The sequence below is a fragment of the Amblyomma maculatum genome, chromosome 4 (genome assembly GCF_055883805.1).
Source record: "Amblyomma maculatum isolate TAMU_Amacu chromosome 4, ASM5588380v1, whole genome shotgun sequence".
NCBI classification, from domain to species: Eukaryota; Metazoa; Arthropoda; class Arachnida; order Ixodida; family Ixodidae; genus Amblyomma; species Amblyomma maculatum.
In genome coordinates this window covers 135,863,513-135,935,601 of record NC_139347.1, presented here as the reverse complement: position 1 = coordinate 135,935,601, position 72,089 = coordinate 135,863,513, and the positions used below count along the sequence as shown (strand labels likewise).

General features: G+C 47.5%; 1 protein-coding gene across 1 annotated transcript; it reads right to left on the bottom strand.

Moving 5' to 3' along the window:
* Positions 1 to 38,932: 38,932 nt before the first annotated feature.
* Positions 38,933 to 71,117, bottom strand: LOC146192645 (uncharacterized). The gene is made up of 4 exons (XM_084600065.1): positions 70,905 to 71,117; positions 70,189 to 70,448; positions 50,823 to 51,397; positions 38,933 to 39,083 (listed from the first exon to the last, which is right to left on the bottom strand). The coding sequence occupies exons 1-3, from the start codon at positions 71,106 to 71,108 to the stop codon at positions 50,851 to 50,853; spliced, it is 1,011 nt and encodes a 336-aa protein (XP_084456191.1). The 5' UTR covers positions 71,109 to 71,117; the 3' UTR covers positions 38,933 to 39,083; positions 50,823 to 50,850.
* Positions 71,118 to 72,089: the final 972 nt, after the last annotated feature.

Genomic DNA, 72,089 nt, shown 5'->3' with positions numbered 1-72,089 from the left:
GTTAGTATTAACATCCAATTCTTTTGGGGTACTTGCCTGATTCAATCAAAAGAAGTCGGATGTTCTTATCGTATGAGGTGGCGGCGAAGCAAAAGAATCCACTGCACCAAAGCTAACACCAAAGGCGTCATATTGTGTTGTTTCCCCAAACTCTGTCACAACAAAACAAGAGGTGACGGAAGGTTGCTCCACAAGATGGCGCCACTGGTATTGGCTTTGGGGCTACGGTTTCTTTTGCTTCGCTGCCGCCGCATACGGCAAGAACATCCGACTTCTTTTGATTGAATCAGGCAAGTACCCCAAGCAAATTTGGCCTTAAAAAAATCTAATGAATAAACGCCATTTCTGTGCGAAATTTAAAATGCGAGGATTCCGCGATTTGGTTGGGAGAAGAATTCTACAGCGCGCCTCTAATTGTGCAACGCAAGCGCTCGAGACGTTTTCTCAACCAGGGCCCATTGATCGTCAACGGCCTGCGGAGCGCGTGGATTCAAAAGCTTTAGACTGAAGCTTGGCTTAGTGGCCCCAGATTTGTGATATTTTTTATAGCTGCCCTCGTTATTATCATGCCGAAACAGTTTGCGGTAGCCAGGGGGACAAACGGGCGTCTAATGCAAGAAACGCACACGTCGCATGCGTTTTAGAATCACGAGAAAGATATCTTAGATGTCTTAAGTCACAAATGCCTACCATTTATTTCCTATCATTTGCCTCTCGTCGTTTGTCTTTTATAGGCATTCGCTGCAGTGCTGAATGTAATTATAATTGGTTTGCAGGAAAGGAATACTATCTGTATGTAACCCTTGGATGGTACGCCATAGCTCCTGTCGCGCGGCGTTCTTTGGGGCGCGATCAAGTGTGGGATTGCAGATGACAGGAACGCGCTACACAAGATCTAATCTCGCGGAACCTCATGGAATATGACAGATCTCGCGCACAACTCTCGACCACGAGATTTCATTCCATGAATCTAAGAAAGGCTTAACTACAGCACCCGAAGGCTTGACGGCGTCGGTTTCTACATTATTTCCGGCTCTTAGTAAAGGCAGCCCTTTTTCCCCTTTCAGCTCGAGTACAGTACGCTAGAATACGCTATTGCTCGAGAAAAAACGGATTTTATGACCTATTACTAAAACACTCGCTTGAGTTACGGATGCCATATTTCACCTTTAGTGGTCTCTTTTGACGTACTGCTAGAAAAAGCTCCTTTCACGGAGCGAAAAAGTTCCTTGCAGTAGACCTTTAGGCTATTGAAACGCACAAGACGTCCCACCCCCTGTGTGTTTTAGGACGCAAGGGTGTCATATGAAATGATTATTGGTTAATCTTTATAAATCTATTATACAGAGCGGTTTAATAACTCGAATAATTAAAATATAATCTGCGCAATTAAAAAACGGCAAGTTAGGAAAACAGTCACATTTATGTCGCAGTAAGGTTATAAAAAAGGATTAACGTCCCAGAATTACTCGGGCTATTACGGAGGCCATAAATGATGATTCAAAAAGAATAATTTAGACCATTGCCTTGGCCAGACATCTTATAGAGACAAGCGCCTTGCGTTTAATTCACGTAGAAACATAGCTGCCGCGGCCCTAAAAAATCTCGAGTTTCCTGCTTGTGATGGCGATGGCTTCTGTACGACCAACGTTTCACAAATGGGGGCAAAAAGGAACTGCAAAAGTATCCAGCCGTTGCATAGCTTTCTGCCCGTGGTACTACGTGGCCTCAAGAGTGCACGGTGAGACTGGCGTCAACTGCGTTCAATTCTCTTGATTTAAGAAAATGCACTGCATTAATAAGATCGGAAACAGCCGTCACTGCCCCATCATGATTGAAATCTACGAGGAAAGGGACGATGGGGTAAACTTCTGATCCCTCGGTTGCCTGCGAGCTACCCGCGACGGTATCAGACCTGCTGCCTCAGATGAGACGCTTGCACATTACTTTTAAGAACTTGGTAGACGCCTTCAGATATTGCGAAACAAAGTAAAGGTAACGAGCTTGCGTCAGAGTGGGATTTAATGCAGCTTACCTGCTCGCCTTGTGGCTCCTAAGCGTGCTACAGGCTGGGAGTAATCCAGCACATTGCGTTGGTGGCCAGGGCGTCACGCTGGACGTTCTCTCTTGCCGCAGCCTGTCTAGCACCTGCGTCGCATGCCTCCAGAAGCCGACGGTCAGCAAGTCCGGAGGCTGGATGGCCGGGCGCAGGAGGCGGCGCGCACGGTTGTAGACTCAGACACTGGAAGCCCGGACGCTGCGTCGACCACACTATGCTGGTTCTTCCATCCACCTCTTGGTCCGAGCTTCCAGAAGTCATCGTGGCGAAATTGCACAAAATTCTCCTTCCTCCAGAGCCATCCCTGGTGTCATTTATCCGCCCCAGAGAGTCACGGGGGTTTCGATACATCATTACAAAGCACGCTGCTGAGTACAGGCACGGCGAGTGTCCTCCGCAGTGTGAGCTGTTCTAATAAAACTAGGTGCCGTTGGCATTTCTGAACGGCAAGGATGCCTCGATGCAAGCGCCCCCCTCCGTAGCCGAACAAGAGGGCGCGCGTATCCAGGCAGCCGACTGAATCGATACTGAACGCGGTGACTCATGCGGCTGCTGGTGGGTCGCGGGCAATGTTTCGAACGCAGTTTTCGAGCTTTTACACCGAAGTTGTATACCTCTACTGTCCCCAGCATATTTTGTGCCGTCAGGATGATCACGAGAGCTTTCTACCGACGTTAAAATGTTCGTTAGGTGATGCACACACATGCTATAGTCCAGTCGAGGTTTGAATTTTTGAGGGAGCCGTACCGAGGAGCTCTGGGCATTGAAGCCGCAACGGGTGTGTAACTTCCAGGCGCCGTGGCGATAATTTGTTAAATTGGTTTAGAGAAAAGAAAAAGTTCATGTATCCGTCACAGTTCTCGGTGTACACATGACTCTCATATATACATAGCCCAAACTGGTTGGTTGGTTGGTTTGTGGGGTTTAACGTCACCAAAGCAATTCAGACTATGAGAGACGCCGCAGTGGAGGACTCCGGAAATTTCGACCGCCTGGGGTTCTTTAACGCGCACTGACATCGCACAGCACACGGGCACCTTGCTTTTCACCTCCATCGAAAAGCGGCCATCGAGACCGGGATTTGATCCCGCGTCCTTGGGAACAGTATTCGAGCGCCGTAACCACTGTGCCACCCCGGTAACTAATGTTAGTGAACAAAGTAAATAGTGGGAACACCATCCGAAGCGTGCCCGCAAAGATTAGGTTTGCAGCTGCTTCGGGTATGAGTCGAAGCCCTTGTGTGAAGCGCAAACCTCGTAATGTTGGATAACGGGGCCTGGAAACATTGCGAAGCACGTTCAATTCTCGCCGCGTTTGTTTCCCTGGGCCATACGTTTCACAATTTGACATTTTGTTCAAATTATGACGTACGCTTGACGTGCTCAGTAGGACGGTGTGCGGTTACGTAAGTTATGGAATAAGAAGAAAATGGAACAGAAGGGACATAAAAAACGCTGCCGTCTGCTGCTATATATTCGTGTTATATATGAAGCACGAAGATGACCCAGGAGCATACGCATTGCTAGAGCTGGAAACAGCGTCAACAGAGACAAGTTCGCGGACGGCGGGAAAAAACCAACTGAATGTTAAATTGTACAATACAAGGCAAAGTTTAAGAAGTGACCACTATATAATAAAATCGGAAATTGATTGGAAATTTGAAATGTCGACCTAGAACGCATAGAATCACAGATTGGACAAGTTTGGAGAACGTAGGAATAACTACGACTCGGATTCTATAAGTGACATCCAAAAGTGGACATCCAATCTTATAAAGGAAGTAGGTAAGGTGAAACAGATATAGAAAATGGGCTTGAAGTCGGGACCAATGCCAATAGCTTGCTACACATGTGGGAAGCGAGGCACAGTGTGAAGAGAAGATGGGCTATACGAAACACAACAGACTAAACGTCCAAATAGCCAACCTAGAAAAGAAAATTCCGTCACACCTCTCATTTGGCTCCTCAACACCTTTGTTGGCAATATGGGGACGCGAGATGCGTGGAATTTACTGCGACATCTTCATGATCCCGAATACAGCAAAGGAGTTAAGCAGGAAAGTCAAAAAATCTTTCATGTATAAATGACTTCATGAACAAAGAAATCAGTAATGGTATAAGGCTCGTTATTTCAACATCTGTCCTGACAAAGAATCGCTGCCGGAATATAAAGGCAATGCGAACCCTCACATTGCCTCTGACATAACGGAGGCGAAAGTCCGAGCAGCATTGTATAAATTCCCCACGCCCTCAACACCCGGTGCGGATGGGATCACAAATAGTATGTTCAGATACTTAAACCAAAATTTCATCTCCCGACTTTCTAAATTCGCTAAAGAATGTTGGAATAAAGGATCGATACCAGAAACGTGAAAGCAGGCTAAGGTAATGTTTATTCCGAAACCAGAGAAAAACCTTTCAATAGAAAACCTGTAACCGATTTCCCTCACCTCATGTCTAGGTAAATTATTCGGGCAAGTAGCTTTGGTAAGGCTTCAATCATACATAGACGAGTGGGATCTTGAGATTCAGACCCCTTTTGTCTACATAGCATACTAAGGTTCAAGCATGAAATCTTGGTGGTGTGGTGGTGAACAACTTTATTTGGTTGTGCCGCGAAATACTTGTTACAAGGGCTGGGCCGGCTCCTGATCAAGGGTGGTGGCCGGCAGGCCGCACCTGACGGCGACCGCTTCAGCCCTGTCAATCAGTCTCCTTTGTAAAGCCGGTTCTGAGCTGGAGACCACGATCTCCCAAGGCTCGTGGTCCGTAAGGCCCCATTCGGTCGGTGGTTGAAACTCCGGGCATCTGAACATATGTTCGAATGTAGCTCTCGGGTCCTCGCAGAGGGAACATTCGGATTGATGTGTATAGGGGGAGAAGAGTGCCAGCAGCGCTGGGGAGACAAAGTGCGGGCTTGAAAGTGTCTCCATGTTATTTGTTGTGGTTTAGTTAGGGAGGAATGTGGGGGAGGGTAGTGAAGTCTTTCAGACCGGTAGTGTAGTGTAATGTCGTTGTAGGTGATCAACCGATCGCTGGCGCTGCCTAGGTCATCGGTATCTATTGCTCGGTGTACGTATGCTCGAGCAGCAGAATGGGCCGCTTCCTACCTGGAATTGCCCGAATGGGCTGGTATCCAGACAAGTTCTATGGGTCGGGGTGTTTGAAGGTTGGTAGTTAAGATTTTGTGAGAGGCAGCATGGTAGCTGGCCTCAGCCCACATTTTGTATGGCAGTTTTAGAATCGCTGAGGATTAAGGTGGCAATGCAAGAGACTATCGCGATGGCTATAGCGGATTCTTCCACTTCTACGGACGTTCGGGCAATGACAGAGGCTAATGTGATGTGTTTGAAGCGGCTGGATACCGCACATATCGCATAAGCTGAGCGGTGTGGACATTCTGCGGCATCCAAGTAAACCGTGTCGGGTTCATTCACATGTGCTCTGTGTAGGGCACGTGCTCTTGCTTTCTGTCTGGCCTGATTATGAAAGGGATGCATGTTTTAAGGAAGTGGGTGGACCATAGAGTTTCTTACCCTTACCTAGAGGGAAAGCTGTGCTGCCGTCTATGGGAGTTTACATGGAGTTTCCAGACGGCCAGTTCAGCCACCATGGGCGCTCAAAGCATCATGGGCCGGAGAGCTACCGAGTGCAGAACTAAAACTTTTGGCCAAAACTAATGCAAAGATAAACGTTGTTCTACCATAAATAACGTCCTAAGATTGAATATTGTGACTATAAATTGCAAAAAGAGAGAGAAACAACATGTCAGTGTGATATTTATCTGATATAAGCGAGGGCTCTTTCTCCTATTGGCTTAGTTTTGAGCAGCACAAATACCAATATTTCGCACTTAATAGGCAAAATTTGAAACAGAAAACCGTTATAAAAATATTTATGGTTGTGCAATCACTCAAGGAAGTTTTTAGTGGCATTTCGGGAAACAAAAACCATTTATTGGCGACGTCTGCTTTTCCGCCTTCGCTACTATGGCTTTCGCGGTCTATGTACGCACCTTCAGATGATGATGATGACGAAAAAGAACATTGCAGTAACGCCACTCCACGTACCCGAGAAAAACCGACTGTCCCGCAACAAGTAGCACACCGGCCCATGAATCTTAGCGCGCCCATGGTGGCTGAAGGGCAGCGCCCTCAGCTTTCCTTCTAGTTAGCGTAAGGAACTCTATGGGGCGGACAGTGAGGTGATTGCGGACTATCTTTGGAACTGCATAAGTTTCTACTGCAGGGGTACCTAACGGCTTAAGTTGGAGATAGGAAAAAATGTGGTGACCAGTTGGGGTAGTGGAGAGACATCCTAGTTGGGCGATGCAGTGGGCTTCCACCAGTTCGCAGAGGGTGCTATCAACTCCCATGCCTAAGAGTCGATAGGCAGTGGTGCGTTTAGGTAAGCCGAGGGTTGCCTTATAAGCCTGTCCGATGAGAGCATCCATCCTGTCTGTCTGTTTTTGTTAGATATAAGTACGAAAGCGAGTAAAGAATGCGGCTTATAATAAATGCAAGTACTAAACGTCCGAGGTCATGTTCGCGTATTCCGCGGTGCTTGTTGTTTATACGTTCTTGCCACCTCAGATGAATAACTAGCTAAGAGCCATATTAGCTCTTGCCCTCACAAAAGCATTCGACAGCGTGAACCACAAAACTATCATGGGTGCCCTATCCGAGCTGTTGGTGGGCGTCAGGACGTATACTTAGATCACGGCCTCCTACAGATAGGACAGCAGACATTTAATTAGGACCTATTCATTCTAACGAATTTCCACCAGGAGACGGGCACACCGGAAGGCTTTCGTACGCTAATAATAATAATAATAATAATAATAATAATAATAATAATAATAATAATAATAATAATAATAATAATAATAATAATAATAATAATAATAATAATAATTATTATTATTATTATTATTATTATTGGTTTACAGGAACGCAAAGGCTCGGTATTTGTCAGACTCATTTCTGTGGACACATGAACCACGCTGTAAGAAAACGGATTGATTGATTTATAGGAAGGTAAAGGCGCGGTAACGGCCTCATTTGCTTTCTGTGGACACCTCAACTGCGCCGTAAGGGAAGAGAGAAAGGTGGGAGTGAAAGTGGAAAGAGAGAAAGAGGAACCGTATTGGAGGGCTACGGAGTAATTTCGACCACCTGGGGTGCGCTGACATCGCACAGCAAGGAAGGTGAGAGTGAATGATGAAGGCGAAAGTGGAGCCATACGGAGTAATTTCGACCACCTAGAGGACTTTACACGTGCGCTATCGCACAGCACACGGGATTGGAAAGGGAGGGTGGTGAAAGGTGGCTGTTCCTGGCCCCACGGGGCTGGGACTGGTAGGTCAACGCCGCTTGCGGCGGTGGCTAGCCAGCCATCGAATTGTTATCTGTTGTAGACCGTCACTGCACCGCTTAGGTTGTGGACGACGGCTGTTGCGGCGCGCTTCTCTCTCCCTCCTCTTTTATGCGAAGCATATTACTAGAGCTAAGCCTCAGCTCCTCGAGCGCGGTGGTGTTGCCATCATTGACCTTTCATGACCTACCACGTGATGCGTGACGTCACGACAGAGGAGAGACTGGGCTGCATCTCGCGCCGTCGAGCGCGGCGTCGCCACCAAGGAGAACCACGTGATGCGTGACGTCACGACGGAGGAGAGACCGGGCTGCATCTCGCGCCGTCGAGCGCGGCGTCGCTACCAAGGAGTACCACGTGATGCGTGATGTCAGAGCAGAGGAGAGATTAGCAGCCGGCTCGCGCGGTCGAGCGCGGCGTCGCTACCAATGCGCTTCCCACTTCTACCGTTAGGTGCGCTGTAATGAACACGTGATGCCGGAGCGGCGGTATATAAGGGGGGTGCGTCTGCTTCTGCTAGGCATACACGGGGTGCCACCATGATGATGAGGCGGGATTTGGACCAATGCAGCATCAATGCCTGTGCATTTCCAAGCCTAGCCACCAATATGCTTCGCATCTGACTAGGCTTAACCTTAGCTAAGCCTCAGCATTTTTTTCTTTCCTTCTCTACTTTCTCTCTTCTGTCCGCATGAGGCAGCGGAGGTGGCTCAAGCCATTAGCAGGCCCGTACATTTTCTTTCCCGTTTTCGCACAGCCCCAACAACAACAGCAGCAGCCCTTAGGGCCAGAAACACACACCCTTCACCTGTCAACCCGAGTACTCCCGCACAGTAGTCAGACGTCTTACCACTGCACCACCACGACGCAAATTAGAATAAATCACAGACCTAGAACACTCTTGTGAGGACACGCTGCAGCAAGCAGTAGATGCGGTAGGGGAGGAGACAAGCGCAATTGACTTGGAATGCTCATCCGAAAAATCAGAACTTATAATCATAACCCAAAAAGATATACAAAAACACCAACACAAACATCAATATATACATGGATGGTTTCACCGCCCAGAGAGTAGACAAGTTACTTATACTGGATATGTACATTCAATCAAATGGCAAAACACAAATTTAATCCAAAAACACTGAACGATAAGTAATTAAACAACGGCGGATATCAAACAAAGAGGAAAGGAAGAAAAGGAGACACTAAACACGTGGAAGCCTTCGTTCTGAGCCGCATTATATATTCCATACCCCACTTATTTCGACAGGCCAAGGAAAGCGAAGCGGTCGACTCCATTGTTCCTGACTCCTTCAAAACTACACTCGGTCTTCCCATAAGCACGGGTAACGAGAAACACATGCAACTGGGAATACATAACACACTATAAGAAATGACCGAAGCACACCTCACGGCGCAATACGAGCGACAGACTGGAACCTCGACCAGACGACAGGTAGTGCAAAAAACCGAAATACACTACGAGGGTAGACACTACAAGGTAAAGTCAATTCCCCGTTCAATACACAAAATAATGGAAGTCTCTCCACTACCTAAAACATGCTTGCACTTGCAGTGTTGGGTAGCAAGAGCCAATCATTAGAGAAACACCATTGTGATCTACTACAAACGACGTGTGTCGACGTGGCAGAATACGGGGATAAGAGAGCCTAAGCCCTGGCGATAGTCGATCACACGTATCGCTTACAAAGTTTAGGAACGATAAACAAAGCACGAAGCCAAGAGGAGGAAGCAGAGGAGGAGGACTGCAGCTCTGGCGACTGTCACGACGAACTCTAAATTCCTTTTTAGCGACTGGAAAACAGCGATTCGATACTTCGCAAAAGGTAGAATACATCAACCAAAAGCCAAACTTTTGAAGGCTTTCCATTACTCTAAAAATGCACGTTCGATTAAAATTTGTGGGTCTCCGCTCACGCGGGTCGTTCTGGAAACGAAACGCCGCCCCAGTGCCCGAGGATTTGTCGCAGGTCGGGAGGTGCATTACCCCGGTCTACGATCGGCTCGCGAGAGAGACCCCAAGTACACAGGAATTAAGAATTGGTATAAAAGCATCAGACTCAAATAACCAGAACCGCGCACTACGCTTAGCGAAACACAACAAATACTACTCAGAAAACTTCAGAAAAATACAGGCTTTAATCCACATAAATTAGCACCGTGGTATTCACACGAATACAGCCCCTCATGTTCTTTTTGCGATGATCAGAGGGCAGATTTAGAGCCCGTCATGTTTAAATGTGAAACCACGCACCCGCCAGAGACCCGCAGATTACCGATACAGAACAGTGTGAGGCCACATTGGTTAGCTCTGATCCAGGCCGTCAACACGCCATCATGTCCTGGGCTGATGAGGTCGTCGAGCGCCATTGAGCGACGACCACCCCTGGAGCGGCTTGAGGAGAAGCGTCCTCTCACGAAGAAAGAACACTCCAATTTCTCCTCAATAAAGTTTTCCCCTCCTCCTAGTCGCTGCGGTGCATTCCGCGATCCGGAAGCCTCAGTGTGCAGTGAGGGCGATTGAAATATAATGTGGCTTGGCGGTCGCAGTGTGTCATAACATACTTGCGGTCAAACATTCGGCAGCAGCTACTCGCGCCGAGGCTGCGAGAATTTCAACTGAAGAGCAAGAACGGCAACGGAGTATTCTTAATACATTGACGCAGAATGGGAGCGGAAAGTAGCATTGTTGCTTATAAGCGCCAATGAACTCTCACGTTAACTTATCAACAGCTTTTAAATGCAGCAAAATAAAATATTTAAGGACCACATCGTAACCAGAAGGAATCGACAGATTTGCGAAGTAGCTCCTGCACCAAAGAAGAGGCGCCCGCGCAGCCGGCATTGTCCATGTCCTACGTTCGAGGACAACGCCCAAGTCTCAAAGAGTCAATTACGTTTAGGTACTGGATGTGCTTTCCACCTTTTTCGAACAACGGCATTGTGAACAGCTACCATCAGATCAGCAAGTCTGCTTCCGTTCCTAACATCTTGTGTGAGCTTGAGTCGTGCAGAGCGCGGAAAAGAGCCGATTTTGTTTCTTCCGCACACACACAGACAAACACAAATACACACACACACAGCATTACCGACAATGTGGAAGGCAGACGCTGGGCTTTACACCTAGACGGTTAAATATTCATGAGCTGGCATGCGAAAGGCTCATGTGAAACGGGAAATATGTCTTATAAAGAGTAACAAAGCAGAAGAACGGAATGACAGGGAGGTTAACTAGGCGATGCCCAGTAGGCTACCGTACACGTGCAGAGAGGACAAACGTATAATAAAGAAAGCGAAAGATGACTGAGGAAATCATGGCATGAAGCTAGGGCAATGCCGCATGCGCGCATCCCTTACTATCGAAACTGTAAAATGCAAAGCAACAAAGGAAGATTAGTTTCTGGCTGTACTAAAAAGCAATGAAAACAAAACGTAAATTACCAACATGATATGATTAGAGGGTAACGTAATAACGGGCTTTTGAATACTTATTTCGTCTTTCTGAAAAGCAATGACCAGCCTGTCGGCTTATCATGAGCAAAACTTTACATAATACACCTTACACGTGGCCAGCGATCGTGCAACGTACAGGACACATACATTCTTTTTTTTTAGATAGAAGCTGCCAGTATCCCTCGCTGGCTGTCGCCGCGAAGTTCCTTGCACAGCCACCGCATCATATGCCCCCTCAGATTGTCGTTGTCACAAACCGTCCAGACGGATAATTAGAAAGCGTCGCGTGATCTCGGAGATGCCTCGTCTCGCGCAGATCAATCGCTTGATTTGGCTGGCAGCCATTTCTGCTCTTGGCAAGAACAGCCCTGATCGATGATTTCTCTCCGAGGGCGAAGCGTTTGCAACGGGAGGGCAGCTAGCATCCTCTAGCGGCTGTAAATGTCCATCTTTATTATTATCCCTCTAAAAGGATGAGCAGCTAGAAATTACCTTTATGACGTTGTTTCAGTGCTTTTTGCAAATTCAACAAGATGTCTCAACTTACTTCACCACCCACCAAACTCTACTAAACTGCGGTGAGCTAACATCCATCTATACTCCACCTCGAATTCGCCATGTAAGTTTACACGGTCGCCTCAAATCATCCGAAATGTGGCGCCCAACATTGGTCATTCATAGCAATACATCTTTTTCGTAATGATACGTCATTTTGACATCATCATATAATGTTTATGCATGACTTATTTCCCACCACACAACTTTAGCCAATCAGATTTCAGGATGCGGCTCTTGGTAGTGGACAGTTCATTTCACACCATTCGTAATACAAGCGTAAGCGCTTTACTCACTACCAACCTTCCTTCCTTTTCCCTCCACAGGTACTTATATATACCATCCAGGCATTGAATAGCGCTGCTAAAAATTGTTTACACGCTCACGCCCTTTTTTACGTCACCGGAAAAAAACCATTTCGACAGACCGCGATTTCGCGCCACAAATTTGAAACAGGTGATTGTTTTGACAATCAATCAGAACTACAGGCGCCTAACGACTGCCATATGTGTAAAAAAATAGAGCCGTAGATAAATATTACGGTTGCGTAGCTACTCCGAGTGGAAAAGTAGCCAGCAGCATAGAAATGTGTTTCACAAATGCAACTGAACCAACAATCAATCTTGTTTCTTGCATGGATTTAACCTCAGCAAATAATATCTCTGCAGTTATAACTGAAAATATCAGTGTTTGAGGAAAATATCAGTGTCGATAAAGGCCACAGTTGTGTCTTTCGAAATTTCCCGACGTTTGTCGTTGAAGTTTGTCAGCCGCACTTCGGTGTGCCCAATGACCAAGCTGGCTAGCCCTCGAGCTATAGAAACACCTCGGCGGAGTATTGGGGTGGCTGGCTGTTCGGCGGCGCCGTTGCTGATATGCGCCACGTCGTACTGCTTTTCAACAAGAGAGAATGATCGCGGAGATAACGTCACCCTCTCATTGTCGACGCTTAAGGAAATCAGGGGCAGTTTCGCATAACGAAGGCCTCCATGATTTTTGTTGAAGGCAATGACGCTGTTCCAAATGCTGATTACAGCCCCATAAAGGCGCTGAAAGTTCATGACCAAGATGACGTCTTTGCAACAGTCAGGGACAAAAGCAAAGCTACCAACGAACACTGTGTTTCATATTCTTATCCGGGCAGGGAACTTCCCAGTCGGTGCCCCAGCACTTATTACTGGCCTTGTTAATTCGGTTTTTACCTTACGTAGCGTTTCAGCCAGTTTTTAGCTAATTGAGATGTCTGCCCCGGTATCCACAACAGTGTATACCTCCTGACCTTCAGTATAAACAGCGAGGTCAGCGCTAGCAACGTCGTCTGGGTTGCTCGTTTCTTTCGGCACTTGCGGTGGAAGTGCGGCAACGTTGGCGCTGTCATTTTCGTCGTCGGGGCTGCTTATCTGGTCCAGCATTTTAGGCGGTACTGTATAGGCGGCATTTTCGGCAGTAGTGCGGCACTGTCAATGTGAACACCGGCATCAGAATCACGGGGGCGGTCGGCTTTAGCAGCGGTACTGAGGGCTTTGAAACTTTTCGACTGTTGCCCCGGCGAGGACTCGGGTTCCGCGGTTCGCTGATGTCAGTAACGTTACGACGTGTCGGCGAAGTATAATGCAGTGGGCTGTGTCAAGCGGGGAGGAAGTTCGGTGAGTTGGCTTCCCTGCTGAGCGGAGGATTTTCGATTTGGGCAGAGCCATCGTCGAGAAGGCGGCGAACAGATGCAGGGGGAAAGGCCTGCCCTCTTCTCGGTATGGAAAGTGCTGATACGCATGGCCAGGTTGTCGGCATCAGAAGTAGAGTGGTCGCTTGACATAAGAGCGCCGCATAACAGTTCGACGCGGTTGCGAGCACCTGTCAGGTGCCCACTGAGGCTCCGCGAAGAATTGTGTGTGCTCTGACGGCTCGATGAGCTCGGTGGGGCGTGGTCTGCCGGCGGGCGAAGAAGAACGGCCGCATAGGTCGCGGTTGCGGCTCGTGATGAGGTTCGGGAATGACGGCCGTGTAGCTGACGGGTTGTGGCGAGTGGTATGGTTCGGAAATGGCTGCCGCGTTGTCAATGGGGCGAGACTCGTATTGTGGAGATGGTGAGAGGGCGTACTGGAGTTCGTTCGTCATGGTACCCATATATACCCTCGACGTGCGGTAAAGTGTATGTAGGGTAAACGGGGAAATGTTTGAATGAGCGCGCCGAAAGCACAAGGTATAGTACCATGGTAGCGAAGGCTCCATAGACGCCCATACGTTCAGAACATGGCGGCTCATGGGTACTCCAGCGCCACCTAAGTCTGGGGGCCATGATGTTGAATGACTTCACTCATATGTTTATTTTGGCGCGAACTATAAACTTGTCGTTTTATAAAACCGCTGTGTACTATTGAGGAGCCTGCATCTTTTGATGGGTGCTGCCTTTCAGCGCGCACCAACTTTTACCATCTAATACAACTCGAGTTTCTGTTGTTTTAGTATAACTTGTCGGGCTAATTGATTCATAGTTCGATTCAATAGAAAGCTGCACTAACAAGACAAGGACGAAGGAAAGACAGGACAGACACAAACGCAATTATTTACGGACAACTTTAATTCGTGAAGAAAACCAAGACATATACACGTGATTTCCGCTACTATCCAATCACAAAATTCCAAGCAACAAGCACGTTAAGCAGTGGAGTGCACTAAATCAACACGAAAGAGCAAAATTCTACTGCAAAGATGATAAACTTAACTAGAGCCGGCCCACTAAGTAAACCAAAACCAGAAAGTCATCCAGTCTAACGGATGATCAGAAACAACCTTCTAATTGTAATGCACGAATACAAATCAGTAACGTAAGACAAGACCCAAAGTAAAACAGAACCCCTTTTCCAGGCTACGACAAAGGAAAACAATGTAAACAAAACCATGTCACAGAAGCTGCTCATACAAGCCTTGTCAGAAAGAATAAAAGCAGTGAAAAAAGGCACCATTGCAAGTCTGAATAAAACCAATTTTTCAACAATAACAACAACCACAACAAAAAAAAGAACAAGATGTGTTTGTGTGCATTCTGCCTTTCCTTCGTCCTTGTCTTGTTAGCGTAGCTTTTAATTTCATCGGACTGTTGTTTACACCCTTGTTTATGAACAATTGCTACAGCATAATGGAAGTGGTTGGTAAAGGTGGCGGCATAAAAAGGCAGCAACACTTCCAAACGTAGACTAAGCATGCAAAGTCATAACGCGAACACTACTATAAGCCCGCAAGTACTTTGGCTATGTACTTTGTCCCTCAGCGCAGCAAAATGTGGTCCATAAACATTGGTGCAACCGGACAGCCATGCCCAGTTGTGTGCCCAGTTCGCAACAGGGTGTACTAAGTGTACAGTCATGGTTTTCATTTTCATGAATTTTTACATCAACCTTGCAATTGGTTACATACTCAGCAGAAATACAAAACAATGAAAATGCATGTCGCAGTCAGCACAAACAGTAGTGCTGTTTAAGCGGGCTATAATCATCTCAGTGATCATAGCGGAGGCATGTAAAAAGCTTTAAGTGCCACAAAACATCACCAATTAAGAAACGTGTACAGAAAACAAAGGTATGACGGCTGAAAATGAAATAAAAATAACTTGAAAGTAGGCGCATTAAGATACACATGCAGCCTAGAGCACTGGGATTACTCTTCACATTTCAAATCTTCAGCGGCAAGAATACAGCAGTTTTCAAAGCAAAGGTCCAGTAAATTTTAGCATAAACAAATGTGCTTAGCACAGGAGCATTAGAGCATACATTGAGTCTCTGTACAACCTTAAGACATGCTTCTTCAGGGTCCATAATTTGAAGCAGTTGTGATCCACCTAAAGGATACATAGAATACAGCTCACAGTGATGCTGCTGGACGTTAATGCGGCAGTAAAAAAAAATGTAATGAACATTTGTCCCCCCTGCACCATTAAAATATAGCCACCTCATCATCTCATATAGTCATCTCGCAGCACTCCTAGGTGCTGCGACAATACAGAGCTCTCGACAGAGACACAAACTTGCACTACACCAAGCGTGAAGAATGGCATGAGCTAAAATGCCGAACTTGAAATTCTTTGAAGACAGGACCTTATTCACACATTCAAGGCCTTAAAACATCCATATGAGATATGTAGCACACGTAATGAAATAAATTCGACCTATAAGTATAATGGAGCCAGTAACTCTGAAAGCGTATTTACTAGTTATTTAATTACGCAGTCCAACATTCCTCTACAAGCAAAACAACGCAGCTTCACCCTCACCAACAACATATAGCCAGAGATTTTCCTACCTCTGCATAAAGCACTATACACAGACTGTAGTATGTTAATTTTGATGGCATTTGTGTGTAATGAATATTCATTTGACTATCCCACGAGTGTGCTCTAGATTTGGATTGGATGTATTGTGTCATGGGACTGTACTATACATATATATATATATATATATGTATGTATGTATGTATTGTAAGATGGGGGTGTATATATGTATCTATATATATAGCATCTGATTTAATAAATGAGGTTTGGTTCCGCATTACGTGTACAAGCTTCAGCTATGTTACTCTGTGAGCCAACGGGGCCTCCGGATTACTGACTAAGGTCTACATGTCCTTTACCCACCATATTGTAGGAAGATGTAACAAAACCCTGCTCCCAAGCATGCCTCTGCAAAATTGGATGCAGGAACATACATACTACCAGTCTCCTTCCTTTAGGAACACTGGCTCTGATTGGCAATGATTTTGCTCTCTAGCCTGAACACGCATTTGTGTGACCTTGTAGCACACCTGTGGCCATTCAAAAACTAAGTGCTAGACAGCCAGCAAAGTGGACAATGTTGTTCTCTGCAATTGCAGACGGGTAATCTTTGGGCGAAACTTCTACTGCAAGTGTGAACGATGCAGCGGCTCTAACAGGAGAAGAAGCAGGTGTAGAAAAAGAATCTGGGTTAGTCACCAGGAGAGGTGGCATGTCTTGTGCACAGTTACTGCTTTCTGACAATTTGAAAAGGTTGCTAACTAAAAGATGCCTGAATGCTGCTCGACACTGTTGGCAAGACGAGTTGCTGCTTGCTCCAGGCTTTGATCTAATAATTAAAAAGTTAATTTACGTGTATCCTGGTTCAGATGACTGGTTAGAAGATATACTAAACTATACCGAGAGCCTAAGTGGTTTCATAACATTAGCAAAGCTCTCATAGTTTGGTGGAAGTCACGGATGATAGGAGCCTGCCGTGCACCGCCTGGAACTTCAACATCCTCGAAACCTGCAATGCAGTCCTTCAAGAACTGTTTGTGGACAGGCTCCCTACACATTTCACAGAATAGGGTGAGTTTCCATATTCTTAAGATATATTTAGGCTCTCAGAAAGTCTATCTTTTCTCTCAACAAATCTCGCATGTGTTGATAGCCTCTGCTGGCAACTGCTGAAATGTTACCAACTGCATAATGCAGCAGCAGAGTGCTTACTGAATACCCATGCTGCGATCTTCAGAGACATCTTTAAAAGAAAAGTCAAATTAAAATGACGGTCGCTCAGCTTTGGAAAGTACCGAGTTTGCATTTCTCTATCCCTCTCGTAAGCCTGTCCTATGTATGAAGTTTTGATTTAATCTTCTGAAGTCATATTTGAAGGACATATTGCGCAAGCATTTGAGTAAATGTGGAGCATCAAAAAATAAAGGTTAGTGGTTCACCAATGATGCGTAGGTATGGGTTTTGAGTGTTTGCTAGATTCAAAAATAAAGATACATTTTAGTTCCCCTGATCACAAACCACAGCCACAGGTTGTAATCCAGCTGCAGCGAGAAAGTTGTAGCACTGGAAAAGACGGTCCGACAGAACACTAGCAAGTGCTGCTTTATCCCCAAAGGAATAGCGGAGAGGATGCTTCCCCGTTGTGCATATTCCTTTGGCGATGAACACAAGAACGTTATATGCAAGATTTCGCTCTTGTAATTTACTAGACACTTCAATACTAGACATTCAAATCTGTCTGATACTGCGTTGCACGACAATTTCTTTGCAACATCTATTTCATCGGAGATTATAGTGCAAGCGCTGTCTTTCTGCGGAAAAGACGCTTCCATTCTCTTGATCAAATTGAAAACTTCGGGATAAAACCCCACCCTCAGCGGTACACACGAAAGCTAGAGAAACACAGATCTAATGGACGGAAGATTAGGAGTTACCTGCAATACCTGTAACTTTTAGGACTCAAAGTTGAGACCTAAAGCAAACACTATGCTATGGCTCAACCATTGATGGCCAAATTTGCTGTTGTTGCTCATCTACAAGAGAGCCTCTACAAGAGCAGCAAGAGCTGCGGTCACATGCTCACGCACAGTTTCTACCACTTCGGCAGAAGTCATCATGCGTCAGCTCTGGAGCAGCCGTCCTTGCAGTCTGTTGTTACGGCCTTGGAGCTGCTTGAGCTAGGCTCTGAGAAATTGTCAAGTGACCACTTTTTATTGGTGGGATTGGTGAACGATCCTGCAAGGTAAAGAATAAGCAGCAGAGCAATTAGTAGCTGTCGGATTCAGTACATATGCATCATCATCATCATTATCAGCCTGACTATACCCACTGCAGGGCGAAGGCGTCTCCCATATTTCTCCAATTAACCCGGTTCTGTGCTAGCTGCATCCACTTGACCCCTGTAAACTTCCTTAACCTCATCCGCCCACCTAACTTTCTGCAGCCACCTGCTACGCTCTCCTTCCCTTGGAATCCAGTTTGTTACCCTAAGCGACCATCGGTTATCCTCTCTTCGCACTACATGTCCTACCCATGCCCATTTCTTCTTCATGATTTCCACTAAATTGTCAGTAACTTGAGGTAATTCTCTTACCCAACCTGCACGCTTCCTATCTCTTAATGTTACCCCTACCATTTTTCGTTCCATAGCCCTCTGCGGTGTCCTCAACTTAAGTAGAACCCTCTTGGTTAGCCTCCACATTTCAGCCTCATAGATGAGTAGAGGTAAGGTGCAACTGTTGTATACTTTCCTCTTGAGCGATAGCGGTAAGCTGCTAGTCGTAATCTGCGAGGGCTTGCCAAATGCGCTCCATTCTAATCTTATTCTTCTTGTTATTTCCTTTCATGGTCTGGATCTGCGGTTACTACCTGTCCTGAGTAGACATATTCGCCTACTAGTTCCAGTGCTTCGCTACCTAACGTAAACTGCTGTTCCTTCACGAGGCTGTTGAACATTATCTTTGTCTTCTGCATACAGATTCTCAAGCCTACCTTTCTACTTTTCCTGTTTAGGTCATCAATCATTATTTGCAGTTCATCCCCCGAGCTACTTAGCATGAGTCATCAGCAAATCGCAGATTACTGAGGTATTCTCCATCTACCCTTATCCCTAACTGCTCCTATCCCAATTGTCTCTGAATACTTCCTCTAAGCAATCTGTGAATAGTACTAGAAGGAGATCGTGTCTCTTTCCATAACACATTTCTTTATGAGATTTTGTTACTTTCTTTATGCAGAACTATGGTTGCTGCGCAACCACTATATATATCTTCTAGCACTTTCACGTACGGCTCGTCTACCCTCTGATTTCGCAATGCCTGCAACACCGCCGAGGTTTTCACTGAGTCAAAGGCTTTTTCGTAATCCATGAATGCTATGTATAAGGGCTGGTTATATTCCGACCATTTTTTCATCACCTGGGTGATGGCATGGATATGATCGATAGTAGAGTACCGTTTTCGAAAACCTGCTTGATATTTTGTTTGATTGCAGTCTAAGGTTGTGCTAATTCTATTAGCGATTACCTTAGTAAATACCTCATACGTAACAAACAGTAAGCTGACTGGTCTGTAACTTTTGAGGTCCTTAGCGTCCCATTTCTTATGAATGAGGATAATGTTTGCATTCTTCTATGGTTTCGGTACCATAGATGACAGCAGGCACTGCGTATACAGGGTGGCCAGTTTTTCTAGCACGATTCCCCGTCCTTCAACAAATGTAGTTATCTAATCTTCTCCAGCTGATTTCCCACTTTTAATAGTTTCTAATGATTTCTTGACCTCGTCCTTCGTTACTGGTGGAACGTCTGGCCGTTTTTCCCTACCACCAATCTCATTACGGTCCTGACTACTTTGGCTACTGTGGAGATCTGTATACAAGTCCTCGGCTACTTTGACTTTCTTGTCCATATATGTGATGACGTTGCCCGCCTTGTCCCTAGGCCAATTTCTTTACCGCTAAGGCTTCCCCCGTTCTTTACAGCATGCTCAATTTTCTCCATGGTATACTTCCTTATATCGGCCACCTTGCGCTTATTGATTAGCTTTGATATCTCGGCCAATCCAATCTGGTCTGTTGGATTGGAAGCTTTCATACTCTGGCGTTTCTTAATCAAATCTTTCGTCCCCTTACACAGATTACCGGTATCCTCTCTAACTATCCTACCGCCCACTTCTACAGCGCACTCAGTAATGATATCTCTCAAGTTATTGTTCGCTGCTTCTTGGATAATGTCGCCATCCTCGGTTAGAGCTGAATATCAGTGCTGTAGCGAGATCCTGAACTCTTCTGCCCTCCCCATCACCGCTTATTCGTTGATGGGTTTCTATCTTAATAATCTGTTGCGTTCCTTCATCAGAGTTAGGCTAATTCGGGACCTCATAATCCTGTGGTCACTGCATCGCGCTTTCCCGATTATCTCTACATCTTGCATAATGGCAGCGGTTGAACACAGTATGAAGTCAATTTCATTTTTAGTTTCCCCGTTAGGTCTTTTCCACGTCCAGTTCCGGTTCTTCCGTTTTCTTAAGAAGGTATTCATGATTCTTAGCTTATTACGCTCTGCAAGCTCAACTAGTAGCTCCCCCCTGCTATTCCTTAAACTAATGCAGTAGTCACCTACTGCCTGGTCTTCTGTCTGCTTTTTTCTTTCCTTTACTGTCAAGTCTCCCATTAGTATAGTATACTGCGTCTTTACTTTTCGCATTGCCGATTCTACATCTTCGTAGAAGCTTTCAACTGCTTGGTCATTATAACTACATGTAGGTGCATAAGCGTACAGCCTTGAGCTTATACCGCTTATTAAGGGTAATTACGATGCCTGCCACCCTCTGATTATTACTATATAATTGATCTATATTACCCGCTATATACTTATTCACAAGGAAACCTACTCCTAGTTCTCGCCTCTTCGGTAAACCTCGATAACATAGTAAATGCGCATTCTTCAGTAGAGTATATGCCTCATTCGGCCTCCTAACCTGACTAAGCCCTATGAAATCCCATTTCATACCCTCTAGTTCCCCTAACAGCACTGCTAAACTACAGCTTCACTAGCTAGGGTTCTAGCGTTAAACGTTGCCAGGGTCAGTTTCCAATGGCGGCCTGTCCAGCGGAGCCAGGAATTTTTAGCACCCCCAGCTGCGTCACAGGCCTGACCTCCGCCATGGCCAGTTGTTCCGCAGCTGCTGGTGACTGAGGGCTGGGGTTTTATGGAACTAATCTTAAGAGGTTGCGGCGACTTACTGCACCAGGGTGACCAACTCCTAGCAGGTCCTGCAGACTTTGCAGAACCTAGCATGTTCTGCAAAGTCTCTCCAAGGCCGATGCAACATCAAGGGGGCCGCAATAAGTGTTGCAAAATTGTTAAAAATTAAGATGTTTTAATAAAATACCTTCATGCACAAGGAAAGTTATCAGAATATTTTTATGTTGACTCATACGTTTTGTTTATAGTAATATAATATCGTAATTTCAATGTGTGGCCCCCCAACCTGTGGCTACGCTGCTGCACCGCTAAACCGCTTTTGGGACCTGCCTTCGCCACAACTTTCGTCGTGAGCACAAGGTTACACTGAAAAGCAACATTGGCGGTAACTTGCCACTACGCTGTAGCTATTGCAAAAAACTGCCTTATATTGTTTCATCAAACTATGCTTCTTGCCAAAGCTCAGGATAGAACGGACGGAGTGAAATATTCGAGGCTATTTGCATTGCTCAAATAAATGCCATCAGAAAATAAGCTGCCCTTTTCAGACGGTAGCATCTAGCCTCTTAAAGATGTGAGTATTGCTTATTGCGTATCGTTTATAATTTTTACGTGGCTATACGTTGTTTTGCCATCCTGTCACTGCTCTTTTTAGTTTGTATTCATGACAGGAGGAGTGGCAGGAGGAGTGGGTGTAGAAGAAGAGTGGTGAAGAGGAAGTGTGTTCAGATCCATATTACAGTTGGTAGTGTGCGCGTGTGTTGTATCTCTTCACATGTGTTTGTGTTTGTGGCGCCACATTTCTGGGTATTATGTAACAAATAGCTCGTCAGCAAGTTTTACTTCAAGAAGCTAACTCGTTGTTTCAACTTTACTGCAAGGTTGGTGATCATTATGCAGAAGAAAAATATGGCAACGCTCAAGTAACTGCATCCAATATGTCCGCATGAGTAATTAGACAGCAAATTCTAACATAGCAGCCGATAACAACGCAGTTCTTTCCCTGCCATTTCCAACAATTACCAAAGTCATCTTTTTGCCATGTCAGCAAAAGAGAATTTTACTGACTGATGTGAACAAGTTAACGGTAAAAATAAAACTGATATCCACTGAAGAATAAGGGGTGAAAGTAGGCAAGCATGACCATGCTATTCTTCGTACATCACATGAACAATTTGCAAAACATTTATTCCCCAGCCGGCGGGCGCGGTCGCTCCAGGCAATTAAGTATGTAACTTCTCGAGACAACACGCTTGACAACATCAACGTAAGGCTTACTTTTGTAGAATTCAGGAATGGCATGTCTGGCAGCAGATTGCTTATCAAGGATGTAGCGCCATGAGAAATTGAAGAGGAAAGAAAGATACTGTAACTTTGCACTGAGGCAGCATCTCTGCAAACACTGCTTAATGCAAATCGCGTCTTCGTCTTCTGATTTGTATTATTGTTATTATTCCCAATGATCGCAAAGTCTATAATCTAGGAGACCTGGCAGTAATAACAGCCGTAGGACCGAGTCGTCGAACAGTAGAAGAAACGAAACGGTTACACGAAACAAAATGTCTCGTTGACTTTGACCAAAGGAATAAGTTGACGGCACTGCACTCACTCTGCGTTCGTAGTGTTCTCCGGGTCTTACTCGTGCAAAGCAGGCGGTGACGATGACACCTTTGTCGTTTCGGGCAGGAGGGGTAGCGAATGGGCCAGCTCGTCCGGCGGTTGGCCGCGTTTGTGCGGCCTGGTAACTGGATTGTGCGATGACCAAAATACCCTGCTCTGCGGTGTCCTGAGCCTACGAATTGGCGGACAAGTTGCGGTCGGGGGCATCCACGTTGCACAAGAAGATGGCACCTACGTTGCACCCGAAGGTGACAACTACGTTCAAACCGAAGGTGAGACCTACGTTCAAACCGAAGGTGACACCCACGTTTCACCTGTAGGCGACTCCCACGCTGCACCCGAAGGCGACACCCACGTTGCATCCGAAGGCAACATTGGTGGGCCCGAAAACACCTGGCAGCCGGTAGCTGTTGCAGGTGATGTCCATGATTTGCACCCTCCGACGTTGGATGGGCCACTGCTGCCACACAAGGCATCTCAGGACCTGCGTATTGCAGGAAGACACGGGGCCCAGTCTGGCCTGCTACCGCGTGCAGTAGGCTCGGCACTTGAGGAAGCACACCAGGGCCTGCGACCTCGTGCAAGTCGCCAGCCCCCGTAATGCAGCCGGAGGTCACCAGGTTGCGTGCTACTGGTGACCCGGGCTACGCACAGGATGGCTCGAGGGAAACGGTTTGTACTGGAGCTCGGCCAGGAAAGCGGCGTGGATGCGGGAAGCTTCTCTTACCATGTCGTCGAAGACTGTGAACTGGCGGCGCTAGAAATATAGCTGTTACGTTGGATGCCACCGATGTATGGCATGAGCAACTTTCTCTGGTTCTGGAGCTGCAGAGTCTGCCCACTCATGCAGCTCTTGAAAACTGCGCAAGAACTCGAGCAAACTATTTGTTTCACCTTGTGTCCTGGTGCAAAGCTAGTCTCATACAGATGACGTAGTCGGGCGGAAAATACTCCTCTCAAAAACGCTGTATAGAATTCTGCTTTGTCGTGAATGGCCGCTGTCTACGCCTGCAGATTGCTGCGGAACCTTCTAAAGCTACAGCAAGCACACGCGTGACCAGAGCGCTCTTCAAAATCGCTATTGCCGTTGATAGTGATCCATTTCATTAAGAAAATTGTAAACAGATTTTTTTTATCGGCGTATATCCTTCAAATCTCAGTACGGGCAAATTCAGCTGCAGCTGTTCATCATGATACCCAGTAGTGGGCGGTAATGAAAGTCGCTCACTTCCCTGCACTTTTCTGAACTGTAATTTTGAATTAAGTAGCTGGGGCAGTAGGTAAAGTATTTCGATATCGAAGTGCGATGGCCCTTTTTTGCTGTCCTAATTGTTCTTGCACGGAGCCCGCATGGGAGGGAGGCTCTACTACATTTGTAATTGCGAGCTTGCGCTTCATAAGTGAAAATAGTCCGACATGGCTACGCCCGAAATCGCAAGGAACTAAAATTGCGACACAATTGCGAGCGGAAATCGTGATGGTCGTCAGATGAAGGCTGCGCCTTCTAGCAAACGGGTCTGCGAGCCATGGTCGTACCCGACGAGTGACAAGCCGTCTTTCTTTATCTTAAAACACCGTTGTTTTTTTTCGGAGGAACAGAAAAGCATTCAATGAAAAGAAACATCGGACGCCAATGCGTTGAAAACATGCCATGGAGGCGCGCGAGAATGGACTACCAAGAATAAAACAGAACGAGGGTCAGGGCTTTACCGTGGCCACACAAAACACACTGCGGCGCGAATAGGGAGAGCAATAGAGCCAAAGCGTTACCGGTGGTACAAGAACTTCTCTTCTCGCGTGGCAAAAACTCACGCAAATATGACTAAGCCATTCCTATCACTGCTTCCGTTTTCCCCTGGTAGGTCTTTGTTCCGCCGTCCGTGAACATTTCGTTACCCCTCTACGCTTGCTGGCCCCCCTCGCTGGCCGCCGCTCCCTGGTCTCCTGCCGGGCAAAAAAGCCCTGAGCCGCCGAGCCTTGCTTCCGACGCGCTTACCTACCCTCTTTTGCGCGCCGATAACATGCCGCCCTCGCACCTGGCAGCTCGCTTATGCGTACTCGCGCTGTCCGGGCAACCACAAATATATATAGGAAAACGCGCGCGTGGTTTGAAACACAAAAAGGGGCTGCGGGGCCCCACACTGTTCACAAATAGCAGTCGCCTTGCACGCATCATGCAAACGCAGTTAGGTTCCCATCAACCCAAATATTACACAGGTGAAATATATGCACGCCACAAAAAAACCTTTCACTAACCGCAATAAAAAGTCCGACATCTGAATAGACTCAAGTACGTAGCCTTTGGGCCTGTGCGCTGTCATTGAATGAGCAACCATGTAACATTGTTTGGTCTTTCTTAGCCTAGCTCTCAAACCAATGAAGCCTAACTCGTGTGAAGAACGAAAACATTTCACCATATTGTTACGTGGTGGCATGACAAGCGATTGAACACGACGACACAACAGAAACAAAACGACGTGATTACATGATGAATGGCCTGCGGGCCTGGCGCGAGCGCTCTGCCCCGCGCCACTGCCCGCTTCGTCATCTTCGTAGCATTACCCGGGGCCACCGAGCGATCGTCCCGATCGATTGCTAGAAGTCCCATGCATGACGTGACGATGAACACAGACACAGGATTAGGACATGAAACGCTGGAAATCACAATGAATGCGAAGATGGGATGAATGCTTGCCCCAGAGCATCAGGTTCAATCTTCACTGTTTGCCGAAGGCCAAGGCTCATGGACACGCCGAACGGCTTGGGCGGGGGTGCTGTCTTCGCTCGAGTGGTCGTGAGGTCACTTCGTTGTAAGGGTTGGTCAGGTCGGATTTGGGCTCTTCCTGGTCGTCATGTGTTGTGGTAAAGGCTAGGGACGGGGCTGGGGAGAGCGGCTGGTCGGGTCTGAGCACAAAGAGCTGGGGTAAAGATGGGCGGCGATCTCCACGGGCTCTCGGCCGATGGACCCGGCGTACGATTGGCTTCGACGGGGCAAGGCGAGGATGGGGATGAACCGCACCTCCAACCAAATGTTACGTGGTGGCATGACAAGCGATTGAACACGATGACACAACAGAAACAAAACGACGTGATGGCATGACGATGAAATATGCTTTAATGGCCTGCGGGCCTGGCGCGAGCGCTCTGCCCCGGGCCGCTGCCCGCTTCGTCATCTTCGTAGCAATATAGAGCACCACTGCACATTGTCAAGAATGTCGTACTTTTTCATCAAAGATTTAGCAAAGAAAGGGCTTGACTGATACTGTCTCGAGACAACGCTTTCAATAAAAGCCTTAAAATTTATTATTTATTTATTGATACTGCGATCTTTTACAAGACCTTCGCAGGGTGGGCACACAACATGGAAGTACATCAGTGCTGGAAACAACACAACGATCTTAAATATGAACAACACAATTGCAAAAGTACAAACGAAACACAGGAATGTAGCGGTACAACAATATACAAAAGGTAAAGGTGGTTTTCAAACCTTTTTAGTGAAGTTTGCGTTGCTGCATCATTAGTTAGATTATTCCAGTCTGTAATGGTTCTGGGGAAAAAGGAATACTTAAAGGTGTTAACTCGTGCGTGTAGTGGTGTGACTGTAAAATCATGCCGTTGTCTAGTGTTGTACCCCGAGGAGAACGATACAATGTTGGATGTTTCAATATTGTACTGGCCTTTGATTAACTGAAAAAAGAACTTTAGGCGACAGATGCGGTTTCTGTGAGAGACTGGAAGCAAACTACTGTGATTAAGAAGAGCAGTGATAGATGTGCGGTTATATGAATTGTAAATAAACCGTACTGCTTTCTTTCGGACACTGTCTAATTTAGCAACGTTAGATTTAGTGAAAGGATCCCATATTATGACGGCATATTCTAGCATAGGGCGAATAATAGTGTTATAAGAAAGTAAACGTACACAGGAGGGGCTGAGCTTCAGAGCACGTCGGAGGAAAAATAGTTTGCGTAGGGCATTTGCTGCAACGTTGTCAACATGCTCTGTCCAGGAGAGGTTATGGCAGATCCGCAGGCCAAGGTACTTGTATGTATACACTTGAGAGAGAACATTGTTTTTAGCAGTATAGTTAAACAAGGGAGGCTTCTTTTTCTGAGTTATACGCATGAACACTGTTTTATCATAATTAACACACATTTGCCATTGGTCACACCACGCTATTTCCTTAGTGAAATTGTTATTTAACCGGGCTTGGTCCTCAGCAGTAGAAATCTTTTCATGTAACACACAATCATCAGCATACAATCTAACAGAAACTGAGATGTTATCGACAATATCATTAATAAAAATCAAGAAGAGGAGTGGCCCAAGAACAGATCCTTGGGTAACGCCAGAATCTACAGGAACTGGAGAGGAAGAGGAATTATTTACTATTACAAACTGACGACGGTTTCTTAAGTAGGCTGCAATCCAAGCGAGTAATTTGTCATATTTTAGTACATTGCCTAATTTGTGAAGAAGCTTGTTATGCGAAACTTTATCAAATGCTTTTTTAAAGTCCATAAATATAGCGTCAGTCTGCTTTCCTTCATTTATTGCCTGCGCAAAATCATGTATAGTTTGTACTAGCTGAGTGGCAGTGGAAAATCCTCGTCTGAAGCCATGCTGTGCATTAGTTAGAAAATCGTTTTGTTCAAGAAAATCTGCTATATGTTTATGAATGATGTGTTCTAAAACCTTGCATGCTGTAGATGTTAATGATATCGGACGGTAATTCTGAATAGATGTTTTGTCTCCAGTTTTATGGATTGGTTTAATTCTTGCCGTTCTCCAGTCATCCGGTAATGAGCCTTCATTTAATGATTTGTTAAATAAGATGCATAAATACTTGGCACACCATTCTGCATAACGCTTCAGGAATGCGTTGGGAATGTCATCTGGTCCGGGAGATTTTTTTAAATCAAGCTTCAATAATAAATTGAGAACACCTGCCTCGGAAATCACAACATCAGGAATTGAAGGCAAATTCACGGAATAGCAAGGAAGGGAGCCGTCATCCTGCGTAAACACCAATTTAAAGCAATCATTGAAAGCCGTGGACACCAAAGCATCATCACGCTCACACATTCCATTTATTTTAAAAGTATCATGAGATCGTGAAGCTGGAGTTATCTGCCTCCAGAATTTCTCAGGCGATGTTTTAATGAAGGTAGGTAGCTGAGTAGAAAAGTACCTTTCCTTATGACGGGCAATCAGCTGTTTTAGTTTTTCTGTTTGTTCATCAATGATCGCTTGGGAACAGTTTCCTACTCCTAATCTTTTTTTCATTCTTTTTAGTTTTCGTTGTGAGCGTAATGTCTCTCGTGTAATCCACGGGTTACGTTTTGGAGACTTTTTGGCAATTTTTGGAACGAAGCGTTCAATGCACTGAAAGGCGACACTTTTGAAAAATAGCCACAAGTCATTCACATTTCCATTAAAATTTATAAGGCGGTCACAATGAAAGTCAAGCATTTCAAGAATAGATTCATCATGTGCACGAGAAAAATTAGGAAAGAAACTGACAGTATTTCGGCGATCAAAGTTTGAATTCATCAATGTTAGTACAACAGCTTTGTGATCAGAAATACCGGTCGTTACATAGCACTCGACGTTTCCTTTGATAACACCATTTACAGAAAATAGATCAAGAATTGAATGTGAACCATTGTGAACTCTAGTACAATCTTTAACTACCTGAAGCAGGTCAAAGTCAATGGAAATATCAAGCATAGTTTGCTCAATGATGTTATTAGAATACGAAAAGGCAGTCCTGTCTATGTTTGGTAAATTAAAATCACCAGTCAAGATTAGCCTATCATTCTGTTTTATATGGCGCTCAATATATTTTTTTAGATTCAGTAGGAGTTCCACAGAGGAATTAGGTGGCCTGTACACGGCTCCTAAAATGTAACGAACATTATTCTTGTAAAATTTACAAAAGGTGCCTTCTACATCGTCAATATCTGGCATTCTAAAGATTTGCAATGAAGATTTGAACAGTATGGCCACTCCACCGCCCCTTCCATCTCGGTCTTTTCGAAAAACTTCGTAGTTCTGTGGCACGAATTCGCTGTCAAAAATATGTTTTCCCAACCATGTTTCAGTGAGTGCTGTGATTTCTACATCATGTGTGAAAAGCAGGCCCTCAAGTTGCGTAGCTTTGCTGACAATACTTCGACAGTTGACGTTTATCAGTGTGAACTTTTTGTTCGTAATATGTCTCCGTCATTCCTTGTTTTTTAATATACGATAGCGCTCATTCTTCACTTCGTCCCATCCGAACATAGAACCGTCAACAACTAGCTTATCAAATATCAGTTTGGCTTTAGCGCCGTTACCCTTCTCCAGTGAGCAGCTTTGCCACAGCTTTTTTCTAATTTCACGAACTCGGCTGGAGAAGTCTTCAGCCAGAGAGAATTTGGTTCCTTTCAGCTTCGAACATGCCTGTAACACCGCAAGTTTTTCTCTGTAGTCCTGAAACTTCATAATTATGGGACGGCTTTGATCTTTCCTCTTTTTTCCCAGCCTGTGACACCTCCCTACGCTATTGATTTCAACTTCCAATTTTCTGCAAAGAGTTCTTTCCTGATCGCGTTCTGAAGGCTGGTAGGATTTTCTTCGTCGTCCTCCTCGAAACCATAAACAATCAGGTTGTTTCTCCTACTTCTGTTTTCTAAATCATCAATTTTTTAGCATGTATGAATTATCTTCTTCAAGCTGAGCTACCGTTGCTTTTAGATCACTGACCACTTTGTTTATTGTTGCCAGGCAGGATAGTTTGTCTTCCAGGTTGGTAATCCGAACTGTTAAACCGCCGATTTTATTCTCGAGCGTATTCTGTTTTTCCAGTAACATGTTAATAGAGGCAGTCATATTGGTTTGGCCTGCAACAAGCTGAAGCAACATTTCTTCTTGCGTTGGACCGGGGTTAGATTCAATGTCACCGCATAATAATAGATCCCTTGAGAATGAAGACATCCGAAAAAAAATACGCAATGCATAGTGGGCAAGGCAGCAGCAATAAGCAGCGGTTATCGCTGCGGAAGCATTTAGTAGGCATATAAGAACAAATCTGAAGAGCGAAGCAAAAATGGCTCCTGAACATCGTTTCCGATGCGCTGCTGCCAAGCCCACTGAAGATGAACGCAGATGCAGGGCTCCTTTTAAAGGCTAGGTGGACCACGTGCTCTTCCGTCCCAGACGTCGGGGCATGCGCAGAAATCCTGACTGTCGTTTCGATGATTCCGCTGACTCTTGTCACATGAGCACGTGTCGACAGTTCGTTGTTGGTATCCTCGATGACGGTAGGCATTCCAGGCAAGCAGAAGACGGGTGGCTGTACTTGCATCAGTCCCACCAGCACCTGAAGAACGAAGCAAAAATGGCTCCTGAACATCGTTTCCTATGCGCTGCTGCCAAGCCCACTGTATCAGCAGCATCAGACGCACCAGACGCACCAAAAGCATCAGACGCACATCAGAAAAAGCATCAGACGCACCAAAAATAAACAAGAAGCTGTTCCCATGCCGGTCCAATGCCTCTAGCTATGAATATCAGTGCCTTATCCCAAAGCTTCAATATTGGTCAGTTATCACAAGGATAAATTGGTTTCCGCGTGCGGATCGAGGGAAGGGTCGCATGATATCGTATTGGACCACTTGCTATGGCTAGTTACTAATTACCGGCTGCATCATGCGCGTCGGCTTGTACGTCCGAGGCTTCGCTACCTGACAAATAGGGCATGTACGGGTGTAACAAAGCACATCTTTCCCCTACCTAGCCAGGTTGCGACCCGGCATACCTTGTCGGAATTCTTACTGCCGCTGCCATGGCCTGCCAGAGCTGAGTCTTGAAAGTACTACAGGAATCATTTCCCCAACATTCTTTGGACCACTGCTCGTAAACGTTTTTTTACGGGATGTAATTGCCTCTTGATGTAGGGATTTTAAGCGCAAGCATGCAAATACAAGGAGAAGAAAGGCGAGACACACACACACATAGCGCTTGCGTGTGTGTGTGTGTGTTGCCTCTCTCGTCCTTGTATTTGTTTGCACTTATAACCCCTACATCAAGATGAACTACCAACTCGCCCATAAGGAAGTTTTATTGATGTAATCGCCTCTTCCTCGTCAAGATGGGGGATCCAGCAGAGCAGCAAGCCAGCATCACCCAGCAGATACGAGCCGTACTTGCCCTCAGTGTTGCCAGTAGAAGCTTGTAGGCGATTCCTCTGTCCGAGGGAGACACAAGAAACACCCGCAGCGGGCCATGAAACAAGCATCTTTATCTCACTGAGGTAAGACTGAGGGCAGGCAGGTCCATCCAGACAGATCCGGGAGGCCAGGGGGTCGTCGTCGGAAGAGCACCCAAGGGAGTGGGCAGCAAGAACCAAACACCAGAGAAGGAGCGAGACGCCGGCGCGCATCGTTTTATGGGGTCCGAGCAGGGACCGATCGAAGACCGATCGGGGACCGGTCTCCCCTCGGCAGTTGAGGGAAGAGGATGCCGGGAAGCGGCGCGCCCTTCAAATACGATGCGGCTCTCCACTGCCTTTAGAGGTCCGTGGAGCAGGGCCCCACAGGCTTCACTGCTCGTGAGCTCTGTCAGCACCCACTGGCATAGACCGTCTGCTTTGTGGGCCTCAATCAGCTTTTCCCTGCTGACCACTACCCCCCAGAAAAGATTTCTCTATGCCTTGCTCTTTGACAAGCGAGCAACCGCCGCGGCAAGATGCTGCGCTTCCTTGCTCTCGCAGCCCTGTGTGAGACCTTGTTTTCCTTAACCTCCAACGGCGGCGACGCCACTTTAAACAGCGCTCGTCTTCGCCTCTGATGCTCTTCGACCATGTTGCCACGGCACGCGCAACAAATCTCGGCCACCTTATTTGTGCTATCGCAACGGTACTCAGTGGTGTACACGTAACGTTGCAACGTCAGCGCTCATCTCACGAGTCTGCCGGGGAGGTTTTCAGCCGCTTTAACCATGGCAATGCTTGGTGATCGGTGTGCATGGTGAAAACCGCTCCATCTAGGTATATGTCGAACTTTGAAAATGCGAACATGATCTCAAGGCACTCTTTTTCCGTGACGGAGTAATTCCACTCGGCCGATGTGACCGTGCGGCTAGCGAACGCGACAGAGCATAGCTTTCTGTCGTGTTCCTGCAACAAAAGAACACTAAAACCGGCATTGCTAGCATCTGTCTGCTTGAGACATTGCTTGTTCAGGTCAGAGAGACGCTAACAAGGGGAATTCGCTATGACGCGAGCCAATGATACAAATGCGTCCTCCGATTCTTTGCCGCAGACCCACTTCGAGCGTTTGCGCAACGGCAGGTTCAACGGCCTTGCAAGCTCCAAACAGCGCGATATAAATTACGTGTAGAAAGGAACTATTCCCAGATATGTCTGCAAGGTTTTCACATCCTTCGGGCAGGGATATGAATTGCCTGCAGTTTGTAACTGGTAGGTCTCAAAATGTCATTGTCAATGACAAAGCCTAAAAAGTTCACTCTCTTCAAGGTCTACTGCACTTTCTTTAGCTTGATCGTTAGACCCTCACGTCTCATTCTTTCATGAACAGAATTAAAGTGAAAAAACCTCTTCGAACGACTGAGATTAACACAGCGTTGTTGAGGTACGCGTCGCGCAGTTTAATGTTGCATCGTCCAGCACGATATCTATTAATCACATTAAAGTGTTCGGGGAGTTAGACAAACCCAATATGAGACAAGTAATCTCAAAGAGCCCTCTCTCTGTGGCAGGTGAAGGCGGTTATCTGAATATAACATTTAGCCACCTCAACCTGCAGGTACCCTCTGCTTGCATCTAGGACTGTGAAGAACCTTGCATTCCCTAATGAGTACCTTACAGCCTCAGTTGACTGGAAGTGGTACGCGACCGCTGTGTGAGTTGAGCTTTCGATAATCAACACAGTCTTACCGACCCATCTTTCTTTGGCGTACCCTGTGCTTTCATTAAAGACTGAAAAAACTTCATTCCCTAACGTGTACCTCACCGCCTCGATCGACTGGAAATGGTACACAACTGCACGCATGAATGCATGAGTTGAGCTTTCAATAATAAACAAGTCTTATCGACCCATCTTTCTTTGGCGCACCCTGTGCTTTCATTAAAGACTAAAAAACCTTGCATTCCCTAACGTGTACCTCACCGCCCCGATCGACTGGAAATGGTACACAACTGCACGCATGCATGCATGAGTTGAGCTTTCAATATTAAACAAGTCTTATCGACCCATCTTTCTTTGGCGTACCCTGTGTTTTCATTAAAGACTAAAAAACCTTGCATTCCCTAACGTGTACCTCACCGCCCCGATCGACTGGAAATGGTACACAACTGCACGCATGCATGCATGAGTTGAGCTTTCAATATTAAACAAGTCTTATCGACCCATCTTTCTTTGGCGTACCCTGTGTTTTCATTAAAGGCTAAAAAACCTTGCATTCCCTAACGTGTACCTTACCGCCTCGATCGACTGGAAATGATACACAACTGCACGCATGCATGCATGAGTTGAGCTTTCAATAATAAACAAGTCTTATCGACCCATCTTTCTTTGGCGTACCCTGTGCTTTCATTAAAGACTAAAAAAACCTTGCATTCTCTAACGCGTACCTCACCGCCTCGGTCGACTGGAAATGGTACGCAACTGCACGCAAGAGTTGAACTTTCAATAATAAACACAGTCTTACCGGCGCAAGCATTATACCGGGGACGCTCAGGTGTTTGCGAGAGCCTCACTGCACCGGTATTAACGATCTCATCAAGGGCGCCGTCGAGAAACCATCTCTTATGCGCACTTAACTGCTCGGGTTGCATTTGAAAGGGCGCACCTCACCCGTTTCAATCTCGTGTGCGTAGGTTCTGCCCGTGTTCTGCATGAAGCGTTTCGAAAAGGGAAGTAGCGTTTCCACGAGCCTTCGCGGCTCACTATTTGGTCCTGTGAAAGACGCGATAATTGTTCCTAATAGGCCACCAATTTTCTTATCTCGGAGGAGCCGTCCGTCAGAAACGCGTGGAAACCTGCCCGCTGGGCGAGGCATTCCTGAATGGATGCGCTTTCAAAGGGAATGATGGAGTTGAAAGGGCTGTAGCGCAAGTCATTCTCCCGCATGTCGAGCCAAATGCCTTCACTCGAAAGAAAATCTTCACAGAATGACTGGTATGGCGAAGTCAGTCAGATATACGAAATAATGTCTCCGCTTTCTGCCGGTAAATCTTGCCACGAGACGTACAGCTCTCTCGGCTTTTTCCGTCCTTGCTGCTTAACTCAAAGCGGTTTCGACTGGCCTGACACCTGAAAAACGAGCAAGCAACATTCCCCATCAAAACGGAAACGTCCAGTATTCGTGCATTATGTTTAATGGTCAGGATATTCAAAATATTGCTTACGAATATGTAGAGGGCGAAGCGGGCAGAGGCGCGGAGGCGGAGCACTCGAGCCAGGCCTGGTGGCCAATCAAAGTATACCTCTTCAAGTCGCATATCGTCGTTTCGCTATCATGTCCGAGTATTACATCGCTTGCCATCATGTAACATCTTGCTGATGGGGCTGGGCATACTCGTACGTTAGTCGGTTTCATTTTGTCCTCGGAGCATAGCCTTCTGCTCTTCTTGGCCGCCGGCCGCGGCTACCCAGCTCACCTTGAATCGATTTGTCCATGCCCGCTCTCCTCGGCCTCGTCGCCAGCCCTGACCACACTGCATAAAACTCGTAGAAGCGCATAACCCATCCAGCCGACCTCACGACGAAGTATTTGTCCCCCGAGGGCCACTAGAGTGAAGTCAGCACACCCGCCTAAGGCGTCTGCGTGTCCATGGGCCTTGACCACCTCTCCGGCAAATTTCGAGACTTAACCTAGATCTTTGGGTGCATGCATTGATGACAGCTTCCCAGTCATGGTGGTGCAAATGTTTTTTTCTATTTCACCTGCCTGTGTTGATCATCATGTCATACATAGCATTTGAATAAATCAATCGGGACTATCAAACTGTGGCCCGGGTAATGCTACGAATGCAGAGACAACGAAACGGGCGGTGGCGCTGGAAGGAGTGCTTAAAACGCATATCTGGTCATCAAGTCCCCTTCTTGTGGAATCTATCATATGGAGGTGTTACATTGCTAGCAATCACGTACAATATATTACATACATCTATGAAGGTCCTTGTAGCATGCAGTGCGTAGTGCAAAAAGGTCACCTGGAAACAATTCTAACTTAGCGCAAACATCTTGAGATATCTGCACTGGATAGTTGCGGCCGAGAATCTTTCATGCCCTTATATGCCTTATTACAGTTCTAAAGTATGAAGGAGCACTGAAAAGGTAAAACGTATATCCTTGCTCTTGACCTATAGATGCAAGACGTGCCGTCATATATAAAAAAAACATCACGGTTAAAAGTAATGCATTCGATTTCACTTCTAACATAATATCAAGCTTTACCTGTACATCTTCAAACGTTGTCTACCTAATAGAATTCTCCTTCTGTCATAAACAGCAGATCGGAGAGACGGCAACCAATTACCATAAGGCTTAATGGCCATCAGGCAGACACAGGCAAAAACCTCCCGAAAGCAGTTTCCCAGCATCTCAATTAAAGTTTGTGAATTGGGTACACGATTAGCGAGAGAACCTGTCCGTAGCTGTGATGTATATTCATGTAAATATTGACAAATCTGAGTTGATGCCAATCCTCGTGTACGCACACCGAAGGATAGAAGAAGCGGGACCGACAAAGTAAATCCGAATTGTGCTATGAGAATTCCTAAATGTACCCTTCTCTGATGCGAAAACCTACGGTAAGCGAGAAGTAAATGCTCAGTAGTTCGAACCTCACCGCAAGCCTCACAAAGATTTGTGGGCCTGAACCCACATCTGTGTAAGTAAAGATCTAGGCGGGGATCCGCTACCCCACACCGCCATGATTTACATGAAAGAACTTTCCGTGAGTGCATGACATGTTGATAGTCAGCTCTAAATAACAAGGGATTGTTGCACGAGTCGGCTATGTACTGATAGCGTTAAAAACGAGACATTCCAAAAATGATGATATGAGGGATGTTATAGAGAAAAGGTGCACCAAGAGCTGATGTTTCCACGAAGTCTGCCGCTTCATTCTTCAAAATACTGAAATGACGACGTAGCTGAAGCGTACCTCTTCCACATATAAGGTATGAAATACTTGTCAGCGGCTCAGAGGAGCATCCCGTGCTGACTCTAATGACAACAAAACAGAAAGGCACTCTGATAGAAAAAAATTAGCCGGGATTTAGCTTTAGTTAAGCAAAGCCGACATACCTTCTCTTTCTGTTCTTTCTTTCTTTCTTCATTTCTTCTTCTTCTTCGTCGTCTTCTTTATCTTCTTCTTTTTTATTCGTTTCTTCTCCTTCTTCTTCTCTAAAGATCAAAGGTCAAACGCGGCTACAGGCCGGATTTACGCGTCGGGCTGAAACCTCGCATAGTATTACTTACGCAATAAAATGATTTTGGAGGCGTTGCAGAGAGCATATAAATGTGCAAGGCCCGTTACCATGAGCTCTCTTCCTCGTGCATCGCGCCTCGCCCCGTTCGAGCCACCACTCTTCATGTTCTGATTCTCTTCCTTTTTCTAACGTCGCTTCTTTTCCTTTGATTGGGTGGAGGTGCTGAAGAGGCGAAGGTGAAAGACTCTAAAGCATTTCATAAAGTTTACTCACTCACTCACTCACTCACTCACTCCCTTTTGCTTGCACTTGTTTTTCACACTGCTGTTCTTTAGCGAAGTTAGACACGAGTTTGTCAGTCTACAGTGTTCTGCTGAAAAGCAGTTAATGCCAGAAAGCCAAAATAAGCTCATGTAGCTCGTGTTAATTTTTGTGCATAACCCTCAAAATCAATCGTTGATCTCAATTCTGTACATCCCCGTGGCGCACACACCAGCATTACATATATAATGATGCAAAACATGTCTATTACGAAGCTGAAGAAATCTCAGCTTTGTCCATCAATAAGCTAATTGCTACTCCCAATTGTTATTTTCTGAAAAACAAAATAAATCAATGAGGCGTCGGGTTCGAGCCAATTCCGCTTAGATGCAAATTCCTCAAGGGTATCAAAAGTGTTCCGAAGATGTAATAGAGGCAAAAAATAAGCAGATTGGTGCAGCCTCACTTTAAATAATCGGCTTTATGCACACATGAGATCTCTGTGGTTGGAACGAAGACAGTGGTGCAATTGATGGGCATAACGCACATCTGATGTGCCACTGTTCATGAACAGCTAGTTAGCTGTACTATAGTTTATACAGTGCAAAAAATTTGTTTCTGAAAAATGTATGCCGATGATTACAGGTATCTTCCCAGAACACCACCCATACAACCCCAGAGCTGAGTGTGAATGAGGCATGGGACGAATCTCTTGGGAGTTTACTTGTGGTATTGTCTATTTTACACGACTGCTCTATTCATAACTAATTTTTCTATTCAGGGGGCGTCTCGTGAATTTCAATGTTGGGCATATCCTTTTGAATGAGGCTGGTATGTCTAATGGATATTGGTTTGTAGCTGCGAAACAACGAAGGCGAAAATAACTGCAGCGGGCAGTAACACCTGGGTGCCATATACGAGTAGGTAACAGAGTCTCCAAAATCATTATACACCTTGTGCTGTAAAATTTAGCAATGTAGTTGGTGAGATCCCAGTAAGAAATTCTGAACGGCAGATTGTGGCTGTATCAGTTTGGTGGCGCCAATGAAAGCATGGAAGGATATTGCTCCAGGAAACATTCAGCCCAAAGCATGAATTTTATTTCTTTCCCACTCGCACTCATGTTTTAAACCTATACTTATAGAACGTCTGCATTAAAATTTACTAGCGAGAAGAATGAAAAAGGACACGAGCGTTTCACTTAAAGCTGAAGCGGCAGTATAAGCTTATACGTGTAGTGCATGTAATTTGAGAGGTGGGAGGTATAGTTGACCGGCAACACTCTCGAAAGTCCACAATCACTTTTTCAGCAAGTTGAATGGGCGGCCAAAGCGGGTGGAGTTCCGAAATGAGGGATCCATCGTCCAAAGTCTACAACTTTATTTCGTGTTTTAAATAAACGTTTTTCTCCTTCTTGGCCTACAGATTTGATGTTTTTGCGTAAGCAGCAAGATCATCGCGAGATCTTGCTTACCACGGTAACTGGGGAAAACTATGCTTCAAGTGGTATCACTCATCCGCTGTAAAACAGCAAAAGAAAGTTAATCACAGGCGTAACCAAATTTAAATTTTTTACACAGCACAAAGTGTACGTTGATTACATCCCCTTTCACGCCGGCCCCTTTCAAGCGATAGGCAGCGACATAGTTCTTGCCATCAACCTAGTTAATGCGATTACCATCAAGAAAACGCTGGCACTGAGAGGCGTTCCTGCCTGACATGCCGTATTATTGTTCTTCAGCAGTTCCTGTTAGACCAGGCTCGACTCGTACGGAGAATAACATAGAGGTGCGTATTTGAGTTCCAGCCGAGAAAGCAACGATGCAGGCAAGGGAATGATGACCCGCCTCGGCACTTGGCAGTAGTGTCACCTATTTGGCAGATTTAGTTCAGGCCAGTTATGAATTTGTATTGACAATTAACAGCTGCATCCTGCCGCTACTCACCTATGAGGCTGGAACATGGAGTCTAACGAAATGGGTTCTAATTAAGTCTATGACAACACAGAGCTATGGAGGGCTCGACACGTGATGTATTGAAAGGATAACCGATGGTCGCTAAGGATAACAAATTATGTTCTAAGAGACGCAAAACGTAGTAGGGGGTAGCAAAAAGTGAAGCAGGCAGATGAGGTTAAGAATTTTACAAGGGATTAAAGTGGGAGGCTGCTTGCACAGGACCGCGTTAATTGGCGTAGTATGGGAGATGTCTTCGCGCTGCAGTGGACATATTTCGCTGATAATGATGGCGAATGAGGGCCACCGCTTTGTTTTTCACTTATTTGCTTATTTTGCGGCCTCCGGTAGCGATAACAAGCACTCCTAATTGTAGAAGAGTGCTTTTATATTTACCGAGTCCGGCAGCAATCCTCCAACCTTACGATGGCGCAGTATCTATTCACTCCCTACACCCAGTGACCGTCAAGAGATACGGCTGGTGTAAATTCTGCTAGCACTAAGTACTACCATGTGAAAGTGTGCGGCAAGCTGGTAACTAAAAGGTCTCATAAGTTGCGTATTGGAAATCGCGCGTACGTAGCTGGCATGGTTAAGGCGATTTGTCTTGGCATCACGACGACGGGGTTGATGTTATTGGGCAGAACTATCATGAGGGGCATTGGCAGATGCGTTCTTGAATTGTATCCGATTATAACGATGACAAAATGACATCAGGTTCACTAACTCTTTATTGTTCAAGGACACTGCATGCACGAGTCTTTGTCCACTGGTCACATAGAAATCAGACAGGACCTAAAGAAAAGAAGGCATCTTGCTATTCTTGCGAGCCCCATGCCAGCCTTTTGAATGCGTTGTCTTCGTTCAGACCTGCAACGTTTTCAGTGAACATATATCAGCAACGTATCCAAACATCTCCGAGCCAGAAAGACTTCATTGCATGCTATGCACGTTTTAACGTCCCGAAGAGGTTCATGAATTCAGGGCGACGTAATGCAGAGCTGCAGATTTATTTCTACTATTCACGGATCTTTACCATGCGCTGATATATGCACAAAACATGACGTTCTTGGGTATCTCGCCTACCTATATCCAAATGCTGCCGCTGCGGCTAGGTTCGAACACGGACTGTTTGGCTCAATAGCGAAGCAACTAACCTCTTGAGCCACAATGGCGGTTTTTCTCAGTCCTAAAGCTAAAGTTCTTAAAAGAAGATTTGCAAAACATTGCATAGAAGCGAGTTGTCTGACTAGTCCAAACGAAAACAAAATGCGGGACACTTAAGCTCTGCTTTTTGTACATGTCAGGACAGCGTTAATGGCTTATATCTTTCGGCTTCATTTACGTAAATGAGTTATTCTGCTTCATCTCGGTTTGCCGAGCACTTTGTCAAATCTCGTACTGCCAGTTCTAGGCGGGATTCTCGCCCAGATGCCAACATACAAATTCATATTGTGTTGATTGTTTGGAATACATTTTCGAGCATTTCACAGTTGAAGCAGCACCTATTTTTTCTTCGAGTCCAGCTCGAATAATTAGGGTGGAATTCTTCATCTCTGTTCACATTTGGTTTCCTGCTTACATTTGATAATGCGTAGGTGACTGAACATACGTACAGCTCACCACTGGGGGCGATCAGTGCAGCAACAGCATAATGAGAGGAAACAGAATTTTTGCCGGAAGCGTCCCTGTACTAGTTCATTTCATCTGACAACGCAACTGGGCTTCCATGGTTCGTCCTCATCCAGAGAGAGCTTCCTCCGTCCCAATGGAATGCCAGCGATTCTTTCACTCAAATATTTATTAATTGGCTCAAATTCAAAAAGAGCGTTCATTTTAATTTGGAATGTGTGGCACCCAGTCTCGAAACTGAATGTTTTGCAGCAACTTTTTTCTAAACTCCTCCTCTTAATCGACAGGGCGCAGATCGCCGGAATTCATGCTCGTCAACAGCACACTCGACAACTTCGTTAACAACCCATAAATCAGTTGAAAGCGTATTGGACGTGTTCCAATAATCGCCGCCTGTCGTCCATAATAGCCATAATGACGTCACTGACATGTCAATCTCATATATGTCATGCGCTCACAGCGACTTTCTTTTTCAAAATAGCAATTATTTCATGCAACTCACATTAGTTTTAACAAAAAATATAGGAGCACCAAAAGCGGCCGAAAAAAAAAAAAACTAGTAGGAGCCAAAGACCGATTTAAAATCACGCCTACCTGAACACATGTTTCCCGCAAAACAGCGTAAAAACCCGGTAAATTTATCTAAAAAACAGCTAACTGGTGAGAAAAGAAAAGCAAAGTGCAAAGGTTTCAAGATATAAGAAAATATGCGTCGGAGCCCAGAAAGGTGACAAAAGTGTGCCGATTAGAAGATAAAGATGAGAACGAAGGAAATAAAAGATAAAGAGGCATGCGGCATCACAGATTCAGAACGGATATATCGGACGCTGAACACAAGGAGGGCGTGCGATCCGGCTTTCTTCGGAAACGCGAGGCACCCCTTTCTCTTACAAACGTAAAATAAATGTTCACTATGGGAACATTCCCCATAACTATTCACAGCTTGTTTAGACGAAGCAAGCTGTTAGACATTAGGATTAAGAATTGGTTCACAGGAAGGGAAAGGCTCAGTATCTGTCACACTTGTTTCTGTGGACACCTGAACCGCGCCGTAAGGGGAGCGAGGATGGTGGGAGTGAAAATGGATAGAGAGAAAGAAGTGGAGGGCTACGGAGTAATTTTGACTACCTGGGGATCTTTAACGTGCGCTGACCTACCTGGCCCAGCCACATCAGGGCCAGCCCCGCCCCCCTTGTTTGCGGCGGGGACAGCCTGCCTCCTAATATTTATCCGTTGTAGGCCGTCATTGTAACTGGCCACTGCTTCAGTGGTGGGCGACGGCTGTTGCGGTGCAGTTCTTTTTCTCCCCCTTTTTTTTTTCTTTTTTCTCTCTTAAGGCGAAGGCCTTTCATGGCTCATACTGTCGTGGACAAAATGTGTCCCGCTTTTGCGGTGGCTCTGATTGGCCGAGGCGGCCGGACGTCATAGAGGTCTCGACCAATCACAGGGCACCACAGTACGCGTGAATGTGTGCCCTATAAAGCCATATAGCACTCAATATTCATTTATAATATTACTTGATCAATCAATTATTTAATGACTAACTGAATCAGTATATAACTACTTATTGACTCTTTAAAAAATTAATGGGTAAATAATTATTAACCATTAAAATTAGTGCCATCTGTGTAGCAGAATGCGGCACTCAGGCTTTCGCCTTTCACTACTTGTTGTTGTAGTGGTTATTTATTGTATGTACAAAAGGAAAGAAAAGATGTTTGCCAGCCCCGGTATCTGCTATCTTATAACCTTTCACTACTTTAGTCGCTAAAGTCCCTCGAACGTTCGCTAAAGTCCCTCGAATGTTTTTTCTCTTCTGTCCGCACGACGCACTGGAGGTGGCTCAGCTACAGAGCCAGAACAGGCCCGTGCATTTTCTTTTCCTTCTTTCTACACCCACAACAACAACAACAGCGCGAACATCGCACAGCACACGACGCCTCTTCGTTTCGCTTCCATCGAAACGCAGCCGCCACGGTCGGGATCGAGCCCGGGTACTCCGGCACAGTAGTCGGGCGTCTTACCACAGCACCACCTCGGCAAGGCGACATATTTATTTATTTTTTACGTTAAAGGCCCCTGGTATGGGACATTACATGAGGGATGGGCATGAGTGTTAAACAACAATGGTTTTGATAGCGTTCTTAAAATGGATGGCGTTGATATGATGCATGGCGTCCTGTGGTAGATCATACCAGTCCCGGGATGAAGTGACGAAAAAAGATTGAGAATGAGCGGTAGTTCTTGCGGAGGGGGCGTAGACGGTCTTATGGTGATTAATACGGCTTGAGAGGCGATAAGCAGGTGATATGACTAATTCTCCTAAAGATGAATGATAAAACATATGAAAGAGGCACAATCGCGAAACTTTCCGTCGGGTTTCAAGGCTACGTATATTTTTAAATTTAAATTACGTAAATTTTAAAGCAGACACACTAGTGTAGTATGAATAACCAGAATAAATGAAACCGGTAGCACGATTTTGTATTTTTTCTAAGGTTAAAGAAAGGTTAGACTGGTGGGGATCCCATATTGATGAAGCATATTCTAGTTTAGGACGGACAAAAGTTATGTATGCTAATGATTTGATGGATGGGGTGGCAAAACGTAGATTGCGCCGTATGAAATAAAGGGTACGATTAGCCTCGTTAGTGATGTTCATGACATGAGATGACCATGTTAGGCCTTTCGTTACAGTAATACCCAAGTACTTACAGGAAGAGACGGACGACACCTCAGAACCAAAAAGAGCATATTTAGAAGGAGTATGCATCTGCCGACGATGGAACGAAATCAAACATGTTTTGGAAACTTTATTTTTCACACATATTCCTTCAAGCAACACTCCACTAAGAGTTCTTGACTGCCATGAAGGAAGCTTCGTGGTCATCCGAAGCCTTCCACTACCAGAACATCCCGGCCTCGGCGGCTGCTTTTCCGTGGAGGCGAAAAGCAAGGCGTCCGTGTGCTGTGCGATGTCAGTGCACGTTAAAGAACCCCAGGTGGTCAACATTTCCGGAGTCCTACACTACGGCGTCTCTCATACAAACCCCACAAACGAAACCAAACCAAACCATCTTTCTCTCTTTGTTTGCTGCCACCTTTCTGCTTTTCTTTTCAGCTCGGTTAAGTTGTCCGCACAGAATTAGGATAGATACTGCGCCTTTTCTTTGCTGTCACTCAGTTTTAAACGCTGTTGATGCCTACTGTACTGCGTCTATTTCTATAAGCTCTGTGGTGCAGCGTTCGAGGAAGCGCAAATGAAAGGCGCCGCTCTGACGCCTGGATCGAATGCCGGTGTGATGCGATAACAAATTTATTTTTCCACCATATAAGGAGGCCCTCAATCCCCGCTTCCGGCCCGCAGGCCTAAGGGATGGGAGCCGAGACCTCCGCGATCGAAAGCAGGCAACGAGGTCTTGGCTCTTCGCGGTTTCTTCCGCCAGGCGGATGGCTTGTTGCTGTGGAGCAGGGACCTCGCTCCGCAGCAGGGATTCCCAGGCATTTCTACAATTTATATTTGCTTTAGCCCCTGAGGATCTAGTACATTCCCAGATTATATGGTCGAGGGTCCCTCTCTCCCCACAATGCTAGCATTTTTCGCAGCTAGAAAGGTCAAGTCGAACGACCACGGCATGAGCTATACTCGAAATGGTGGACCTGCAGACAGATAGGGGACTACGAGAAAAATCAAGTACCCCACAGGACTGCCGAGAAAATATATTTCTTCCCTCCTGCCTCGTAACATGCATCCCATATTCAACACAGAGAGAAGGGAAAAGAGAGCAGAAGCACTAATCAGACGCTTCGATTCGGTGGACAGCAAGTGAGTAGTCTAGGTGGTGTTGGTCGGTTGCGTACGTGGATGCGGCAGGTGGCAAAACGGGGGCGGCGGTGGTGGTGGTGGTGACAAACATTTATTTACTCTTTGTACAAGGAGGTGTTTGAACCAAGTCTTATTGGCCCAGGCCCTCACAAATCTAGGTGGAGCTCCTATTTCGGAGCCGCAATGACGTCTAATGCCGCTCACGTCCTGGCTGTAAGTCATGACAGCCGAGCAGCGCCGCCTCCCAGGCCTCCCTAGAAGGGTGAGTAGTAAAGGATTGGGAACGGTGGGGATTGGATGGACAGGCCCAGACCACGTGGAAAACGTGCGAGAACTTTGAAAACCCGGTCTCGGCATTTTATGTCCAGAAGGACGATAGAAAAAATGATAAACACCCGGCGTAAATCTCCAGGTGACGTAATCACCCATCATGACCAGATGTGACGTCATTATCACTTCCGGTTATTAGACACGACCGAATGCGACATCATGATGACATCACGTTGGTCATGACGTTCCGGCCTTGATGTCACCAGCTTACGAGGCCGACGCAACGCCAACCGCGATGACGACGCGAAACGCTGGAACTGGTGCCAGAGAGCTGAGCTTTAAAATGACGAGCATCGCGCTGACAGGCGATAGCTGGCAGCTGACATGGCCGCGCACTGATTGGACATAGGCTCCTCTGACGTTACGTTTGGCAAGGGGTGCAAACTAGTTTCGGCTTTGAGATGGGAGAGAGATATCAGAGTCAGCCTGCCAGGACGCTTGCATTCTCAACCAGACACGCTTCCCTTGGGCCACGCGCACATTCATCGACCTAGCTCGGGTCGATGCTAGCGTATAACCTTGAAAGCGGAGCTTAAGTAGACCCATAACTTTTTAAAGTCGAAAGCCTTTAATGCCTTATGCGGTGTTTGGCGTTCGTCCTGTCCCACTATAGCTGTTAATCATCCTGACAGCCGCAACGGGCACATGAGAAGCTACCTTAGATCTTCTTGTTCCTTGTCTAGAATTAAAAATAAATTAATAAACCTTGTCTCCACCGGGAATCGAACCTCCATCTCGTGTGTGTCGTTGTCGCTGTAGGAAGATGGAAAAGAAAATGCACGGGTGTTCTACTGGCTCTGAAGCTGAGCCGCCTCCGCTGCCTCGTGCGGACAGAAGAGAATGAATTAATGAAAATTTTATTGATTGATTTATAGGAAGGGAAAGGGAGGAAGGAGGGAGTGAAAGTGTAAAGAGAGAAAGAGGAGCCGTAGTGGAGGGCTACGGAGTAATTTCGACCACCTGGGGATCTTTAACGTGCGCCGACATCGACCAGTACACGGACGCCTCTACGTTTCGCCTCCATTTTTAAACTGATTTTTTTATTGGAAGGGAAAGGCGCGCTAACTGTCTCACTTGTTTTCTGTGGACACCGCAACCACGCCGTAAGGGAACGAAGGAAGATGGGAGTGAAAGTGGAAAGAGAGAAAGGGAAGCCGTAGTGGAGGGCTACGGAGTAATTTCGACCAAAACGCAGCCGCCGAGGTAGGGAATAGAGAAAGGGTGCATTGGAAGAGAGAAAGGAGCCACAGCGGAGGGCTACAAGTAATTTCGACCATCTCTAGATCTTTACCACGCACTGACATCACCCACCACACGGAAGCCACTTCATTTCGCCTTCATCGAAATGGAGTCGCTGGCGGTCGGGATCGAACCCCGTACTCTGGTAAAGTAGTCGGGTATCTGAACCGCTACACTAACGCCGCGGAGAGATCTTAGACACGAAATTATCATTTTCCAGACGTAAACGGAGCTTCGAGCTTCACAGCAGCTCTCGACAGGCCGCGGTAGAAGAGAAGCGAGGGCCGAATTCATTCAAAAAACATACGCTCCTCAAGATACGACCATGTATGCAGACGCGTCCTCGAGAGGAGGACACAACAAAATTTCAGTGGCCACGGTGGTCGATTCGCCTCTACGCGGTGACCAGCGCCTCTATGCGATACTGCACAGTAGCAGAGGCCGAGGAAGTAGGCGCTGCTCTAGCGGTGACAGAGGGCTATAGAACCGGGATGTCGCTAACGATACTCCCGTACTCTCAAAGAGCCTGTCGAAATCACATGAATAGTAGAATAGGTCGTCACGCGCTCCGTATTCTCCTCCAAGCGAGCGACAGAGTTAAAAAAGACGAAGAAAACAAGACCAGACACAAAATTATGCGCGTACCGGGGCAAGAGGCCGACAGGGTAGCTCGAGCATACACTACTTTCCGAGCATCCGACGAGTCCGCGGAACTTGTCCCAGCCCCCAAGAGATACTCGGCCATACTAAAAAACTATACAGGCAGAAGAATACGATAGTCCGTACCGCACAGTTCTGTCATTTGGAGACAATTATACAGACTGGTTCATACCCAAACCTACACATACTAAACAAAATGTACCCTGCCATATACGCGGACAGATATCCACGTAGAGCGATGAAAAGCCACACTCTGTCACATCACATGGGCCTGTCAAAATATAGACGTGGTCCCCAAAATTCGAAACCCGAGTGCAGAACAATGGGAGACTCTGCTGTCCAGCGACCGCTGTGAAGACCAGCAAGATCTGGTACAGCGAGCTCAATGGGCGGCAGTAGCCACCGGAGCCCTGGATTGAGGGAACCGACCATTGTGTTGAAGTGGACGAGGTCGACGGAGAAGACTCTTGTGGATGCAACAAGTAGACATCTCTGCAGACGCCCCAAAAACCGCCAAAATAATACAGGGATAAATAAAGCTTTCCCTTCCTTCCTTGAGCAGTCCAACAAGCTCTCGACAGTCAATGTGCATTGTGAGAAATAACGCCCGTAAGAACTCAGAAGGATATCATGACAATGCAGCCTATAGTAATATATATATATATATATATATATATATATATATATATATATATATATATATATATATATATATAATGTGTGTGTGTGTGTGTGTGTGCTCTTCGAAGTTTGCCATGCGTATGCCTCATCTCGTCCTGTGTTAGTATTTATTATTGCATTTCCATGCCAGATTCAAACACACTTCTTAAATTATGATATTCACTGCGGGGTACCAGGGGAAGCGTAAATGAATAATTAGCTTTTAATAAAGTAAAAATGACACCATCGCTCCGCGTCTCGGTGGTTACCTTACCAAAGGTGTGCTTTGTCGGCGTAAGCGATCTGTTGTGGTTGAGATGATTTGAGCATTAAATGAGTTATGCCTAGTAAGTAACTGTTTCTGTACAGGCGCCTTCGTTTCTGACACCTCACGTAAGTAACCGACAGCAGCCAGGCTTCGAACATTTTTTAACCGAGGAGCGTAATAACTACCGATCATGCCTCGAAGGCGTACGCCACGTATAAGAGGTGCGAGAAGATACTCTCCGATTGGTGCAGGCTTTCGTCGTGAGTCGGATCGTCTATGCAGCCCCCTATCTTCTTCTTAAGAAGTTTGACATCAACAACATCGACGTAATAATTAGAATAGCCTACAAGAAGGCTCTGGGCCTCCATCTTACGACATCAGTGGAATGGTGTTTATGACTGGGCGTCCACAACAAGGTAGACGAGCTGATAGAAGCACATCTCAAGGCGCAGGTGGCACGACTCTGCACAACTGTGAGTCGCCGACAAGTCTCGGATGACTTGAACATCAAATGCCCCCGACAGCTAGACCCTAAAAGCGGCATCCCAGCCTCGTGGAGAGGACAATTCAAGGGAACTCCATTGCCGAGGAATATGCACTCCGATTTTCACCAGCCAATACGACAAGCACGAGAGGAAGCTATAAAAAGGCACTATGGCGGACGTGAGGGCGTGTTTTATGTCGATGCCGCGGGCGCTGAGCAGAGAATGGCGGTCGTTGCGGTAGTGCACCAAATTCAAACAGTGGACGGACTAATATTGCCCAGCCAAGACACCCTGGCTGCGGTAGAAGTGGCGAATGCACTAGCTGCAACACACTACCTCAGAATACATTCTTACAGATTCACAGACAGCATATCGCACTTACCTCAGGGGCAGGATTGAACCGCTAGCAACTAAAATCCTGCAAGATAGTTACACCTGTGGCTACCAAAACTTACACTGAAATACTTCAGCACGTAAGATTATCTCGCCGGGTGTACCCTCCACCAGCAAATACACTAGACGAAGTGGAGGAGGTACACCTCCGCAAGCTACAGACCGACACTTTTAACAACCCACGAATACTACACGCAATAGATCCAGTCATTTGACTCACAATGCCAATTCTGCGGGGAAAAGGCTACCTTTAACATATGGTGTGGGCATGCCAGCGAAATCAATCCCTATTAATAACCAGCCAACGCAGTAGGGTTGGGAGGCAGCCTTGATCAACTCGGACGCAAGGAGGAAAGAAGCTAACAGTCGGCGAGGCCAAGGAAAGCGTTGGGGATGGTACTTTATGTGAGTGTGTGTTTTTTTTTAATGTTTACTTGGATAATCACAGGGATTAGTAATGTAATCTATTTAGGGGAAAGATAATTAAACACAAAGTAGAAGAAAAAACAACGTGCCGATGGTGGGAACCGAACCCACGACCTCCGAATAACGCGTCCGGTGCTCTTCCAACTGAGCTACATCGGCCGCTGTCCCCCCTGCTACTTTCTTGGCTATTTATGTTGTCTTTATACGAACCTTGAGAGTGTTCACCAGCGCCACCCTCAGCCAAGGCGGCGGACGTGGAACGTCCTTTGTTACCGCCAGCGTCACGTAGAACGTGATCAAGAGGGAGGGCGAACGCTGTGCTAGAACCCTCTTACGCTACCTAAGGCTTCAAGACTGCCAGAACCGAGACCCCCGTAAGCTACAAGCAGATCAATTAAGGGGAAATGAGGGTGCTCGTTATAATACATGAAGGAAAGAAGCTAACAGTCGGCGAGGCCAAGGAAAGCGTTGGGGATGGTACTTTATGTGTGTGTGTGTGTTTTTTTAATGTTTACTTGGATAATCACAGGGTTCTGGCAGTCTTGAAGCCTTAGGTAGCGTAAGAGGGTTCTAGCACAGCGTTCGCCCTCCCTCTTGATCACGTTCTACGTGACGCTGGCGGTAACAAAGGACGTTCCACGTCCGCCGCCTTGGCTGAGGGTGGCGCTGGTGAACACTCTCAAGGTTCGTATACAGACAACATAAATACCCAAGAAAGTAGCAGGGGGGACAGCGGCCGATGTAGCTCAGTTGGAAGAGCACCGGACGCGTTATTCGGAGGTCGTGGGTTCGGTTCCCACCATCGGCACGTTGTTTTTTCTTCTACTTTGTGTTTAATTATCTTTCCCCTAAATAGATTACATTACTAATCCCTGTGATTATCCAAGTAAACATTAAAAAAAAACACACACACATAAAGTACCATCCCCAACGCTTTCCTTGGCCTCGCCGACTGTTAGCTTCTTTCCTTCATGTATTATAACGAGCACCCTCATTTCCCCTTAATTGATCTGCTTGTAGCTTATGGGGGTCTCGGTTCTGGCAGTCTTGAAGCTTTAGGTAGCGTAAGAGGGTTCTAGCACAGCGTTCGCGCCTCCCTCTTGATCACGTTCTACGTGACGCTGGCGGTAACAAAGGACGTTCCACGTCCGCCGCCTTGGCTGAGGAACACTCTCAAGGTTCGTATACAGACAACATAAATACCCAAGAAAGTAGCAGGGGGGACAGCGGCCGATGTAGCTCAGTTGGAAGAGCACCGGACGCGTTATTCGGAGGTCGTGGGTTCGGTTCCCACCATCGGCACGTTGTTTTTTCTTCTACTTTGTGTTTAATTATCTTTCCCCTAAATAGATTACATTACTAATCCCTGTGATTATCCAAGTAAACATTAAAAAAACACACACACACACACACATAAAGTACCATCCCCAACGCTTTCCTTGGCCTCGCCGACTGTTAGCTTCTTTCCTTCATGTATTATAACGAGCACCCTCATTTCCCCTTAATTGATCTGCTTGTAGCTTACGGGGGTCTCGGTTCTGGCAGTCTTGAAGCCTTAGGTAGCGTAAGAGGGTTCTAGCACAGCGTTCGCCCTCCCTCTTGATCACGTTCTACGTGACGCTGGCGGTAACAAAGGACGTTACACGTCCGCCGCCTTGGCTGAGGGTGGCGCTGGTGAACACTCTCAAGGTTCGTATACAGACAACATAAATATCCAAGAAAGTAGCAGGGGGGACAGCGGCCGATGTAGCTCAGTTGGAAGAGCACCGGACGCGTTATTCGGAGGTCGTGGGTTCGGTTCCCACCATCGGCACGTTGTTTTTTCTTCTACTTTGTGTTTAATTATCTTTCCCCTAAATAGATTACATTACTAATCCCTGTGATTATCCAAGTAAACATTAAAAAAACACACACACACACACACATAAAGTACCATCCCCAACGCTTTCCTTGGCCTCGCCGACTGTTAGCTTCTTTCCTTCATGTATTATAACGAGCACCCTCATTTCCCCTTAATTGATCTGCTTGTAGCTTGCGGGGGTCTCGGTTCCGGCAGTCTTGAAGCCTTAGGTAGCGTAAGAGGGTTCTAGCACAGCGTTCGCCCTCCCTCTTGACCACGTTCTACGTGACGCTGGCGGTAACAAAGGACGTTCCACGTCCGCCGCCTTGGCTGAGGGTGGCGCTGGTGAACACTCTCAAGGTTCGTATACAGACAACATAAATAGCCAAGAAAGTAGCAGGGGGGACAGCGGCCGATGTAGTTCAGTTGGAAGAGCACCGGACGCGTTATTCGGAGGTCGTGGGTTCGGTTCCCACCATCGGCACGTTGTTTTTTCTTCTACTTTGTGTTTAATTATCTTTCCCCTAAATAGATTACATTACTAATCCCTGTGATTATCCAAGTAAACATTAAAAAAAAACACACACACACACATAAAGTGCCATCCCCAACGCTTTCCTTGGCCTCCCCGACTGTTAGCTTCTTTCCTTCATGTATTATAACGAGCACCCTCATTTCCCCTTAATTGATCTGCTCGGACGCAAGGAGTATAAAAAGCTCGTTGAAAGAGGCGGACAGCAGCCTATACCAATGGGGTTCTGGACTGAGGCCTCCAACTACCACTACAACCTCCTTAACCTTTCCATTCAAATATTTTACTATTACCACGCATAAGAGGATAGACACGTACTTGCCCACCAATCTGGAAGCGCATGCACTCATCTCTTCTCAATCTTGCTACTCGTCTTCTCAGCTGGTGGGTCATGGACGACCACTTCGACGAGAGGGCCCGTCGGGCCGGCCGCGTTGCCACCTTCAGCACCCCCTGAGCTCTTTCTAGACGACTTTTTCGACGCACTTCCAGACCCCGACCTGGTTGTCTTTCCGGAGCCCTTTCCGGATCCGCTCCCGGAGGCCTTTCCTGATCCGCTTCCGGATCCTCCATCAGAGCGTTTTCCAGATCCCGACACTGATCCTTTTCCGGAGGACTTCGATCCCTGTCCAGACTCTCCAGCGGCCCCTTCGCTGGGCCGCTCGGAAGACTCCGCAGGAGCCGACGTGGGACCCGATTTCTCGCTCATTTCGGCAGCTGCTGCCTCTGCAGGAACTTCACCTGCGGGAGGCGCCTCTGACACAGTGCCTGTGGGCACCTCGGCTGGCACAGCCGACGTGGGCGACGAATCGCTTTCCTTGGAAGCCTGCACAACCTCAATGGGTGGCGCGGGCTCCTTTTTCCTTGGCGGTACGCCGTATTCGCCTGGTGGCCTGCGAATGAATGAAAGTCAGAATTAAATAAGGATTTCAAAGATTTGTGGGAGGGCATTTAAATGCGGAACGAAGCATGCTTGTGCAGAAATTATCGTAACCTACATTGGTGATAGGAGAATGAATTTAGGGGTACAATGAAGCTTTCCTCATTTCAAGAAGTTACGCGGGACGTAGCGACCAAGGTAGTGAAAGGCGAAAGCCATGAGCGCTGCGCAACTGGTACGGATTAGTATTTAAATAATTAGTTAATAAACAAATAGTAATTAGGTAGTTAACTAATTAATTTTTAAGTAATTATTCGATTAATATTTAGTTAACACTGCATTACCTAATTATTTATCAATAGAATTTAAATAATAAAGTAATTGAATAGTAATTGATCATCGACTGACATATGGCCATATAAGGCACGTATTCGCGCACTGTGGTGGTGCTCTGTGATTGATCGAGACCCCTATGACTGGCAGGCCTTTCGCTGTCTCCTGTCCTCTGCTTCCTTCACGTCCTATGAAGAGTGGACTAATGCCCTTCTCCAAGCGGCTTCATCCCCTACTCGCACCGAGACCCCTGCATATTCCACTTCTGACCCCGACCCCCATCTCATCAGGCTATGGAAGCGTCGCAGAAAACTTCTCCGAACATCCAGACTGCAACCCCGCAACATCCAACTGCAGACCACACATTCAAAGTTGCAAGGCGATATCGTGACATATTGTGCTATTCTTGAGGATTCTCATTGGAATACCCTATAAAACAATCTTGACACGGCGCTTCATAAAAAGCAACCTGGACTCTTTTTCCAACCCTCCTTGGTGCAACCCCTGCCCCTGCCCCGATTCTTGCTAAAGCCTTAGCCACAGTTTCCCGATGAGGTTTTCACAACCCTTGCAGATCTTTATCTCCCACCTCCTTTGTCCCCCTTTTACCCAGAATACACAGGCTGTGCAAGCAATGACCTCTTGTGCCCCTTTTACACTGGGCGAGCTTGAACCTGCACTTCTTGCTAACGCCAAATCGGTCGGCTCCCGGTGAAGATGGACTCACTCCGCTTTTCGGAATCTTCCCGATAACACAAAAGAGCACCTTCTCAACCTCTATACCACCGCCTGGGATGAAGGCTCTTTACCATCGTCCTGGACTTCCTCACTTATTTCTCTCATTCCTACGCCTGGTAAGCCTCCAGCCCTTTCAAATCTCCGGCCCATTTCTCTGACTCCTGTGTCGCAAAACGATGGAACGAATGACGCTCACTAGACTTAGTAGGCATTTCGAGGTTTCGAACTTGCTCCCTTATAACCTCATTGGTTCTCGTTCCCGCGTATCTACGCAGGACTTTTTCCTCATACTTCAGCATCCTTTCTTCACCTGTGGTAGTTCTCAGCTTCACGGCCTGGTCACAATCGGTGTCCGCAAGGCAATCGATTGCGTCTCACAGGATCATATTCTTACTTGCCTTTCCAGCACCGACTGCGGCACACGCATGTATAACTTCATTCGAGCTTTTCTTTCTAATCGCGAGGAACGTTTCTGAGCATTGAACTTCACTTCTACACCCCACCGTCTCACCCGCGGTACACCGCAGGGTGCCGTTCTTTCAACCACCCTTTTTAATATTGCCATTGCTCCTCTCGCGGTTCAGTTATCGTCTATTTGCGATTTTCAGCACTTTTTTTTACGCCGACGACATGACACTGTGGTGCTCGCGCGGATCTCCTGGTCACGTTGAAGACACCATTCAGTAGGAATTGGATATTATTTCTTGCTTTCTTGACCATGCAGGCTTGTCTACCGCGCCTGAGAAGTCAGAACTTCTACTTTTGACTCACTCTGCTTATCAACGATCTCACAACTCACTGATCTTACCTTCGGCGGCTCCCCAGTCCCCAAAGTTTCTCAATGTCGTGTGCTTCGCATGCCTCTGCATAGAGATGGGCAACACGGCTCACTTGAACGGCTCACTGGCTCATTTACATTTGTAGAGGTGAGTGGGTCGCTCAGGAGGGGCCGGATAATATATATATATATAAATATATATATATATATATATATATATATATATATATATATATATATATATATATATATATATATACGTGTGTGTGTGTGATAATAATATTAATAAAAAGTAAAATCAATTTTGGCCCTCACTTGACACGGCAAGCGGTGGTATTTAGCATCAGTTTCTGCTGGCGGTTGTGATTGCAGTTGTGGTTTCTGCTTGTTGAGACGACTGAGGAAAGTGCTCCGAAAGAACGCGGAACATTCGGACCACATCGCTCTGCTTTTCTCCTCTCCGGAACATGGCTCCGCTCCGGACTCTAAGAAACACCGCGTACCAAGCACGCTTGGAGTACGACAACATTGGCCTCAACCCCCTGATGCCCGGCCTCGAGGGCGTCAGGGGAGGATGGCCCCGAGCCGTCCCGTCGAATCCATGTCGCCGGGTCTCTGTTGCTCATGACGGTGTCCAATCCCATGTTTGTGTTTGGCGCGAACGGCAGTTGTGCGACGAGCGCGACGGGCATATGGTCCTTATTTCCCTCTCCTTACATCCCACTGACCTCGTTCACTTCTCTTCCGATCATATGTATAATAATTCTAGTCAGTGCTCTCTTTGTCCCCTTCTATTTTCGTCCTGTTCCTACGCGCTATTTCATCAAAAGAGTAAACTGCACGTTCGATTGTCTTTTGAGATACGAAAGACTTCGTGTTCAAATGGTGTTGCAACAGCGAACAATGCACTACCGATGAGTGTCATGAGACATAGTTGGAACAGCAGCATGGCAATGAACGGTGTCATTCTTTGCCAATTAAGGTTTCTTTACTCCCCCCCCCCTCTTCAGTGGCATCGGATGTCACACTATACTACGCATACAGAGCCAAAGGGATTGCCATGGACTGCTTTACACGGCGGACGAGTATGGGTACCTGTCCCCGCTCGTCGGCATGGAACGAAACCACAAAACTGCAAGAAAATAAATGTGCGGAAACCAGAAGCAGTGAGCCCGCGGTCCGAAGGCAATGGGTTGGTTGTGACACTGACAAGGAAAGCGGCATAGTTGCTTTTTCGCTTTGAATTTTGAAAAATCTTACATGGCTCCGACAGAAAAGGCTCACTAACGACTCACTAACGAGAGAACCGGCTTTTCAAAAATACCGCCGTTCCAACAATCTAGCAGATCTCCATTTATATAGCAAAAGCAAAAGAACCACTTTACCCACTCTCGAAAAGAACGGCGCACTGCGCTCTAAAGACAGCCGAGGGCGAGGACATTATTGCGAATCTTGTGAAAAAGGGCAGGAGGTTGCTTTCTCGCATCGCTAATAGATGGCGCGGAAGTCGCACCCACCTTTGATAGAAAGGTTCACTGAAAGAAAGAACCAGCAACAAGCTCTCCGAAAAATATTTCTTTACGGAGAAGATGTACTGTGTGTGTGGCTCTACCATTAGATTGAAGGTGTAGCCCCAGCCGAAGCCTCTGCACTTCTGGTATTGGCGCACCTTTAAGGAAAAGATCGATCTCTGGAGGCTATTTTCTCCTATGGCTGTTCTTGCTTATAACCAAAAGTTCGGACTTCTCCGCTGCGCAGGTTAGCCCGCCAGCGGAGGCGTACATCTGGACCACGTCGATGGCTTCCTGAAGCGCGTCTTGCACATCGCCGTCAGAGCCCCCCGTGACCCAGATTGTGACGTCATCCGCGTAGAGAGCATGACGAACCCGGGGGATGTTGTCTAGCAGAGGTGGCAGTTTTGCCACCGCCACATTGAAGAGTCGGAGAGAGGACCTAGCCCTGTGGCGTCCCTCGGCCTGTAAGAGCGATATTGTCGGAGCGTAGTTCGCCGAGTCCTATGGTGTAATACGGGTTTCCAACCGACGAAGCGGTCTTAAGGAGAGGGACACGCGTCACACAGTTCAGGCGCTCATCATCAATCGCCTCACGTACCACCTCCCGTACCATCACCTCAATCGGACCGAACTAGAAAAACTTAACACGGCACTCCGGTCGGCGGTAAAGACGGCACTGGGTGTCCCTCCCCACGCGGCCACTCAATGCCTTCTTCACTTAGGCATCCACAATACGGTGGAAGAATTAATTGAAGCACAGCGGGTAGGACAAGTAACTAGACTGCGAAACACACGCACCGGACGTTCTCTACTCGCGAGACTCGGGTATCCAGCCCCCAGCACCCCCTTACCACCAGATCCGGAGCCCATGGACCCCTAATGAGAGCAAAGATCCAAGTGGCCCCAATCCCGAAAAACATGCATCCAGACCTTAACGCGGGCCGACGGCAGCTACAAGTAACAGGCGCCACCCTCACGGCCTTGATCAGAATGGCGGAAGAGACAGCCATTGCCCTCGCCATCCGATACATCTCAACCAACCCCCTGGGCAAACACTTGAAAACCTGCACTGTTGTCACGGGCTCACAGGCAGCATGCCGAGCCTTCTCAACCGGTCTGCTGTCTCCCAAAACCCACCACATCATTCGTCGGTGCAAATAAAAGACGCACACGCCACTTATTCGAATACTTTGGGCACCAGGTCACACATTTCTTTCTGGCAACAAGCGCGCCCACGCGCTCGCCCGCGAACTTGCCGGGCACCAGGAGGGAAGACTGAAGACTGCCGATTACCAGCTAATACGGAAACCGGAGAGGAAGATGCTCCGAGGCCATCATCAATCTCTCAGCTATCAACCACCACAGAACCACTCACGTACACACTTACCCTCGAATACTACAGACAACAACGAAGAACACTTCCCGGGCCACACAAATCCCTCTCCAGCGCAGATGCCACTACCTGGCGACAACTTCAAACGCACACATTCCCGAACCTCTACCACAAACACCTTTACTTTCCCTCGCGGTACCCTTAGATCTGCCAATCATGCGCCAGCAACCAAACGAACACTATACCACTCCATATGGGTGTGTTCTATGCCGCAAGGCTTCACGCCCATTCCCCACCCCACCGTCTCCTCTTGGGAAGCTGCTCTGTATAGCTCACACCTGCAAGATCAGCAACGGCTGATCGAGCGGGCGCGCGGGATAGCAGAAGCTGCTGGCATCCTGGACTGAGGAGGCCGCCTGAAATGGACACGACCACCTAATCACCAGTGCCTAGTTATTGGGATTAAATAAATATTTTTTCCTCTTCCTCCTCCTCCGAAAGATCCGACGGCTCTCACCGCTCCGGCCGCTCCGGCTACGACCGCTCCAAATCCGATGGATCCGGCACCGACTTTGCGGAGCAAAATGGCTCACCCGTTCTTTGAAAGTAGCGGCTCCGAAGATCCGGCTCGCTCCGGAGCGACCCATCCCTACCTTTGCATGCCACCAAAATTGTCCGGGTTGTCCATGCGGCTGTTGCTACCTGTCAGTCGACGGTCATCTGGCCTGAGGGAAGCTCCCGCCGGTCGACTGGCTCACACGCTGGCTATTAACAATTTCCTTGATTTTATACCATATCTTGCATTCGCCCAGGGCCAGCTAGGCACACTTGCAACAGCTCTTCACGGCCTTTATAAAGCGGATCTTTGTCTTACCATAACCACTTCCACCGATAAGTTTTAAGCCACCGGGCTTTTTCATCCTCTTCGCAGTCTCCTTTTTCTTCACTTTGACTGACAGATATATAGATCGCCTCTCCGGCACAGTTCATGGACGCTGGTTTCTCAACCAGGCTAACATTTTCCACATCCGGCCAGTTCCTCTGCCAACTCCTTCCCCACCAGAGGCCATTAACCTCCGTATACTTCCTCTTCCAGTCATATGTCGCCGGTCCTGCATGCTGGCCACCGACATGCTGCTGCCTCTCATCATAGTCCGCCCTTCAATAACCATGGAGGCGCTTGCACGGATGCCTCTTATGTGGCTCCTCGCGGGTCCGGAAGCCAGGTCCTCCTTCATCCTCGTCTATCTACCCCTGTCCCACACACTAGCGGCCCCTTTCTCCACCCTCCGGATATTATCCCGCTTAAGGTTCTCTCCATCATTCATGCAATTCAAAGGTTCCATTCTCTCCCCTAGTTCCTCAGTATATTATATACACTGACTCCCAGGCTGCTATCTGTGCCAATCAATCTCAATGTCTCACACATCATCTGTCCACGAAGCTGGAGGCTGCAGGTGTTGCGCTGCAGCCCTGGCCCGTCTTCCTGTGATGGATCCCTGGACACTCGGGGATTGACAGCAATGCGCTGGCTAACCAGGTTGCCCATGAACCTCGTAACCGGGCACCTTTCATCCCCTGGCAAAGATCCTTGGAGGACGGGTCGAGACTGCCTCTTCGCGCCATCATCAGCGAATATTACAATGCTGCTCGCTTAGACCGCAAGCGCTATACCCCGACCCTCAACCTAATATTTCCGTTCGAGAGGCTCATATCCTTCGGCAAATACAGTTAAATACACTCATAACCCCTGCACGGCTATATCTCTACAAATTCAGTCGTGATCCATCATGCCCCAACTGCCCTTCACCTTATGCACCCCTTTCACACTGCCTATTTTCATGTCCGGTTGCATTGTGATCGGGATTCTTTCCCACCTTCTCCCATACTAGATGGAACTTGTGGACTGGCTTGGAGCTGAGTGTGAAGAACAGCGCCGGCTCGTGCAGCATGCTATGGATGTCCTAGACGCCTAAGTGTTGCGCCTCTGTAAAGTATTCTACAACTACTACTAGAGAATGTGACATCATGCAACTGGAATTAGGGCTGAAAAAAAAGCATAGCAAGGGATTGTCGCGCAATTTGAAAGCACCAAATACTAAAATGGGTGAACAAGGTGAACTAAGCAACTAAATGCAACCAAAAGCAACCAACAGCAGCATTTGTGCTTTCGCATCACTCCAATGTGGATTCTGTAGTGCTCTTAATTTTTTTTTTGATCCCGCCGGGGTGTCGCAGTGGTTACGGCGCTCGACTACTGCTCCCAAGGATGCGGTATCGAATCCTGGCCTCGGCGGCCGCTTTTCGCTGGGGGCGAAAATCTAGGCGCCCGTGTGCTTTGCGATGTCAGTGCACATTAAAGAACCCAAGATGGTCGAAAATTCCGGAGTCCTCCACTACGGCATCTCTGATAGCCTGAGTCGCTTTGGGACGTTAAACCCCACAAACCACACCAAACCAGCAAAAGCAACACTACGCTAGGGGTCGAGCCATTTAGTGGCACAGCGGTGGCCAAGCTACGCATGCGCGAGGAGCCGCATGACGTCAGAGGCAGCAGCTGGTGTATTGGAACAGCCGTTAAAACACGTTAAACAGACCAATTTTGAAGCTTTCGTTTGATTAACGAGACTACTTGTTTCCTAAGACCATCTTCCCACATTAACCAACTGCGACACGGCCGGGATCGTGAAACGCACACCGTAATTATACTTGTCTACCGTGAAGATGATAGCGGGATTCCGCGCGTGACAGATACTGCGCCTTTCCTTTCCTGTAAACCAATTATAAAACGCCGGTGAACGCCTGGTATCTGTCACTCGCGGAATCCCTCTGACACATCTCGTGGACAAGACAGCGACGCTTAGGCTTACGCATTCCTCCACTGCAGATTCTGCAGTGACCTAGGAAAAATTCTGCAGTAATCTAGGAAAATGTTTATAAATCCACTTCAGATGCTTTTGCGTGGCTATGAGAACGCCGCGCGATAGAGCGACGCCGCAAATCTCTCTCTTGGAGGAGCACTGAAACGAACGCGTGCCAAGGACGTTAATTCCGCCGGGGTGGTGCAGTGGTAAGACGCCCGACCACTGTGCCGGAGTTCCCGGGATCGAATCCCGGCCTCGGCGGCTGCGTTTCGATGGAGGCGAAACGAAGTGGCGTCCGTGTGCTGTGCGATGTCAGCGCACGTTAAAGATCCCCAGGTGGTCGAAATTACTCCGTAGCCCTCCACTACGACCCCCCTTTCTCTCTACCCACTTTCACTCCCGCCTTCATCCCTTCCCTTACGGCGCGGTTCAGGTGTCCACAGAGCAAGTGTGACAGATACTGCGCCTTTCCCTTCCTATGAACCAACTTATTATTAAGGACGTTAAGGCCTTTGCAGAGAGCCCCGCCGGGGTGGCGCAGTGGTTAGGGCGGTCGACTACTGTTCCCAAGGACGCGGGATCGAATCCCGGCCTCGGCGGCCGCTTTTCGATGGAGGCGAAAAGCCAGGCGCCCGTGTGCTGTGCGATGTCAGTGCACGTTAAAGAACCCCAGGTGGTCGATATTTCCGGAGTCCTCCACTACGGCGTCTCTCATAGCCTGAGTCGCTTTGGGACGTTAAACCCCACAAACCAAACCAAACCAGCCTTTGCAGAGAGCTTGCACGATTGATTGATTTATAGGAAGGAAAAGGTGCGGTAGCTGTCTCACTTGTTCTCTGTGGACACCTCAACCGCGCCGCAAGGGAAGGGAGGAAGGTGGGAGTGAAAGTGGAAAGAGAGAAAGAGCAGCCGTAGTGGAGGGCTACGGAGCAATTTCGACCACCTGGGGATCTTTAACGTGCGCTGACGTCGCACAGCACACGGATGCCTCTTCGTTTCGCCTCCATCGAAACGCAGCCGGAGTGCTTGCACAAAACGCTGAGAGCGCCATTTTCCTATACAGTACAGCAGTCGACCGTGGAGCGGGCCGCGCGAATAGTGCCAAAACGATAGTTTACTGTGCACCCGTGGGCTGTAACAGCCGAACGGAGACAAACTCAAAAGGTGAAGTCTGACAAGACGGTTGCGGTTTTTAAAAATACCAAACGTACGCTTGCACGATTGCGACGGGACCAATGAGCAATCGGTGCGTCGCAGACGAGAATGGATTGCACGCATCAACAGGCATTGCCATCACAGCAGTCCGGCCAAATACGTGTAGGCACTTCATTTTCTGTCAGGTACTTAAACGAATATCGATGTACTACAGCAGCTTGTACGTCGCACTGGTCACTTTGATTACTTTTTTGCAGCCACGCGTCTTGCGATTCAAGTCGGGAGCGGCTCCCCGCGGTGCTTTGTTTTTATTCGCGCACCACGAATGATGTACATATGAGGAACGAATTTCTGCAGGAGTTCACCATACTACCTTCACGTGTTCATTTTGCTGGTCGGCCGTCTAACCTTTTCGATGTCTGCAATCCTGATTGGGTTCCGTCGTTCTACCTGAGGGGGCATGGATAAAAACAAAGCAATCGCGGAGCCACTCCCGACTTCAACCGCAAGACGCGCGGCTGCAAAAAGGTGAACAAACTGACCAGTGCAACGTACGGGCTGCAGTACTTTGATAATTGTTAACGTACCTGACACGAAGTGACGGGGACGAGGACTGCTGTGAATGCCACTCTGTTTCGTGCAAGCCATTCTCGCCGGTGATGTTCTGAAAGTTCCTTTGTCTTAATGCATTCGTGCAAGGGTACCTTAGGTATAATGAACAACCCACAGTCGTCTTGTCTGGACTTCCCCTTCTGCGCTTTAGTCTGCGATCGGCTATTACGGCCCACGACCAAACAGTACTTTGGCACTATTTGCGCGGCCCCTCCATGGTCCATTGCTGCACTGTACAGGACAATGGCGAAATTCCACCGATTACCCAGAATGCATAGCGCTTTCAGCGTTCATGAAAGCTTCCTATAGGCTCATGAGCGCGGATCTACATGTGCGTGCGTCCGTCCGCAGAAAGTGTCAAATACACGAATGAACATTAGAGATTTAGTACTGCATACGTAAGCGTAAGCAGAGCCCCTGCGTACGTAAGTGGCCTGCGTGCTGCTTGCTGCACATGTTTCATACGCAGCACGATTCTTGCATACTGCGCATGTGTTGCTTGCGTACGCAGAAGTCCCAACCTCTGCGTGCGTTCGCTAAAACGTCTGCGTGTTGCTCTCGCTGTGTGTGAGAAAGTGCGACAGACACGTTCGTCTGTATGGCCGCATGCTAAGCAGAAAACTCGAAGTATATTCGCTCCCTTTCGTTTTTGGTGCAAATGATTTGGCGTTTCGCCAGAAAACGTGTAATTCATTTGGTTCTGCGCCACAGAGGGCGCGAATCGCAAATTGAGTCTTATGCGACGCACAAGCTTTTTTCTATGGATTCACTGCGCGAACGCACCAACTTCTGGCTAATTTAATTCGTAGCCAGGATCGCTACAACATGAAGTGGTCAGTACCAAGTTGTTAGGCCGTAGTGCTTATAAACACATGAGGCACTCGTAACGCCGCCCCATGACTGGGGGTGAAACGTAGGCTTACCACCTAAGAGAATACGTGGAAGCGAACAATTTCAAAGCCGTTTTATATAGTCACGCAGCACCTATATGATTGGTTGGTTGGATCACAGGAAGGGAAAGGCGCTGTAACTGTCACACTTGCTCTGTGGACACCTGAACCGCGCCGTAAAGGAAGGGAGGAAGGTGGGATTGAAAGTGGAAAGAGAGAAAGGGGAGCCGTAGTGGAGGGCTACGGAGTAAATTCGACCACCTGGGGATCTTTAACGTGCGCTGACATCGCACAGCACACGGACGCCACTTCGCTTCGCCACCTATATGATGTCGTTGTTTTTGGTACAGAGCAACCACGAACAGAACAGACTGCGAAAATATAAAACGGCAATTCAAAGGCTGAATATCTATAGAACACTGCTAGTCTTAAAGGGGTGCGGTTAGTAGGACGACCCCTAGAAAATATCTAAACACATTTTACCGCAGCATCTTTCTAGTTTAGTACAGTACCAGCGGAGGCTGCCGATTCGCAATAAAGGTTGGCGAGTGCTTTGAATAAGTGTGTGACAAAACATAATATGTCATTCCGGGGTTAATCTATTTATAAACACCGCTAATATATGTGCTGTGAAGCTGTACTTATCGCCTGCAGGCTCGTTATGCGCTGGGTGCTTCTCCCAATCGCTCAAGCGTCTTGTATACAGCCCGATAGGCTGCTGCATGTACTAAATTATCTCAATAATACCGGTCATAGAAAGTAAGCAGCCAATAGAGAAAGCTACATTCAAAAAGCACTTTTTAGACGTCAAATCAAGAGAACGGAAAAGAGCGACCCATTGTAGTAGCCGACGACGCCGCCGATGCTCTATTCGATGCCAGATGATATTCGATATTCCCACAATATTCGTGGGAGTAGAGGGACTGTTGGTCTTCTGCTGCAGTGCACGGTTCGTTTTTTGTGCAGCGTGATGGGTATACCCTCAGCGTCAAAGCTTCTATCATTTGAGCAGCCACATGGAAGAAGGAAAGTAACCTGCGCGATGACATGCAGGAAAACACGAGAAGTTCTCGCGATGGCGACAAGCACCCAGCGGAGAGCTAGTTTTCAGGTGTATCTAGTTCTTTAGAACGAAGATTTATCGAGGCACGTTAAAAATTGATTGGTTCCAAAATTACGTACCCTATGTTTTCATACTTTATCTTCAATACAATTGCTTTTACTCTTGGCTGTGTTTATTTGTGCTTTCATAAACTGCAAAATTATTTTGGTAAGTTTTCTTTCCATGTGTTTGCATAGGCCATTCTCCCTATTTCTACGGCATACGTTTGCGATGATTTAAATACTCTTCACCTCTCTAATGAGACTTCATAGCTTCACAATGTGTTCTCCGAGGTTCATCGTTACTTTGCACCGAATGATGACATCATAGGCGCACTGTGAACTCAGAAAACGGTTTTGACATCGTTTCTCACGGCCCAACGGCTTCTTCGCATTTAGATTTCGCACGGGGTTGCATTGCTAATTTTCGCTTTCTAGTATGTTTGCAGGGAACATTATCATGACTCGGGCAAATTTATTCTATATATCCTCATCCTCCTCAACAACGACGAACCAACGCAGCACTTTTGTAGCATGGGTGGTATCTCTAGACTGTAGGAAGAACAATGAAGGAGCTCCTGTGCTGAAAAATTCATTTTTGGAGACCGCGAGATGGCGCTGTACAGGCAACTGCGCTTGCCGCATTAGTTTTCGGAATCCTGCGTTCGTTTGCACATCCGCCTTACAAAATGTATTCGTGTGGCACGGATATGACCATGTTGTAGCGTTCAGTAAAGTGCCTGGGCAGTGCGTACGTAGCGCTCGCTACGCAGAACTAAAACTCCCTATTATAAATCTCTACCAGACTTTGTCAAATCATTTAACGGGCGCTAAAAGTCTGTAAGCATTCTGCCGTAGTTCAATAAATATCGCACAAAACACTCACCACCGTGCTATGAAGGCTTTCGCCTCATCGCATGTTTAATGATCCAAAGCGCCCCTCTAACTTTAGGACGGTAGCTCCACCCTCGTTCGTAATAATCGAGCACACGGCACAAACTGCGCCCGATATATGTGAGCTCGGCTATATCAAAATCTTCGCGCTATCAAGCCATTAGAATAATCTTACAGTAACAAAAACAACTCCGAGTTTTCATCACAGGAGAAAAGAACCCTTTTATGCTTCCCGAAGACAGAGATGTGGCCCCTTAAAATAGTGTATATCTTGGTGCCAATGTGAGGTGATCATCATCATTAGTCAGACTGTCCCAATTGTAGGGCAAATGCCTCTCCCATATTTCTCCGATTAACCCATATTTGGTGGACTACTAACTTTCAAGGCAGGTTTGGATGGACGTACTGATCACTGATAGGACAAAATACGCTCTTAATTAAAGGTGTCAGGAATTTCTCAACCGAAAAGGTCTTGCCACTAGGCTGCGTTTTCTGTCCTTATCACAACCCAACAAACGTTTCTAGAGGGCAAGGGCCTACTCTCCTATTTATCTTCAAATAATTCTCTCCCGCACCCACAGCGACTCCCTTCGCAAACTCCGCCAATCCACATGACATTTTCAGCTCCTTGGAAGCAACGAACGATGTTTACCGATGGCATCTTGGATACGCGATAACAAATAAAATATCGAAGGGATATTTTGGCTCGGTCCTTAGAGGTATGACATGACAGCATCAATGATTACACTTTGCAGCTCCGCTTTCCAATCCTCATTATTCTCACACTCATTATTAGACACTCGTAAGCGGGCATGTTACCGCTACCAAAATGGTAGGGGTAACATTAAGAGATAGAAAGCGTGCCGAGTGGGTCAGAGAAATAACTCAAGTTACCGACATTCTAGTGGAATATAAGAAGAAGAAATGGACATGGGCAGGACATGCAGTGCGAAGAGAGGATAACCGATGGTCGCTGAGGGTAACAAACTGGATTCCAAGGGAAGGAAAGCGTAGCAGGGGCGGCAGAAAGTTAGGTGGGCAGACGAGATTAAGAAGTTCGCAGGGGTCAAGTGGATGCAATTAGCACAGAACCGGGTTAAGTGGAGAAATATGGGAGAGGCCTTCGCCCTGCAGTGGGTATAATCAGGCTGATGATGATGATGAAGCGGGCATGTTATGTGAAGTACTGTAAAACATAGATTGCGAAGAAGGAGAAGTGCACGAGGAACATTAAATGAGACAATAAATGGGACGCGGAAACGAAGTTAAGCAACGTGATTTTCTATCTCACCGGCGTAGGCAATCTATGGTTTCGGAACCATGAAGCGCACATTCCATCATGGTCCGTGTTCAAAGCCAGCTTCTCTGAAGTTTTAGGCCGTCCGGCTGTGAGGAAACTCCGCGCTGAACAGCGCTAGCGTGCGCGGTCTCAGCAGGTTGGCGAGAATTTCACAAGTTATATCGAGGACGCCGTCCACTTGTGCAAGCGCGTGAACGCACAGATGTCAGAGGCCGACAAGATTAAGCACATTCTACAAGGCATTGATGACGACGCCTTCCAGATGCTGACTTCTCGAGATATCCGCACCGTCGCAGAAGTGGTCACACTGTTTCAAAGTTATGACGAACTGCGCAAACAAAGGGCCATAACTCGCGCGAACACTATGCACTCTGAGTCGCTTGCTGGCCTGACAGATGCAGCTGAACATTCTGCGCTGCTGCCACAAATCAAGAGCTTCATTCGAGAAGAAGTTGCTCCACAGCTCGCCCTTATGTCCTGCCATGAAGAGCCTTCCTCACACCTAGCCCCCAGTTTGCGCCAGATTATTCAAGAACAAGTAGCCGAATATCTTCCTCCAGTCCCTCAATCCATGCCTGTCGCAGCCCCGTTGACATATGCGGCTGTTGCTGCCCGACCACCACCTACATATGCTCCGCCGAAAACTGCCTACGTTCAGCCACCTCCTGGTCCTGGTCGAGAACCTGAGCAGTTTATTCGACCGGCTCCGAGACAGCGCAATCCCTGGCGCACAACAGATAACCGGCCAATTTGTTACACTTGCGGGCTGGCTGGACATATTTCTCGTTATTGTCGAAACCATCTCCCAGTGTCGGCACCACCTACTCATGATCCTGGGTACTGGTCTTCGACGCCTCAGTATTCCGTGCCTACTGAGCCTCCAGCCAGCCATCATTTCTCCCCAAAGCGCTCAGCCATGTCCCACCGCCGTTCACCGTCGCCGCGACGCCGCTCTACCTCTCCGATGCGACGTCAACAGAACGCTTCACTTGAGGAAAACTAGAGGCCGCAGTTCCTGAGGCGAGAACTGCGACCCCGTCGAACTTCCCAAGCCCTCATCTGTCGCCGGCCAACCTTATTGAAGTTTTCGTCGAGGGCGTTGCTGTCATGGCTATAAAAGACACTGGTGCTGCGATGTCGGTTATGGACGCAAAACTATGTAGCACTTTAAAGAAAGTGAAGACGCCAATTGCGCGAATTTCGTTACGAACGGTCAGTGCTCAGCATATCAAGCCTTTAGCAGCGTGCACCGCTCGAGTAATTATCCAGAATTGCTTTTATACGATTGAGTTCGACGTGCTGCCAAGTTGCTCATACGTTGTAATTTTAGGCTGGGATTTCCTGTCGCGCCACGCTGCTATTATCGATTGTGCTCGAGCTGAAGTGGGGTTCTCGACTGTGCCTGATGCCTTACCAGACGCTGATCCATCAAATTCCTGTGATAAAGCACTCGTCGCCGAAGATATCGACCTTCCTTCTTGCTCTTCTGTGCTTGTTCGTGTCGCTTGTGCCTCTGTTAGCGATTACACTGTTCTCTTCACACCAGTCCATACTTTCCTGCGCCGCTAGAGCCTTCCATTGCCCTATGCTGTGCTCGCTATTTCCGCTGGCCTTTCCATGTTATGGGTCTCTAACCCATTTAACTCCCCTACTGCTTTGCGCCAGGTGAATGCCTCGACAGTATCCAGCCAATCGCATCTCTTTTGATCTCTGAGGAACTTGACTACGCGCCGCACTCTGCTGTGACTGCGCTCAGCCCCCCTTCACCTGCGCCCGCTCCCCCCTCTACAGACTTGTTGCTCCGTTCAATCGACGCCAATCTTCCTACAGAGCAGCGCACTCAGCTTTTGACCTTACTACATCACTTTCGCTCCTCATTCGACTCTCATCAAAGTTCTTTGGGCCAAACTTCTACAGTCACTTATCGCATCGACACCGGCACCGGCCCCCACGCACCACTGCGGCAGCGCCCCTATCGTGTGTCTGCAACTGTTATTCTGCAACTGCAACTGTGTGTCTGCCAGGCTATTGAAGAGCAAGTCGACGTAATGATCCAGAATGGCGTGATTCAACCCTCAAGCAGCCCTTGGGAGTCACCTGTTGTCCTCGTGAAGAAGAAAGATGGTTCTATCCGCTTCTGTGTCGATTATCGCCGCCTTAATAACATTACGCGAAAGGACGTCTACCCTTTCCCACGCATCGATGACGCTCTCGATTGTTTGCAAGGCACCGAGCTCTTTTCTTCCCTAGATTTACGTTCCGGGTACTGGCAAGTTCCCCTGGAAGCGGCTGATCGCCCCAAAACCGCCTTTGTAACTCCCTACGGCTTGTACAAATTTACAGTTGTGCCGTTTGGCCTTTGTAATGCTCCGGCAACATTTGAGCGGATGATGGACACTATTTTGCGTGGCCTAAAGTGGAATACGTGCCTCTGCTACCTTTACGTCATTGTCGTCTTTTCGCTTGCCGTTGACACACACCTCTGCCGTAAGAAGCACGTTTTGACCTGCCTATCTGATGCCGGACTGCAGCTGAATTTGAAAAAAAAAATGTCGTTTTGCCGCCCGCCAGCTCACCCTTCTCTGCCATGTTGTTTCCAAAGAAGGTGTATCTCCAGACCCTGCTAAATGTTGTGCCGTATCAGCCTTTCCAAAACCGACTTCCATCAAAGATTTCCTCGGGCTGTGCTCTTACTTTCACCACTTTAAAATTTTTGCTTCCATTGCTGCTTCCTTGACAGAACTTCTGTCCGGCAGTTCCGACCTTTCGTCTTTGTCGCCAGCGTGCGACGATGCCTTCAATGCTTTACGCCACATACTCACGGCACCACCTGTCCTACGTCACTTCGACCCCACTGCGCCTACTGAGGTCCACACAGACGCCAGTGGTATTGGTCTCGGCGCTGTGCTCGCTCAGCGCAAATCAAGTTATACTGAATACGTGGTCGCCTATGCTAGCCGTACACTCACGAAGGCTGCATCCAATTACTCTGTCACTGAAAAAGAGTACTTAACGATTATTTGGACTCTTACTAAATTCCGCCCTCACATCTATGGCCGCCCTTTTGACGTAGTGAAGGACCACCATGCGCTTTGCTGGCTTACCTCACTGAAAGACCCGTCCGGCAGACTGGCAAGATGGGCTCTTCGCCTTCCGGAGTACGAATGTCCGCGTTATTTACTGCTCCGGCCGCAAGAATCACGACGCCGATGCACTTTCCCGCTGCCCCCTTACAGCTGAGGTCGCGAGCCTTTCCTCTTCCGACGATTCCCCGCCATCGCTTCACATCAATGACATGCCGTCAGCGCAGCGGCAAGATCCTTGGATTAATTATATCCTCGATTTTATCTCTAATCCTACAGCTGCTTCTCCATCGCGTGCTATCCGCTGCCATGCTTCCCACTGCGCCATTCGTGATAACCTCCTCTACAGCACAACTACTGCGCAGATGGCCGCAAGTGGTTGCTAGGTATTCCCCGGCAGCTACATGCGCAAATCTGTGACTATTTCCACGCTGACCTACAATCCGGTCACGCGGGCGTCTTCAAGACCTACACTCGTCTCCGGCTGCGTTACTACTGGCGGCGCACGTACACCTTCGTACTCAAGTACGTGCGCTCATGCCTCACCTGTCAACGTCGCAAGAGATCTCCTCAACGTTCTGCTGGAGCGTTGCTGCGGTTACTCAGCCCACCACGCCCTTTAGACCGCGTCAGCACTGATTTGTACGGGCCGCTTCCCTACACTGCGGCCAGCAACCGCTGGGCTATCGTAGCAGTTGATCATCTGACGAGGTATACAGAAACCGCCGCACTTCCATCTGCCACAGCGTCAGAAGTAGCTTCCTTCATTTTGCAGCGATTTGTTCTTCGCCATGGCGCACATCGAGAGCTGCTCAGCGACAGAGGACGCGTTTTCATGAGTGAAGTTGTGAAAGCCTTGCTCACCAAGTGCAACATTATTCATAGAACCACCTTTATCATCCCCAGACTAATGGCCTCACTGAGCGTTTCAATCGTACCCTTGGCTTCATGCTATCCATGTACGTCTCCACCAACCACTCAAACTGGGACCTCGTCCTTCCGTATGTCACGTACGCTTACAATACCGCAACGCAGTCTACTACTGGGTTCCCTCCTTTTTTTCTCCTCTACGGCCATCGCCCTCTGCTACATTCGACACTATACTCCCGTATCAGCCAGACATATCAGAGTATACTCCTGCGTCTCGCACAGCCCAGCATGCGGAAGACTGTCGACAAATTGCCCGCGCATTCATGGCTAACACACAGTACCGCCAGTTATCCAACCATGACAGCCAGCACTCGACACCGGACTCCCCGTCTGGCGCTCTTGTGTGGCTGTGGATACCTTCCAATGCTCCTGGACTGTCTTCCAAATTTCTTTCTAAATACCATGGCCCATACCGAGTTCTGAAGCGCGCCTCTCCGGTTAATTATGTGATGGAACCTGTTACGCCGTCCCATGATCTACGCCGGCGCGAACGCGAGATTGCTCACGTCCAGCGCATCAAACCCTATTACGACCCTGCCGTCTTGCTCACGCCGAAAGTCGCCAGGATGTCTCTTCTTCGTCCCGCGGGCAATTGCGAAGAAGAAGTGCACGAGGAACATTCCTGTCAGTGGCATCGGGATCGCTGCGCGTGTTAGACCTGACTGTGTTCGCTGTCGCTGTGGTCGCCGCTGATCTATCCAGTCCTGCTGATCGAGTCCTGTTGATATGCTCAATAAACCCCCATCTTACAAAATATCAAGCCTGACTATAACCAAGCTGCACGAACGTGCCTCTATGTGCTCTGAATCCAAGGACCCCGGAATGTTCGATTCTATTATCCCACTTCTACCTGAAGGGGCTGACCAAGTTGGCAGCTCCTCTCAATGCGGCCGCGTTATGTGTTCTCGTGACGTGTCATACCATGAGCACCTCTCAGTTCCCGATCAACTCTCCTGCCAACTACCCCTGTAAGAGACAAGCCCATGATTAACAGCTTGAGGGGCTAGTTGGTGCTGCATAATACCAAGAAACGTGGCGAAACATTTCTGGGTATTAAGCCCATGATTCTTCTCGCCCACAGCGGTGACGCCGACAGTGCTAACTTGCGGTTTTATGAAGAACGATTCCTCTACCACCGTTACATAAGCATATAGAACTGACAGACATGCAGCATAAGGACTCGATTTTGTGGAATAATTGCTAGACAACCGTTTGCAAGCCAGCATACATTGCCTCTAAGTTCGCCATATGTACTGCTGTGCAAGCGCGCGCAGCGTACAGTGGTTTGGAGATGGTCTTGATGAACTCCTCATAGTCCACGTGCCCCTCGTTGTGGGTGTCCGCCTCGCGGATGAGCTCGTCGGCCTCCTCCTCGGTCATTCGCTCGCCCAGCGTGGTCACCACGTGGCGAAGCTCCGCCGTCGTGATGAAGCCATGGCCGTCGCGGTCGAACACGCGGAAAGCATCGTGCAAGTCCCCCGCCGGATTGAAGGCGCGCGTGTACTTCGACACCATGTCCATGAACTCCGGGAACTGCACCTGCATGCGATCGCTCATTTGCATGAGCCTGATGCAACCTTTAATGACCCCCGGGGTGACTCAGCGGTTAAGACGCTCAGCTACTGAACTCGAGTACCAATTTTCGACGTCGACCGTGGCGGTCGTGTTTCCATGGAGGCGAAAAACAAAGGCGTCGCTGTGCAGTGCGGCATCCCTGTACATTCAAAAATTCAAGGCAGCCAAAATTACTCTTCAACCCTACATTACGGCACCTCTTTCTCTTTCTTGCTCCAGTTCCACCTTTCTTCTTCCCTTAAACACGGACAGGTGTCCACCGAGACACGGAACAGCGGCGCTGCACTCTTAACTGCCGTCGCTCGAGTCCGGCCGCAGCTGGTAAGTGGGACCGTTACTGCGTATTTTCTTTCGCATATTCCATTTCTGCACTTTTAGAAGCTTTAATGAAATCCAGATAGCGTGACTGTCCACACATACCTTCTTCTCGAGGTCCGCGGGCACGGTGCTCTTGACGAGCTTCTTGAATTCCGGGTCGGTGATGACCCGCGAGGCGGTGCGCAAGATCTCGTCGACGTGCTCAAAGGCCACGGTGCCCGAGCGGTCTGCGTCGAACTTGAAGAACACGTCGCGGAGCTCCGCCACCTGGGTGTCGCTCAGCTCGTCCTCTTTTGTAAACGACATGTCGGCCCTGCCAGCGGTCTCTCTTCTGCCAACGTATGCAGCCGCCCCAGACGTTGTCTTCTTCTTTGTCTTGACCTTTTTAAACGTGACACATACCCGCACGTGGTAGTGATCACGGAGTAGTGGAATATACAAGAAAATGTACAGAGACAATAATGGTCAAATTATTGCTCCAATCTTGAATTTTGAAAAGTCTATTGATGGAGAACGACAGAAGAGCGTTTAAAGTAAAACAACAAATAGAATATTTTCTGCTAGGAACATCTACTACTGCTGCATCCGCTGTACTGGCATGCTCAAATCAAGCGCTTAAGAGCAGGGAGCATAATTATGATACTAGCCCCAAAACCGGGCTTCAAATTTCGGCATTCTCAATGGGGCCATTTAAAGATCACAAGAAAGAAGAAGTGGCACAGGCGCTGCTCACAACTAAATTTTATTGAAGACCACGAGAGAACTTATATAGGTGAAGTTTTAAGGGGAAAGAAGGCTAGATTGAAAGATATGGGAACAAGAAACGACCGCCGCCAACGCAAGGAAACAGCCAAAGAGAAGGTTAATAGATAACAGCACCTAAAAATTTAACCTCGCCTAACTTGAAGAAAGTAGCTAACAGGCATGGAGTGAGTGTCGTTTTTTTCAGCGTAGGAAAGTTGTGCCCCCGAATTTGTAACACAAAAAAGGGGTTTGCCAGATAAAGCACGACTCTCCGTTTATGAAGTGTTCTGTTGGAGTACTCTATGCTATTCCTCTAACATGTGGGAAGCTTTATGTTGCACAAACTGGCCGATGCACCAACGAGCGTTTGGGGGACGATGCACGAAATGTATCAGATTTAAAAGACAACTACGCACATTTGGCTGCGCACGTAATCAAGTGCAACAGATGGGGGACGCGTTTGAATTATACGAAGGTTCTTGGAAAGCGTAAGGATCAAACGGCACGTATTAGTTTGGAGGCTTTTTACATTAAGAAGTTTGA

Coding starts and splice junctions, on each gene's coding strand:
- LOC146192645 (XM_084600065.1), bottom strand. CDS start 71,108: ATGTCGTTTACAAAAGAGGACGAGCTGAGCGACACCCAGGTGGCGGAG. Junction 70,449..70,904: donor CCGCGGACCTCGAGAAGAAG/GTATGTGTGGAC, acceptor GATCGCATGCAG/GTGCAGTTCCCGGAGTTCAT. Junction 51,398..70,188: donor AAGACCATCTCCAAACCACT/GTACGCTGCGCG, acceptor ATTCATTCGCAG/GCCACCAGGCGAATACGGCG.